Consider the following 62,337-nt stretch of genomic DNA (forward strand, 5'->3'; position numbering starts at 1 on the left):
GCACAGAAATTCCCAGTTGTTGGGAGGGGCTCTCCAGTCCTTGGCTGTGACAGGGGCTCCCCAGCTAATGTGAGGATCTGGGTGATGGTAACATATTAGGGTACCGATGATGTATCTTTGCTAATCCCTATAGGCATTCTTTTGTAGTATTGACCAGGTGCATTGCTGAGCTGCTTCTTTTGTAATTATTTGATGCTTTGAACTGTAGTAAATTACATTATTTCTTGAGTTGGTGTATGCCCTGCCCACTGGAAAAAAACACCCAGGCAGCCACACATTGTAAATGGAAACATTGTTTACAGCACCAATTTTTACCAAGAAAACTGCATGTAACCCCTCCACATCACTAGTCTGGGAACTGTGTCCTTTAATCACATGCCTGTGCAGGGTGAATCTTCTTCCCCAGAGGTGTCCCTGCATCTCCTGTGGAGGAAGCACCCCCTTATGATAAGTTAAGAGCTCTATAATGATGCCTGGTTTACCAATGGGAGAGCAACATATACTGACACTGGACAGAAAAAATGAAGAGCAGTTGCATATGCTCCGGTTCCAGGAATCATACACTGGCAAACAGGTGTACAGGCAACTAGCCAGTGGGCTGAATTGGTTGCAGCAACCCTTGCCATCATGAAAGTGCAGGCACATTACTTACACCCTGACAGTTCAGTTGTACACAAAAGCCTCACGATCTGGTTACGCCTCCCTCTCTGGGCCCAGCAAGCTTGTCATGTACAGCAGTACCCTGTGTGTGGGGCCAATATATCGCAACAAATTTGGAAACATGTACAAGAACATCTCTTAAAAGTAAGACATGTCTCAACCAATCAGAAGAATGACTCATTTGAGTCACAGGCTAATAGGGAAGTGGATGATATGAGCTCTGCTAAGGTACATGCACAAGCTTTGAATGTACATACAGCTTGTGGACATTACCCACAATCAAACCTCTTTGACATTACTTTTGTATAAGACATTTGTACATAACTGTACTATTTGTATACAGCTGCATTTAAGGGCATTTTATAGGCCCTGGGGGAAAATAAAGTGGGGTCAGTGGGCTTTGACTACCTGGTAGGCTAATTACATTGGCTCCTTGCCCCCATCAAGAGGATGGTGATGTGTCTTCACTGCTGCAGATACAGGGTCAGGATTGCTCTTTGCTCGACCCACCAAATATGCCAACCAATACAGCACAACTGAAGCATTAAAGCAACTCATATAAAGGTTCCCTCACCAAATGCTGACTGACCACGGAACACACTCGTAGGTACAAAAATGCTGTTAGCGAGGATTTTCTTGTTATTTTCTAAGTCCGTGAGAGACTTTTCTCTCTCACAGAAGAGGTAGCAGGGAATGTAAACAACCAGGCCACCTGCAACCTTGGAAAGTCTTGTTTATGGTATAGTAGAAAATATTTTGACAATGGATGTTTTAGGATTTTGGCCAATCACCCCCAAGGGGTGGCTGATCCTTTTTCCAATTAGACTATGAAGAAAAAAGTCTATAAAAGGTTTGTAAAATAATTAAATAAATCAATCTTGCTGCACAATTCCTGCCTGTTGGATCTTCTCTCCTCCTTCTCCCTATGGCTGCGGGACACGGTGATATACCGTAGGAACCAGGCCTGCAGTAATACACACTTTAGTGGAAATAATGTCCAGAACTGGGAATATACTGGCTCTTCCACATTTTCCACCATCCCCAAGCTAATTGACTGACTGAAAGAATAAATGGGATGTTGAAGGAATGATTGAGGAAGTTTACTATTACTAGAACTTTACAACAATGATGTTCACACCTTACTAAAACAGTTTTTTTGTTAAACAACCAGAATACTCATAACCAAATGCTCTAGGATTGGGCAGTACAGTACAAAATTTTGTGAAGATTGAGATTCTTCCTGACAATGTCTCCCCAAAAATATTGCCTTCGGGGTAATGGAATTTTCACCAATGGATTGTGTGGTGGGACCACAGCCTGTCAGTCTAGATATCAAAATTCATGTAATAACACCTGACAGTGAGTATGGTTCTGTACTCCAACTTCTCCCCTTAGGCAACATCCTCTGTTAATACCAGATTTTTGAGTTCTTATATTTCAAGTGTCTTCAACAAGTGCCTGGGTCTTATCTAGGGGGGACAGTGTTGGAGCTCTGTTATTGGTGCCATTAACCCACCATCAAATTGAATTTCAGTCTGAAAGGCCACAAACCAAACACCTTCAATCTATGTGGGTCATCACCCCATCTCAAGCTACCAGGCCTGGAGTAATTTCAGCTGAAGGAGTTGGAGTGACAGCATCCATATCACTGGAAGGAGATGACACTCCAATTTCCCTTCCTTATCACAGGCTGGCTCGTCATGCTTTGTAGACCTGCATGACATGCATATACTCTGGATACATTTCCACAGGATTGCTATGCATATACTTGTCTGTGGTAACTTTTTTCCTTCTTCTTCTCCACATAGCAAATATAGAGCACCCGGGGTGTGCCTTCACCTAAGGTTTAAACTGGACGTCAGAGGCAATTGTTGCCTGGAATGTAGAAGTAATTGCCCTGCACCTGGGAACCTCACCAGGGCAGTTGCTGGAGAGCCAGCTCCTGTCTCAACACCGCAGATGCTGTTCTGAGTGTGACAGCCTGTGCTGCCTCAGCGTGACCCTGACCCAGCAGCATTGAGAGGAACATTTGACATCGACGGGACTTCATCCATAGACTGAGACAACCTATGGGTGGTGCCTTGACAACTGAGTGGTTTAATTCCCTGACAGGAGGACTGGGACATTTACCCTAGACTATTATGTGTTTATTCCTTTTTTCCTATATGCTCCATTAAGTGCCTCTGCAAATTGCCCTGTCCTACACTTCAGGCTCCAGCATCAGTGGGCTCTTGAGCGAGGGGGTCAAATGTCAGGAGGAAAGGGTTAAAAGCAGAAGAATGGCAAGGACGATGGTAGATTGCTCAATTGACCTTGTAGCTGGGAATGCCAAGGCTGGAGAACCTTGGGAAAATGCCTTATATTTTACCTACTTCCGTTTATCCTCTGTTTTGAGAAGTAGGATTTCTGTGTAGAGATAACGTAAGTGTTATCAGCGACTTGGAGGCACTTTTCACAGACATGCTTGAGCTTCCTGTTATGGGAGAGATCATAAAAACCACAGAGAAGTTACCACATGGTGGTAAACTACTCATGCACGGGGCCCTTGATAAATTGGTGCACGCAGTGGCCTGGGTTTTGGACTAAAACCGTGCTGGTGTTCCTGTTCATATGTCTCTGCTGCCCAGGTGGTGTTTTGGGATCCTTCAGTTAATGAGCTAATGAAATAAATCTACTCTTCGCATTTCAGCTGTGGTTTGTGGTTGTCCTGGTCACCTGCCTGCATCGATTCATACAGGAGGGAACGTGCTGCAGGACCCAGTGTCCTTTGTGCACACACATCTCTGCTCCTTCCCCTTGTCAGTTTGAGTTTGCATGGTGCTGTTGCAGGGTGGCCTGAGTCTACAACACAGATATGGGATCCACTTGCACATCTGTACATGGGACTCTGAATCTCAGCGAGGTTGCTTGGCACAGCTCCAACACAGCAAGCCAGCCTAGAAGGAAATTCATGCAGATATTCAATGAGCTCTACTTTTAATGGCTTCTGAAGTATTTAATTCTTGTCAATAGTAAAAAGCAGAACTGATAATTCTATTTCACTTTACCATAGGAATATTACCTTGTCCAAGCCATTATAATGGGAATAGGGTTTATTTTCATTGCTTGGAAGCATTCTTTAATGTTGCCAGTGCAAAACTGTTTTGAAAACCTCCTTTTATTTTAGACAATTGAGCTACATTGCTGCCTTCGCTTGCATTTCGGTAATATATATACTGTGAAAAAACTGTGAAAAAAATAAAAATGCAAAAGTCTTCCAAATTTCCTGAAGAAATTCTTTATATTTAAACTACATTTCCTAGAGAATGTCCATCCTATGCAGTTCCCCCCAAAAAAAGACTTAAGTGACTTAGTGTCTCACTACAACGATCACCTCTATCCTGCACTTCTGGGGCACTTAGAGCAGGGCTATTCATTTTGGTTTTTGAACTCAACCAAAGTCATGGTGGTGGAAACAGGTAAAATAACAATTAATCCTGCCACTGTAATTATAAATGTTCCCCTTCCTTATTCACAGCATGGAAAGGAAGCTTCCCTTGCCCATGTCAGAGAAGAAACATCCCTGTGTGGCCCTGGGGGACCTTGTGCCCAGGGACTCCTGTGACACTTTGGGTGTTCATTCTGTGCATGGACCCTAATGACAGTGCAGGGTCATGGAACTGGGGGGCTCCTGTGACACTATGGGGCCTCATGGAACCAACAGGACCATAACACTGTGGGGCCTGGTTGCCCAGGGGCCACTGTGACCCTGCAGGACCTCATGGAACCAATGGGTCATTGTGAAACTGTGCAGCCTCATGAAACTGGTGGGACTGTGTTTGGTTTGTGTGGCCACGTTTTGGCAGCAGTGTGGGATACAGGGTTGGCATCTGTGGGAAGGTGCTGGAAGTTTCCCCTGTGTCCAGCAGAGCCAATCCCTGGTGGCTCCAGGACTGGACCATCAGACATAACATATTTAAGGGATAACATATTTAAGAATGGAAAAAATGTTATTGCACAGATGCAATTTGGTCCAGACAAGAGTGGGGGTAGAACCTGTGAGAGGAACAGCTCTGCAGACACCAAGGGCAGTGGGGAAGGAGGGGCAGGAGCCGCTCCAGGTGCCAGAACCAAGATTCCCTCAAGCCTGTGGTAAAGCCCATGGTGAGGCCGCTGTGCCCCTGCAGCCCATGGAAGACCATGGAGGAGAGATCCACCTGCAGCCCCTGGAGAAGCCCACTCTGGAGCAGAGGGATGCCCAGAAGAGGTTCGACCTGGCTGGAACTCTGTGCTGGAGCAGGGTCCTGGCAGAGACCTGAGGACCTGTGGAGGAGCCCACACTGGACCAGGGTCCTGGTAGAACTTGTGACCCTGTGGAAACAGACCCGTGTTGGAGCAGCTCACAATGAGCTGTATCTCATGGGAAGGATTCACGCTGGAGAAGAACTGTCTCCAATGCAGGGATCCCACACTAGACAGAGGTAAGGACTCCAGCTCCTCTCCCTGAGCAGCAGCACCCTGTGGTGAACTGCCCATAATCCCCTTCCTGTCTCCCTGCACCACTGAGGAGAAAGGAGGCAGCCTTGGGAACAGGGGAAAAGTGAGGGGAAGGTGTGGATACAATATTGCTGCTAGCAAGAATTTTTCTTGCTTCTTTCCAGTCCCATGAAATACTTTTCTCTCTCACTGAAGATATTTGTAGAGTTCTATAAGCTATGAACACCTGTGACCTTGCGAAGCTTTGTTTATGGTATAGTAGAAAAATATTTTGACAATGGATGTTTTAGGATTTTAGCCAATCACCCCAAGGGGTGGCTGATCCCTTGTCCAATTAGACTATGAAGAAAAACTCTATAAAAGAGTTTGTAAAATAATTAAATAAATCAGTCTTGCTACACAATTCTTGCCTGTTGGATCTCTCCTCTCCTCCCTATGGCTGCAGGATATTGTAATAGGAAGGTGTTTTGGACACCTGTTTTACTCTTCATTATCTTGTTCTGATTTTGATTGGTAATAAATTCAATTAATTTCCACAAGCCAAGTCTGTTTTTCCTGTGACTTAGTCGATGCAGGATCTCTCCTCATCCTTATCTCAGCTGATGGAGCTTTTATTATATTTTCTCTCCCCTGTTCAGTTGAGAAGTGCAGTCATAGAGTAGTTTTGGTGGGTACCTGGAACCAGCCAGGGCCAAATCACAACAGGGACCCTGTGACACTGCAGTGCTTTGTGGTGCCAAGGGGCCATTATGATGCTATGGGGACACCTGGAACCAAGGTGATGCTCTGGGGCCTTATGGAAACCAAGGGCAATTGTGACACTCTGAGGGCACATGGAACCCTGTCACACTGCAGGTTATGGAAACAAGTAATCCTTGTGACACTGAGTGGCCTCATGTGCACAAGGGCCGTTGTGACTCTGTGGGGGCATATGGAACCAAGGGGCAATTGTGACACTGCAGGATGTCATGGCACAAAGGGGATCTGTGGGCCCTCTTGGTGCCCAGGGGCCAGTGTGACACCACAGGGCCATGTTGAACCAAATGGCCATTGTAACCATGGGGACCCCATGGTGCTGAGGAGCCCCTGTGACACTGCAGGACCTCATGGAACCAAGTGGACATGGTGACACTGCAGGGCCTCATTGTTAGCAATCTTTTGTGATAGTTGTGTGCACCTACAGGGAGGCAAACCAGGGGAGCCTCAGCCTGTTGATCCCAAATATACCCATCTTCATATGTCTGCTGACAGAGGTGCTGTGTGTTCCCTCTGCTCTCTAGGGCACTTCCATCCTTTGAGAGATGCCGATCACTCTGGTAGCTGACACCAGTGGGCAGGGCCCCCATGGTCCCACTCGGACCCCAGAACCTGGGCCCAATTCTCACTCCCTCCAAAAGGTCTCAGCAGCAGCAGGAACTTGGTCCTTATAGCACACAAACACACATAGACACACAGAGTGAAACTGGGAATACACAGAGAGCAAACACAGAAGAAGAAGATTGAATAGGGCAGGGCAGACTCTGGTGACCAGGTACCAGGATCAGCCAGGAAATCCACTGAGCAGCCCCTTTCCACCAAACAGTCAAAGAATGGATTGGAAGAACTCTGCTCTCGTCTGACCATCCCCCCCCCCCCCACCATGAGCAGGCACATCTTTCACCAGATCAGGTTGCTCAGAGCCCTGTCCCACCTGACCTTCAATGTTTACAGGAATGGGACATCCACCACCTCCCTGGGAACTTGTTGCCACAGCAATTATCAATCACACTTGTTACCACAGCAATTACCACAGCAACTATGAATTTAAGACTCCTTCCCTAGTGTGGTGCCAAGGCAAGCAAGGCCTGAAACAGTCATGATGCTCCATTGCCATGGAAACCAGCATTAGGACCCATTGATATGGGCTTGTGCCATGGAATTCTGGAGCTGTGATGTTATCAAGGCAAGCATCAGCCAAGCGCACTGTGATGCCCAGCGCCATGGCAACCAGACATGGAAGTGCTTTGCCAGGGACTGTTTCCATGGTAACCAGCACTTGGGGTGGCTGTCGTGGCAACCATCATGGAAAGGTGTCCAGGGACTGTTGCCATGGACACTTCACTGACACTTCTTGTAGTTGGCTGCCACCACAACCATTTCAGGTCCTGTTGCCAAGGCTGGTTATGATGACAACCATTGGGGGGGAAGCTCCTATGGCAGTTGCCATGAAAACCTACACAGAGACCCCCATTGCTGCAATTTCCATGGCAACCATCAATAAACCAATTGCCAGAGACCTCGTAAGACACTTGCATGAACCATTTGCTGTGGAAACTATCCCACAATGCTATTGAAAGGTCAGTGCCGTGGCAACCATAATAAAACCCTGTTGCTACAGTTGGTTGCCATGGTATACATCATGGTATCCTGATGCCTCATTGCCAGGGCTGGCTGCATGGTGTCCGAAAACTGGGCAAGAAACCAGTACTCCATAGCATAAGGCCTATAGAGCAGGTATTTGTTTGTTTGATGCCGGGAGTGAGGGGGATAGCTCCACCACAAACTCACTCGTCCATTCTTTGCACAGTACCAGCTTTTATACATTTTTTACTCAATGTGCACATTATACTTTCCTAACCTTCATATCACAACATATTTGCTAACTCCATGATTATGTAAGCCCGTGTAGCACATGCATGGTTTTTACACGAGGTGGTCATCAGCCTCCTGGTGGCCCTTTTGGACGAAGGCTCGTAAGTCTTCCTTGGGAGTGAACTTTTCACCCTTGCCTTCTGTGCATGCTCTATGATTGTCTGCTCAAATAGCACTCAGCTTTTTGCTGTTAGCTCGTTCTGCTAAATTTGCTGATTTCTAAAAAGTGCCTCATTCCATACCCTGTTACAAAGTAACTACTTCTTTTAGCATAGCTACAGCTTTTTGCATAGCTGCAGCTTTTTGCATAGTTCAAGCATTATCTCGCTGCCTAGACATCAAGTTCCCCCTTTTTTTATTTTTTGCAAATTCTTTTGCAACTATAGTCTTGAACTGGTCTCAAAATATTTACCTGTTTAGATCTTGTATAATTAGCTACGGTTTCTATTAGTGTTACATAGGTGTTAACATCAAAGGCAGCGACAGTATAATCAGTTGAAAAGACAGTGAAATACAATATGGATTTCATGGTCTACGAGCGAATTTATTGAGTGAATAATTTTAGTCCATTATCTACAACAGGTTTGGTCATCCAGGGTTTAGTTGGTGATTTTTTCACTCGGGTGTATTGAATCCAGGTAGGTTTCTCTTTTACTCAAATGGATGTAAAGGTAATTAGGAAGGAGCAAGGTAGGTAGGTAGTTAGCAAGGAGCACTTGGAACAGTCTGTCCCACTTCTCTTGCAGAGAGAAATTTTTAACATACACCCAGTCACCAGGATCAGTTGTATGCAATTTATGATCTGGCTGCTTGGGATGATTCTCAAACACAGTATTAAACTTCTGATGCAATTGTTTGTTTATAGTCATTAAATATTCACAGATATTACTAACTTGAGCCAAATTTTCATCGTGAGTAACATTTAATCCATAAGGTCTGCCATAAAGAATTTCAAATGGGTTAACTTTTTTTTTTAGACCTAGTTTTTATTCTGAGTCTGATAAGGGCAATAGGTAAAGCTTGATACCAATATAAATTCAATTCTTGACAAATTTTAGCTATCTGTTGTTTGATCATATGGTTCTTCTTTTTTTGGTTTGTGGTGTGTAGGGTGTGGGAAGCTGCCATTGGATTCCTAATGCTTCGCTGACAGCTTGCACAATTTGTGCACAGAAATGTGATCCTCTATCAGAGGGTATTTCTCTAGGTATTTCTACCAAACCTAGGTATGATCTTATTCAACAATTCTTTTATCACTTCTCTAGCTTTATTTGTCCTACAAGGGAACGTTTCTGGCCATCCAGAGAAAGTAAGTGCTAGCAAATATCGAAAAACCCACTTTCTTGGAAGTTCAGAAAAGTTTATCTGCCATAAATCTCCAGGAAAAGCTCCTCTGCTAGTAACTCCTTGTTCTAGCCTAGCTGTTGTATTTGGATTATTCTTCAAACAAGTCACACATTGTGATGTTACTTCTTTAACAATGTCCTGCAAGCCTGGGCCTGCAATTCATTCCCTTAGGTATTGGTGTAAGGGTTCTGCTCCCCAGTGAGTCTTATCATATTCAGATTTCACATAATGTCTTATTAACTTTCTTGGTATTATTAGTTCACCTGTTTCTAATTGTCCCCAACCATTTTCTAAAAGTTTTCCTTTATTTTCAATAATCCATTTATAATCAGAATGTTGGTATTTTATAGGCTGGCTAGCCTAATATCTACTGCAGTACATATTAAAGCTGCCAGAGTTGGTTCATTTCTTCCAGCAGCAATTCTAGCTTCAAAATGTGCAAATTTGTTACCTGCTTACGAGAGAGTGTTACCTTTGGAGTGCCCTCGGCAATGTATAATTGCCACTTGCAATGGAAGTTTTACCCCCTCAAGGAGCTTGAGGATTTCAGTTGCATATTTGACAATCTTCTTTTGTGCAGTCAGGAGTCCTCTTTCTCTCCGTATGGCTCCGTGGGCATGAACAATTCCAGAAGCATATTTGAAATCAGTCCAAATATTAATTTTTTCCTTTTGCCAGTTCTAATGCTCAAGTGAGGGCTATCAGCTCAGCCTTTTTTGCTGAGGTTTCTGTTGGTAATGGGCTTGACTCAATTACCTCTGAGACTGTCGTCACAGCGTACCCCGCCATTCGCACTCCCTGTCTCACAAAACTGCTGCCATCAGTGAACCAGTTCATGGCATCTGGGAGCGGCTCCTCCTTTAGATCTGGGCGGCTGGAGTACACAGCTTCGATGGTCTCTAGGCCGTCGTTTACTACAGGTTCAGTTTCAGATTCTTCTTGCAGAAAAGAGGCAGGATTAACAGTATTGGTCACTTGAATTTCAATATCATCAGATTCGGCCAGGACTGCTTGGCAATTTAGGAATGTTGAAGGAGACAGCCAATGGTTGCCTTTCTGTTCTAAAACAGCTGACACCGTGTGCGACACTAAGACAGTTGTCTTTTGGCCTAGTGTGAACTTCCATGCCTCTTCAATGCTCGTGATCACTGCTGCTACTGCCCTAAGGCAGGTGAGCCAGCTCTTGCTCACAGTAAGGAGTTGTTTAGAAAAATAGGCTACTGCCCTTTTGTAAGGACCCAGCTGTTGTGCCAGAACTCCTAAAGCTGTTCCCTGTCTCTCATGTGAGATTAAGCAAAATGGCTTACTCACACCAGGAAGCCCCAAAGTAGGGGCTCTCATGAGTTCACGCTTCAATTCTTCAAAGGCCTTGTTCACTTTGGGGGTCCACATCACAGTATTTTTAGAGATTTTCACCAATTTATATAAAGGTTTCTTGATCAATTATAGTTGTACATCCACAGTCAGCACTAACCTGTCATTCCAAGGAAAGCACGGAGTTCTCTTACTGTTTGTGGTCTAGGTGTCTGGCAAATTGCTTCCTTCTGGGCAGCTTGCAAGGACTGTTGTCCTCTGGAGACCTCATATCTGAGGCAGGTCACTTGTTGCTGTACCAGCTGGGCTTTCTGTTGAGATACTTGATAACTGTTCAGTTAATAGAAAATTCAAAGAAAATCAGAAAATTCAAAAGTGTCATTGTCCATTCAAAACATTCTTTAGTAGTTTCAATAGCAATTAGCAAATCATCTACATATTGTAGGATGTAGACTATTCCTTCCCCAGGTGGAGACTGCCATTGCTCTAATTCTTTAGCCAATTGATTCTCAAAAATTGTGGGACGGTTTTTGAACCCCTGAGGTAATACTGCCCAGGTAAGCTGTTTTTTCTTGCCTCTACCAGGGTTCTCCCATTTGAAAGCAAATATATTTTGAGTTTCTTCTGCAAGTGGCAGACAGAAGAAAGCATCTTTAAGATCTATCACCGAAAACCAAATAAAATAATCTCAAAGTTTAGTTAGCAAGATATAGGGATTTGCAACTGCTGGGTGAATACTTTTAGCAATTCCATTAACTGCCCGTAAATCTTGCACTAGTCTGTAAGTTCCATTAGGTTTCTTTACTGGTAATATAGGAGTATTAAATTCTGACTCACATTCTTTCAACAATCCTAATGTCAGGAATTTATTGATTGTTTGCTCTATTCTTTTTCTATCTTCTAACTTTAAAGGGTATTGCTTTCTGACTACTAGCCTAACTCCTGTCTGTAGCTCGATTCTAATAGGGTCTGCCTGTTTTGATCTTCTTGGTGTATTAGTATCTCATACTCTTGGATAAACCTGATTCAATATTTGTTCTAAATAGTTACTATTGTTTGTTGGTTCTGTGTCAATTGTCAGTCCTATTGTTAATTTGTTTTCAGGTACCTTAAATTTAATTTTTCCTTTTCTGAACTCAATTGTTGCTTCTAAATTTTCAAGCAAATTCCTGCCTAGTAGAGATTTGAGTGAGTTAGGTAAAAAAAGAAACTGGTGTATTCCCATCTTCTTCCCAATTTTATATTTAAGTGTGTGAAAAACGAGGTTCACTCTCTTGTGAGAATTTAAAGGATTTAATATAAAGACAATAAGAGACACATAAAATAAAGCAAAGGGGTAACGGCCGGGTGCCTTGGCGCTCTGCCAAGAGCACACCTGATGTTCGAGGTGAGTCCTTTTTATACCATTTTTACTGTCTGTTCTCTATTAATATTCAAACTTTTCCTGGAGCTGTTCTGCATGGCCACTCCTTGGTTCCTCCTTTTTAGAGCATGCGTAGTCTTCTGCCTTGCGGTTTTATTTCTTTTGATTCTTGGGGTTGGGCCCGCTAGGTAAGAGTCGATGGTGGGGTGGATCTCTTAATTCTCCAGACAGTCAGGGCTGATTGCAGCTTTGGCCTCTTTGCCCCCCGGGCAGAGCGGTGATAGCGGCTCTCGGACCCTCCTGGCCGCCCGTTCTCCGGGCAGAGCAGCCTTTGGGCCCTTTTGTTCCCTGGACAAAGTGTTGATTAGCAGCTTCTCGGGCCTCATCCTCTGCTCGCTTGGAGGTTCTCTTACTTGCTCACACTTGCTAATATTCTTGCTAAAAAGAAAGAAAACTACATCCACACAGCAAAAGCATTTCTAACGTTATATAATATCTACCTTAATACTTGCAAGAAGCCAGTATTACAATATATGTTTATAACAACTGGTTTCAGGAAAAATGCATTTTATGGCTGGCAAGTGGCTCCTATTAGTTGAATATGTTCTTCACTTTTAGGTATCAATGCTTGATTCAAGACTGAAAATGTGGCTTCAGTATCTACTAAAAATTCAACTCTATTATTCTCTAGTTGTATTTTATCCAGTGGGTCCTCTAGGGTAAGATCTGCCTGTCCCCATCATTCATTATCATCTAGAGTGGCTACAATAGTTTCTTGTACTTTGTCTGCTAACTCCGGGCACTGGCATTTCCAATGTCCTTCGTTCTTAGAGTATGCACATTGATTTGTCCCCAACTTAGTCTGCGGCTGGTTGGAACCTCCTCTGCCTCTGGTATTTCTGCTCCTGCCTCTGCCTCATCCACACCCATGTCCTCTCCCTGGTGCTGATCCAGAGCTGCCACTATGGCTGTAGTGACTTCTCTCCTCTTTTGTTTATCCCCATTACTGTACACCCTCCATGCTTCTCCCATTAATGCCTCTAAGTCTCTATTTACAGGCTTTTCCACCTTCTGAAGTTTCTGCCTGATATCTGGGCTAGATTGCCCTAACATCAGGGAAACTAACTGTTGCTTTCCCATATCTGACAAGGGATCTAGGGTTGCATATTTACAGCAGCACAGCTGCTCGGAGCCTGTCCGCAAAGGCAATGGGTGACTCATGCTGTCCCTGTCTAACACTGTATGTTACCGACCAATTTACTGCTTTTGGAATGGCATTTTCTAATCCAAATTTGACTAGTTCCGGGTATCTAGTTAACATCGCATAGCTGCCTGCATCATTTGGGTCCCACAAAGGGTTTACAATAGGAACAACAGGTCCACTGTACCTTGTAAGGCTCCACTAGCAATTTGTCCCTGCACATGTGCTCTGGCTGTCTTTATCACTAACTCTCTTTCTGTTTCTGTTAGCTCTGCCAACATTAAATCAGTATCAGCACAATCTGGGTCTTGATTCTTGACTATTAACTCAAACCTTTTTGTTACTTTGCTAGGGTCTTCTCTAGAATTCCTAACTTCCTCCCACCAGGAGGTCAGGTCACTAGTAGAAAAGGGGACCTTCACCCACACAGCTTCTCCTGTGGGACCCACCACTTGCCTTAACGGGGCAACGAAAGGCAAAGCTTTCTTGGTTTTACTCCTTGTTCGTGTGGCCCCTGGGGTCCCTGAACTTGTCCTCTCACCAGGATCATCCATCTCATCCTCATTACCACTCAGGCTTAACTGAGGGGGAGGAGCAGCTGGTGGGAGTGTACAGCTGGCCTGGGGTAACTTGGCTGTAAGTCTTGGACATCTGTAACACTGTCTTCCTCGTACTTTTCTGCCAACTTCAGACATCTCTGCCCTATACTACACGCTGAACAACATGTCCTTATTTTCCGCCTGTTATCCCTTTCCAAGGATAGGATGAAAGGGTCTCTATCTTTGTGGGGCCAAATTATTGCCACATTCCTTCTGCCACTCAGGTTTATCCTTCAGGGTAAAAAACACGTCTGCATATATATCACTTGATCTCATTTTTCTTCCCTTCTTAAAAGCCACATCAACTGTAACAGTGTAATATAATTTAAAGGTCTATTAGGGGACCACTTTTCATCACTTTCCAATTTATACAAAGGCTACCATTGGTTACAGTATTTAATCAGATTACCTTTCTTCAAATTACCCCCTGGGATTCTTCCCAAATCTTTCCAATGTGCCAAAATACATCCTAGTGGACTCCTTTTAATAACATCTTTACTTCCTGTGTTACCCATTCTTAATGCAATCCAAATTTCCACGCTTATCAGTATGTATTAGTACTTCTCCTTTCTTTCTCTTTATTCCCCCTATACTACACTGAACACACACTGGGCATCTCTGAGTCACCTAGCACTAATATTCTCTTTTACAGTACCGACAAGCAGTGGAAACAAAAGGATTACACAGTCACACAATCCACAAGGAATTGGGGTACGATAGGACATAAAATGAGTTTCCTAAAACACACAAGGCAAACAACTACTACCCTTACAACACGAAATATACAAAATAACAAACACCACATATACCGCAATTAAACGCAAAATTCCAAGGCCAAGGCCAATACCAAAAGTCATTAGACTTCTTTCAGGGACTCTAACCCCTTGTATCAACTTCAGGAATTTCACCTGTGATACAGCGCCTTGCATGGAATGTCACCCACATCTTATGGGAGTTATTTAACCAAGACCAGAAACAAAATTCAAGAACAATCAACAAATACCTTAAATTTCCTGCAGTGGGTCCTTCTCTACCCCACAGAGAGCTGGTGAAGTACAGAGTCCCTCCGAGAAATTCTCAGGGCGCTCCAAGGGAGGCCCCATCTCCAACGGATCTTGCAGCCAGGCAGAGAGTCCCGTCTTGCCATGGTCGTCAGACTGATGCCCAAAAACTAGGTAAGAAAACAGTGCTCCGTAGTATAAGGCCTACAGAGCAGGTATTTGCTTATTTGATGCTGAGAGTGAGGGGGATAGTTCCACCATAAGCTCACTCGTCCATTCTTCACACAAGTACTAGCTTTTAACACTTTTTAATTTAATGTGCACATTATACTTTCCTAACCTTCTGTATTGGTTTTGCTTGGCCTGGTTTTTGGTAGCAGGGGGGCCACAGAGGTGGCTCCTGTGAGAAGCTCCTGGAAGTTTCCACCATGTCCAGCAGCGCCAATCCCTGATAGCTCTGAAAATGGACATGCTGCTGGCCAGAACTGGGCCAATGAGAGAGGCTGGTAACGCCTCTGTGATGACATATTTAAGAAGAAAATCAAAACAAAGTCACAAGAGATTTTGGATTCTAGAAGAGGAGGAGGTGAGAACATGTGAGGGAAAACAACATGGTGAGACCAAGGTCAGTGAAGAAGGAGGGGGAGGAGGTGCTCCAGGTGCCAAAGGCGAGGTTCCTCTGCAGGCCATGGTGAAGACCATGGGGAAGCAGCTGTGCCCCTGCAGCCCATGGGTCCACAGGGGATGCAGAGATCCACCCACAGCCCATGGGAGAGGTGCTCACACTGGGCTGGGTGGGTGCCTGGAGGAGGCTCTGATGCAGTGGAAGACCCGGTGCAGAGAGAGGGCCCTTGATTCCAGGCTGGAGCAGCCTGTCCTTGGAGGGCTGCACCCCGTGGAAAGAGACCCATGGCGCAGCAGTCTTGGGAGGACTGTGTGCCCGTGGGAGAGACTCACACTGCAGTGGGTGTGGTAGGACTGCTGCTCGTGAGAGTGGACCCACGTCGGAGAGGTTCATGGAGAACTGTCTCCCGTGGGAGGGAGCCCACGGTACCACAGGGAAAGGACTCCTCTCCTGGAGCAGTAGAAGAAAATTGCGGTGATGGACTGACCACAAATCCCCATGCCCAGTCTCCCTGCGCTGTCGGTGGGAAGGAGGGAGGGGCTGGGGGGGAAAAGGTGTTTTTAAGGGCGTATTTTATTTCTCATTATCCTCCTCTGATTCTGTTAGCAATAAATTCACTTTGTAACTTTCAAGTTAAGACTGTTTTGCCCTTGAAGTGTTTTCTCCTGGTGCTTATCTCAACTCATGAAGCCTTTGTTCTCTTTTTTTCCGTCTCTCCTCTGCCCAGCTGTGGCAGGGGAGGGTGAGCGAGTGGCTCTTGTGGGTGCCTGGCGTCGGGCCAGTGTCAAATCACGACACTTTCATATTGCAACATATTTTCTAATTACATGATTAAGGAAGCCCGTGTAGCACATGTGCGGTTTCTGCACGAGGTGGTCGTCAGCCTCCTGGTGGTCGCTTTTGAGGAAGGCTCATAGGTGTTCCTGGGGCGTGAACTCTTCACCCCTGTTCCCTGTGCATGCTCTATGACTGGCTGCTCAAATAGCACTCAGCTTTTTGCTGTTAGCTCGTTCTGCTAAATTTGCTGATTTCTAAAAAGTGCTTCATTCCGTACCCTGTTACAAAGTAACTACTTCTTTTTGCATAGCTGCAGCTTTTTATCGTAGCTACAGCTTTTCGCACAGCTCCAGCAGTAGCTCGATGCCTAGGCATCACGTACAGCACTGTTGGCCCCAGTGCTGAGGGATGGGCACTGGGGACTGGTTTGGGCTGGGGGGAGTTAACTTCCTTCCCAGGGGCTTCTCTGGGGCCAGGCTTGGATTTGGGCTGGAAATGGGGGGAAAATTCCAGGAGGCTTTTGTGCCTGTCCAGAGCCAAGGCCTTTCCTGTTCCTTGCCCTGCCTCACTGGTGAGGGGGCTGGGGGAGCACCAGGAAGGGGGAGAGACACAGCTGGGACAGGTGACCCTGACTTCACCCCAGATTCCCAGATCATATGGAGTAAGAATCATTCTGGAAAGAGAGGGGAGAAGGAGGAAGGGGGGGATGCCGAAAGTGGTGGCATTTGTGTCCCCAAGTCACCACTGCCTGGGATGGAGTCCTGCTCACCTGGGGATTGATGAACACCCACCTGCCTGTGGGAAGCAGCAAATGAATTCCTGGCTTTGCTTCCTTGCACCACTTTTCCTTCCCCCATGGACCTGTCTGTGTCTGAGCCCAAGAGTTTGGTCTCTTTCACTCTCTGGATTCTCCCGTGGCCCCATGGGTGCTCCAGCGACAGAACTGGGTCCACAACCAGCAATGGAACTGGACATGAGGGGCAGGTGCCAGAGAAAGAGACACGGGGAGATGGAGCTGTGCGCTGTTGCCATGGCAACAAGTACGGGGACCCTCAGTCCATTGATAGGCACAGAAACAGGCAGACATGATTTTATACCCTTCCCAGCTGTTTGCATTTCCTGCAAGCTTTTGAGAGTGTTGCTGGCAATATTTTTGTAATTTTTCAGGTGATTTACACAGCACCTCACAGGACACACTCATGGTATGAGGAGAATTATGTGATACACCATAGATTCATGTCCCTGAAAATACCAAGGTTCTAATTGATTATTTACTGTTTGAGTCTAGCTGTGGGCAGTACAGACTTCAAATTTTAATTTCAAGTGTGCATGGGGAAAGCACAGTATATTCTTCTTTGCACAATATTTGTTAGTTACATACAATAACAAATCTTATTAACATCACTGTTCAACAGCCCAGCATAAAGAACCCAAACCACTGGCCTATCCCTAAGACTACACAAAAAGAATGCAACACGTATGTTTTGCTTCCCACTTCAGATGAATCTGGGATTTTGATTTTTCATTGTATTTTAAGATGTACTTGTAGTTTTCTTGTTATCTCTAGACTCTGAAGTAGGGTTTGTCATTGTGGTGAAACTAAGACTAACCAAGGATTAATACAGAAATAGATATTCTAATCTATCCTTACACTTCTGTGGCAGAAGATGGTGGTCCTTAGGAAGGCTGACTGGTGATTTCTGTGTTCAAATATTTAAAGCAACAACATTTAGTCCCACACTTTATATTTCAGATAAACAATTTAATGACATCTTAACACTGTTTTCACAATCTTACAACATGCATATTTTACTCCTTATGAAGCTGAAATCTTTTTGAATACAAGTAAATCTATTGAAACTTCAATTTTAGAAGCTTCAAAACTGTTTTAACATACTGAGAACAAAACAGTCTAAAAAGAAAGGTCTAACAGCAGTTAAAATGCAGGAAAAAGGCAAGAGGACTTCAGGTAAAACTGCATACAGTTAACAGCGATATTTCTTTCACTAAGTATTATGTATTAAGAAAAACAGAGTAAATTTAAAGAACAGAAGTTCTTTAAAACCAGAATTTCTAATGCCAGAAACAGCTTTGAAACAACTTTCTATGTAGTTATATTTATTTTAAGATTTAAAATTGACTAATTTGTGTCCCAACATTTTGCAGCACAAGGGAGGAAAGGTGGGAAATGCTCTGCAAGGGGATGTAGTTACAGATCTATAAAGTTTATGTGTGTAAAGGAAATGAACATAGTATTACACACACTGAGTATGACAGAAAAATGCAACAAAGTACTAACTCAGAGAGAATAACAACCCCGTGGTGGCACTAGGAAGTAATGCCAGGGCACTGGGTACTTCTGCATTTTAAGCAAAGAACTTTACAACTTCTTTAATTTTTCTTTTCCTGTCCATTTTGGACATGGCAGTCCATCCTGCCTCGCGCGCTCTCCTCATGGTTTTGAGTTTCAGTGCAGAGCCTGGAGATTTCACATTGGATGGAGTTGGTGCCTAGAAGGAAAATAAAGCCACCCATTAGTTTCTGTAAACAATCTGGTTAACTGTTTGGTTTAATCTTATAAAAGGCTAACATACCTTTTTTGGTGCTGTGGAATGTAATTGCGAAGCCTGAGGATAATCTTTGTACAGTTTTTTAAACATTTCTTCTTCCGAGACTATGCTCTAATAAATTAAAAAGTTACTTAGTCACACTATATTAAAAAGTACTTTTTATTTCCCCCTAGGGATACTAAACTATGAAAAAAAAAAAGTTAAGATGTCATTATGAGGCATAACAGTTCAATAAAAAGAATGTAAATTATGTACATACAACTACAATTCCAGAAAGAACCAATTAAGTAAAAATATACACATAAATATTGCTTGACTGTGGAAGCCCAAACTCTTTATCTCCATTCTTAGACACAGCAGTGAGCACAAAGAACTGTTCAGTACACGATTTGTTCTCTGACTCTTACCAGGAGGTCGCTGTGCTCAGAGCTCTCGGACTCACTATCCAGTCGGATAAGCACTTTTTGCTTTTTCCTCATGCTCTGCTCTGAAGGCAGGTTTGTGCTTCTTCCACTTTGCAGTTTATCTGTTGGAGGAGTCTTCATAATATATGTCTGGGAAAGAAAATTTTAAAATTATTAAATTCTATTTTATGGGGTGTTGGAGAAGATGAAAGTTTGGTAAGAAAGTTTCACAGATATGTAGGCTTGGCAGAAAGATCTCTGAAAGTAGAAACTGGGGATGAGATAGAAATGGAAGCAAGTTTTGGTATAGAGTAAAAGATGTTTTGCTGAAACAGTGATTGCTGAGTAACTGAGAAGGCAAAGGTTGGAGATGAGTTGGAAGGAGATTTTTAGGAGTAGGACAAAGGGATGTGACTACAAGCAAGAACATGTTTTTCACCAAGTAAATAAGTCTCAAGAAGAGCATAAGTAAATAGAAAACATGTCTTTACCAAAAAGAGAGATATGGCAGGCAAACAAGAAATGTCGATGCAGGAAGAAAAAGAGAGGTCTGAGAATTTTCCACTATAAGCTTAAATTGTAACTTACTTGCTCTTGTGATTGGATACTAATGACTATAATATGGTGATGGTAGTAGCTATGATAGGCTATAGGCAAATGTAAAGGTATTGGGTATGGTGCTTCTTGGTTGTTATGTGTTAAGATACTCTGCCAAGAAAAGTCTAGAATGCTTTGTAACTTGAACAGAAAGCGGCTTCAGGTATGCCTACAGCTGGAGCTGGCAGCTGTAGGGCTGGCTCTGGATACCCACTCCCTGAAATGCTGTAACTTCGCCTATGCAATAAACAGCTTTCAAGAGAGACGCCTGAAGTCCAGACATCCTTCGTGAAACTTTCTCCTATAATGGGTTAAGTATAGAATCTAAACCCAAACTCATGACCCAGTTTACGGTCTGAGTGTCCACGAAGACACCTGAGAGATGCAGTGGAACTATTATCTTTCCATCCAAACGTGAAGCAAAGACCCAAACAAAGTGGGATGGGGTGGAAATATCCTTTTTCGGTGCCAAACAAGGAGAATGAACAGGAAGCTGTGGAAGAACTGAATTTCATGGCACATTGTATCTAAGTTTTTTATGCTTATCTGCAGAAACTCAGGTTATTCTGAACTTTAGCCACTACATGTGGACTGTAACAAACATCTAAGAAAATGGAAACAAACAAAATTGCAGGAAAACACTTTCAGAGAAAGATTGATAGAAACATCAAGATTGGTTTTACTTAAATAGTCTTTTCACCAGAAGTTAAACTTCTGAGAAACATTGCAATGGTCCTGTGCAGTCCTTTTTCAGAAAGATAACATCAAAATGGTAGTGGATTCTATTGTTCGAAAATGAAAACCACAAGAGAACTCCTGACAGGGAAGAGGGGTAAGTTCTGCAGTCAGGAATACTTTGATACTTTGACAATTTTTACAGCTATATAAGCTTTTTTCTCTTCCATAGAGAAAAAAGTGCCTTTACAAATGGACACTTTTAAGACTAAGTAAAACAATTCTAGAGACATTATTAAATTCACAATCCTTCTGGGACAGGAATTGCTACTGATCCATAATAATGGAGAAATTTAGTAACTGAGCAAGAAAAATGACACACTGGGAGCCCTTCCACAAACTGCTCTCTAATATCGCCATGGAATGATCTCACCCTTTAAGATCCCTTCTTATCCCAGGGAAAAAAATAAGTAAGCATCTACAGAGAAGTAAGAAATACAGTCAGAAAAATGCAACAAGAAAAATTCACTGTTAGGAGCTACAAACCTCCAATGTTGGACAGCCCAAAGGGCTTTCTGCAGGTACCAAAGGAGGCATTTTTTTTCTTTTTCACTGTGTTGACTTCCATAGGAATATAATTTGGAGACTTTTTATTTTTTACATTAATAGATTCACCATCTAGATCTAAACAAGGTTTAGGAGTCTCAGGAACATAAGTTTGTATTTTCTAAAATTAAAAAAGGTTTAAGTTAAAAGCATTCCAATGTCCCAATGTCTTTTGTTGAATGCAAATAAATTATCATGGCGCTTCAATTAGATTCTACACATATAAATACGACTGAATTCTAAAACGAATTAAAAAGTTAAAGTTACCTTGTGTTTCTTTTCACTTTCAGGATTCATATTTCGAGAGTGCTCTTTTACAAGATTCTCCTATAAAAGAGTTATGTGATAGGAAGTAAGCATTTTATTTCCATTCAGTTGTTAAAAATCTTCTTGGTGTAACTACAGAACACAGTCTACAATCATACTGTTACAAAGTTTACACAAATATATGACAGGTTTAGTACCACTGCAGCATTCAAAAGTCATTATTTTTCTATTCAGTTTCATTTCTTATACAATTTCTCCCAGAGCACAAGCCCAGACCACACCTCTCACCCACACCACTCAGTTAGTAAAAAACTCCACCTTTTCTTCAATTTCTGCTTTCAGTTGTTCCTTAAGGGATGACAGTTCACTTTTCAAACATGACAGTTCATTTTCCTAAAAACAATTAAATAAAGGATAGGGTTAACTATGCACAACCCAGAAAAAAGAAAACAGTCCAAAGTGAGACAGTAATTAACAGGTTGTCTTGGGGTGACTTTATGATGTGTATCCCATATCACTGCCCCATGCCCAGAAATTAATTTTGTGCCTTTCTATGCCTTTAAACTGAGCCTGAGAGGGGAGAGAGAAAAGTATACTTTTTCAAAGCAGTTTGCAGTTTGTTTTCATGTTCCAAGGACACAGAGGCAAAACCTGTCTGCTTCTGCAGCAGCGGGAGCGGGAGGAAGCAGCTTGCTTTCCAGCCAGCTTTCGGCTTTCTTTTTCTCCGGAGAGAGACAGGCAGTTGAACTTTTGTTCTCCTGGGACTTCATTTTTTCCCCTTTTCTCTGCTGGACTGTTTCAACATCAGAATACATTGGGAGGACCTTCCACTGAGGCCTTGGCCCTGGAGGTGGGCCCACCACCTCATCCCAGCTCCAAGGAGGGGGAGAGAGATCTACGGAAGGACTCTGAAACTTTCCCAGGTTTTCTCTCTACAGTGAGAGGTTTTATTATTTAGCATTAGTATCCTTTTCCTGTGTATTTCTTAAATAAATAGTTTTATCTCTTTCACTTTCCTTCGAGGAAAATTGATTTTTTCCCGAACCTGGTGGGAGGAGGGGTGGTTGTGCCTTCTCTCAAAGGATATATTTCCAAATTTGCCCAAACTGGCACACAGGTATACTCATTAGAAACAAAACATAATTCTATTTGTTTTTCAACCCTATACCTGAAGCTTTGTTTTAGCTTGTTTAAAAAAGACTGAAGTACTATCAGAAACAGGTACTTGACCAGAAGTGTTCAAGGTAAGACCTTAAAACACTTGGGAGAACAGGGGTGAGAGGGCAGAATCAAACTATTTATAACAAAAGTTTCCTATTCAAACTGTGAAGTCAGAACATGACACACTATCTGGAAGAGTAGACACAAACACACTGCTACTTCAATTTATTTTTAGAAACATTTTGGAGTTTTTAGTGCCCAGAATAACATCTGTAAGAAAATAAAAGCAAACAGTGGGCTGATTTTTACTGTTCAGTCCCACTAAAGCAGACAGTTAACCCATCCCCAAGTATCAAATAGGAAGAAGTAAAATATGGCATTTATAATTACATTACACTTCAAGGACATCAGCCCCTCCATTGAATCATTTAATATTGGAAAGTACTCCTTACCAGTGCTCTTTCTGATGATAACTGCTTTTGCTGTTTAATTTTATATATTTTTAACTCTGCATCTCTTTCTTCAACCATTTTATCGTATTCAAGCTGTGTTAAAAAAACCAAACCAACAACAAACTCAAAACATGTGACTAAATGTTACAATTATAGATCTACCCCTTAAAACATCAGTCATTTTTTCAACCAGGCTCTTGAGGAGATTCAGAAAGCACCACGGACAAACACTGATGCTTCTGCAGAAAGTGTAAAACAGAAAATGCTCGATGCAGTGTTATTTTGTGGACTGCTTTATCTCCATGCAGCAATACGTGTTCAGCACATGAGAGCCAGCCGTGCTATTGTTATTAATGGTATCTGCTAAAGATACTGCAAAAGAGAGTAACAGAAATGTAAACTAAAATGTGTCAAGCTAAACTGCTGACAGTCACTAAGTAATCTCCTCAGAGAAAGAGGCCAAAAACTGATACTGAAAACTACTGCATTCAGATGGTAACAAAGGAAGTCTGAATTTAAAAAAAAAAAAATTTCATCCTATAAATTTAGATAAATGGAATTTTTCTGCCCATATGCATGTTTTCAAAATCTGAAAATGAATTTGATTTTAGATGATGAAAAGTCAAGCATGTGTTCAGCTTCCTTTTCCCAGATTCAGGCCTTTTTCCATTTTTGAAAGATTCTTAACATGGTATCACACATTACAAATCACAGCAATCAGTAAAATCTCCTACCTTGTGTTTTTCCATAAGTGCCACCATTTCAGTTATCTTATGCTGACATCGGATATCAGTTTCTCTCTGTATCATTGTTGCTTCATCATAAAGCAACCGCATCTTTTCTACCTGTTAGTAATAAATTTCATTTCATTCAAAAACATAACAATATATTTTTTTTAAATCTTGATGCCTTAAGAGGCCTCCTAGAAACAGAGACTAGACAGGAGTAGGGGAATAAAGGTAGGTATTTATTTGAAAGGCCTTCACAGGTACCCCCTGGGGCCCAGAGGCCACTGCCAAGATGGACCCAAGATGGACGACAGGTCACGAGTTCTGCACACTTTTATAGGTTTGGTTCATTTGTGTAGCAGGGTTAATTCTCCAATTAAAGCTTCAGTTTTCCCCTCAGCTTATCCCCCCCCCTCCCCTTAGCAGCTCTTTGGTTTATACTTTTGGGCCTAGGACACCCTAAGTGTCCTTGGAGAGCAGGCCCAGAGAGGCTTTGGTATGTCCACCTAGTACAAGAGCAGAAATTAACAGGCTACCAGGAACTTTCAGAGTGACACACTAAGCAGTACAGAATTTGAAAAATATAAAAGTTAAAACCTAAGGCATCATAGTTTCATTTCTTCTTCCCCCTACGGGTGCAAAGTATGTAGTCTCACTTAGTCTTCACTTGCTTCTAAGATCCTTTTCAAATCCGACATCTTTCATGCAGATAATTAAAATGGGCAAATAAACAGAGAGTAAAGGTACATCCATAGCAGACAAGTGCACTTTGAGCCAAAAGGCCATTTCAAGCACTCTGTCCTAACATTTCTTAGCATTACCATCAAAAAACGTATGGGCAGAAAAATACTAATACAGGAGAAGTTATAATCTAATTTAGCTATGCTGACTTTATACCAGGAGTAGAATTTTCTTTGAATGATATCTCAAAAAAAAAAAAATTTAACTGGGTTCTTATTTTCAAAGACATATTCAAATACTTCAGCTTATGTACCTAATGTACTAAAGCTTTGCTCACAGGCATACACAAGAAGTTCCATTTCTGTTGATAAGATTGAAATGTTTGAAGATTGAAAGGACTCTGGCCAATAAAGCTCCATAAAAACATTTTAAATATTAAAAAGTTTAAAATTGCAGTAAAAATTAACACCTCTCACCTCTTCATGAAGTTTATTTTCATTCACTTTTTTTGTTTCTATTTCTTTTTGATAGATGTCAACTGCTTCCTTATGTTGCTTGTTCATATTTTCCATCTCTAACTGCAATTTATTCACCTTTTGAGAATGTAGAATTGCTGCTGTTATTTGTTTAGGAATTAATACGCTAATGATTTTTTTACCTCTTATTTTTGAGCGGAAACACCCGGTTACTTTTCAGGTGTATTATATTAAAGTGTTTCCTATTTAGAGTTCAGCTTTTTTGAATAAAGATTTGAACTTTGGCCCGAAGTGAGTTAGAAAATACTCAAAGAAACAATGGCAACAGGACAATGTGGAAGACAGCCCCAAGTAGCCACCCTAAATGCTGTGAATTCCTCGGAAAACACAAATACAGATGTAGATTTTATTCCCTCTCTTGTAAATCTATGTAAGATTTTCACAGGTTTTATGGTACATTTTCCTCTCAGCTGTGCATTTTGATTACAGTTTTTCCTTTTAAGTTTCTCACATGAATATCCTCAAAACAGTCCACTTCTTTCTCCAAGTGCAGTACCCAAAGCTGGACACAATATTCCTATCAGAGGGATTACCACTGCAAAACACATTTAAAGAACAGCCTAAAGTGAATAATATATGTATGTCTTTTAAATACTTTTCTGTTACAGTGGGGTTACTGAACCCTGTTCAGTCCACAATCAACGAAAGAAAAGAAAGAAAGGAACTGATTAGAAACATAATTCCTTGGGATGTGAAGTCCATCTCTTTTAAATATCCAATAGTCAGTGCCCAATGATTAAAAATGGAAGCATCTTCTAAAAATTATGGGCTCATTCCTGCAAACCCTGTATCCCAGATCCATAAACATGTTCAGAACGTATTTAACAAGTATTATCATTAGTTACACTGGGACTTAAAAACACTCACCTCATCTTCTACGTGGTGTTATTTAAACCTACCTTCCCTTCATAAATACTGTTCTTCTTGCTTTCTACAGTAATTTTCTTTTTCAGCACCTTATTCTGTTGAAATAAAACAAAACAAACACTGTACTTTAATAAGTTAATAGAATTATGTACAGGTTTAACTGCATCAAGAATGTCAGAATCTTCAAAATTTCAGCTTTCATCAAGCAAATAACTGTTTTGCAGTTCAGGTTCCAGAACAATTTTCCAAACAAAAGAATGCTCAACTAATTACTGTGATAGTACTGTTCCTTCATGAGCTTATGAAAGGCTCCTCCTGGGCATCAACAGAGAATAACAAATGAGGTGCAGAATGGGAATTAAAACTAAAGTGCTGCTGACAGAAGGTGTGAAGATGTCATGACAAAAAATACAAGTTACATATTTTTACAGTGAAGTTACTACAATTTGTGCTAGTGCAGAATTCTTTTCTACTAGAGGTAATTGAGACAGGTCCTTATTACAAGTACATAAATAATACTACGTACTAAATGAAAAAAGTAGAAGTTTATTAAAGCTATTGTTTTTGTAATTGCTTTTTTCAAATTAGGGATAATTTAACAAATCAAGTCATTCCAAAGATGACTTCTTAATTTATTCAGAGTTAGGATAAGAAAGGAAACTTTTAAAATTACAAAGGTGTGTCTAAAGATACCACAGCAGACAAAAAATGTTGAAAAGTAAACCCCAAAATACCATGTGTTTACGTATTTGTGACTTAAAATCTCTACACACCTCCTGCTGCAACTCTTCAATGCATTTGGTTTTATTTTCCACCTGTTTCTTTAAATTATTCATCTGAAAGAGATATTTCGAACATTAATTAGTAAGTCCTAAAAATTACTCCCTGTGTTAGCAATTCCTGTCAACATTCTCAAACATGCATTTGCACCAGTCTGGTTTATTCCAGTGGGACTAAACACAAGCTGACATGTTACAATGACTGGAGTTTTAGCCATAAAGTACTACAAGACGTTAATTAATAGCAGTGAACCAGTTCCTTAGTGGTTGTGGAGTTAAGAAAGAAGAAGAAAAAAACCCCAGTATCTTCGCAATTAAAAATTAACTTGTATGAAGTTCCCTACAATCCATGAAAAAACGAGTTTTCCCAATTATTTTCTAGAATCTTCAGCTACTTTTCCTTTCTTGAAATTTTGTTTTCAGTACTTTTAAACTGGAATGACAATTGTAAATCTTTGACCTTTACAATGAAATTTTGAAATCCATTCTAGTGCTAAAAAATCCAGGTTGCTTTGAAACTACAGAAAGAAAGTAAAAATATTTGAATCTATTTAAGCTAAAACTCACATTACATATAAAAAGCTAATCCAGAGCCCATCCATCAGTCAGTGGGTGTATGAAAGAAAAGCATGTTCTCTGCCTGAAATCTAACAAATCTTTAATATTAGACTTCCAAGCAAAGACTAAACATCCCAGTGATTGTCCTTGTCTTTTAAAATAATAGGGCTCACCATGTGGGCACACAATGACACAACTGGCAGCAGCTGTGAAAGAAGAAAGCCTCTGGCAGAAATCACATCCCCCAGGCAGAGCTTTGCAGAAAAAATCCCAACAAACATTTTACATTTAGATTCTGTCCTACAGGTTATGGTTATATATGTTCATGACAAATGACGTGACGTACATTTTCTTCTCTTTCATCCAGTTTACATTTAATCTCTTCACCTGTCTTTGCCATTTTCTCCTTCAAAGACTCCAGTTCATTTCTAAGAGGCAAATTAACAAGCATTAATAAATATTTACTTATTACCTTTAACTTCTTTTCAGTACTGCTAATAAACCCGTATTTTATTTTCTAAAAAGAGCTGCTAATGTTGATAGGAACTTCATGAGCTACTCAATGAAAATGTTCTTAAAATGAAGCAGCGTGCATACTAAGTCAATATGTGAACTGTCTATACTTTAAGTAGGAAAAGGTGTTCCACCTAACCTAAGGAAAATACATCCTAACCTGGAATATCATAATGCAGCTAGGAAACATGGGAGGCTGCCTGTCTATTGAACTGATGGTACAGAGACTTCTGCAGAGAGTAACACTTGCCAGTTTTGCCTTTTCACATTTAATCCATAATCTTGAATTGCTAGTTTCATTTCCTTCACACCTAAGATGTCTAATGCAAAACAGGACAGCTCTTTCTATGTAATATAAAATGATGGCAAAAATTGTTCCTGTAGCAATAGGTATTTCTAATCTGAGAAAATTTCTACTTGGCCAACAGCAATACTGAGTAGTTTCTGTTTAGCTATATAATCTAGAAAAACATTTATCAAAAAACTCACATGAAGCAGCATATGAACACAACTATGTGAGTCTACTTCCTTTAACAACATCGGATATTAATATTTGTTTTTACTTGCCTTAGCTGGCCATTTGCCTCTTCTAGGTGTTCAACTAACTGCTTTGTATTTTCTTCTTTTTTCTTACTATCCTAAATAAAGACCCATGTCAGCAAAGAAATAATATTAAAAGTGACTTCTTAAAAAAATTCAAAGCCATTCAAAGCACACTGGTCTGCCTTATTCACAAGTGTAAATACACTTCCTTTCCAAATCAAACACAAAACATAGTTCAAATACTCTACAGAACCATGTCATGTTGCAGTTTACCATCTGATTTGTAGTTCAAATTGAGTATTGTCCTTTAAAAAAAGCTGGAAGTTTACAACTTGCCTCTTGTCTTTCTTGCAGTTTCTTGAGTTCTGCAGCCACACCATTCTTCTCTTGTGTTATTTGTTCTTTCTCTAGTGAGAGCTTATTGAGATACACTGTTAGTTGTTCATTCTTTAACCTAATTTAAAATAAATGGCCAAAAGGAATAAGAACATGCATTTTGAAATCTCCTTTTAAGTTAAATCTACATATTATCAAGCGCTACTCCATGCTGAAAAAAGTCCAGGCCTTTATCTACAAATATAAGCTTTGCAACAAAATCACAGTCATACAAAAAGGTGACAGAAGAAGGAAAGATAACCAGAGTCAACTTTTATATAAATATAATGGTTACTGAAGATTATGTAGTTCAAAGCAGGATTAACAATGAATTCAGAAACTTTCTCTTCTTGTTAAGTAGGTCACAGAGATATGGAACAACTGCATGTTCCATAGAATACATACAAATAGAGAAAGTGCAATTGCAAATGTAAATATATAATTAATGTCATACTATGCGGTTCAAAATTTTCATTAGAAAACAATCGTAGTTCATTTCACTGTGTATTAAAGTAACTTCTATATAGCACCAAAAATATTAAATACTATATTTTCAAAATGGTCATACGCCTCTTGTTCAAGATTTGTTTTCAGAGTCAAAAGCTGCTTTAAATAATCTTGTTCCTTTTCAGCTGTACTAGTCAGTTGTACTTTCAAATCATGGATTTCTTTCTGCAAAAGGAAAAGGAAGAGTTTTGAGTATATGTGTGTAAACTACAACTCCTGAAAGTTATCAGACATTAACTGACAGCACAAGGCTTTCAGAAGAACCAAACACTAAACATCCATGTCATGGATTATCCAGACTGTATCTTTACAGATCTCTGGTGGGATATGGAAGTGGTGTGGGAGACAGTGAACTCTGGTACCAGTGCTGTACATGTCCCCTGTTGTGAGTCTAATTAACTTATCTGCAAAATTACTAAATTAGATTCCTTGGACATAATTTTAAATAAAGACATTTGCTTCAGACTTCATATGCTTTTGCATTCATCTAAATTAAAAAGATTAAATAAACATCCAGTACTATATGTCAGAATAGAAAGGCAATCAATCAACAGGGCTGTGTCCTCATCCTTAGTACAGCTACTGTAGGAATGCAAGGGGCAGCAGTTAGGCTCCTCTGTACAGGAGGATAGAGGATCTGCTGTCACTGTTACGAGCAGAGCAGTTCAGGTGAGACACTGCTCTGTGCTATTGCTTATGTACTTGTATACAAGTTATGATGTGTAACTTCACTATTTATAAAAACATGTTACTATTGCCCTTTTTCAGACCTCTCTGATTTGGAGTGCATTTTCATTTCTCTCTCCAAATTTTTCTGTCTACAAATTTTTTACAGTAGCCTCAAGATCCTTCTTCAGTAGAAGCCCAAATTTTCCCATTTTAGGAAATTAGTGAAACTCAGTTGCACACTCAATGCACAGATTATAATGAACAAGGAGACATGGAAAAATGCACACCTGGTTTCACACTATCTTAACTTTAGTTGATACAGTTTCTTGTTAGACTTGTAAATATAAAATCATAATGAAAATAAACGTCTATTAAGAGTGTACTTCATACAGCTTAGACTTCTATGACAGAAAATGGACCTGTGTCACAGTACAGTAGGGTTCACAGAGGCCAGAGCTAATTACCTTCCTATAAGTAAGAAAAAAATGGGAAAACTTTATATCCAGAGGGAGTGGCACTTGAATATGCATGAATGAAGAAGGAAATAACTAAAAATCTTGACAAGGAAAACCAAAACACAGGAGACAAGAAAAACCAAAAACATAGGAGACAAGAAAGACCAAAACACATCAGACAAGAAAAACAGTGGCAATAACCAAGTTCTTCAAAGAAAACACTGAAATTGTGTGTGAGGAAGTTTAGCAGAAATGTTAAGGTAGACTAGACTGTGTTTATTTATGGCATTTAAGATACTTACAAAGCAAGAGGAATTTCATACGAAGAGCAAATGCTATAAGACTAATAAAATGAACATTTACCAGAGTTTCTGACAGCTCTTCAAGTTGCACTTCTTTGTCACATTTTAGTTTAGTCATCTCTTCTACAGCACATGTAATGTAAAATTAATGGAACGGAAATAATTTTTCATATTTAGCAGGCAGTATAAAATATTTATCCTTTTGTAATACCCAGTTCTCAAAATTTCTTGGATCAAGTTCAGAAACTGTGAAGCTAATTTATGACTTAATTTAAATGTAGACTTGAAATAGGATTAAGAAAGACATTAGCAAATCTATATCTGAAGAGAAACTTATCTGAAATTTATCTTAAATAAAATTCAGAGCCTATTATATGCTCCACAATTACAGCTTCAAATAAACCATGGACTGTAAGACCAGAGTATTCTCCAAGTATTGATGCATCTGCATTGCTCCAGAAAAAAAAAAACCTGAACTGCTGAAGGTACTCACATGGATATGCTGCAAAAGGAAACCAGTTATTACTAACTTCCAAATGTTTTCTATGTGCACATTCACAATACTGGTTTTTGCAAGTACTCAACACCAAGGTCGTGTTTGGTGTTCAATTCTCACAGGTCTCATCTTGCCTTGTTCTAGACAAGCATTAGCAGTTCACTTCTGAACACTTCTCTATAGATGCCCTCAATGTATACAGAGACATCCAATTACATTTCTCATCTGTCAGATGAGATCTAGGGTCACGTGCTGCACAGCAGGAAAACAGTCCTGAAGGCAAATCTCTTACTCTGGGGACTAAGGAGCACATCCCTAGAAACCACAGGATATCAAAGCAGTATTTAAAGAAAATCCCTGCTAATGTCCTTCCACATCCAGCATGGGGAGGGTCTACAGAAACCTTAATGGGAGGGTTTGATCTCTGCTACAAGCTACAGAAATCACTCCTGGCACCTGCAGTGCTACTCGTTTTAGCTGGAAACCAAAATTACTTCCATGAGAATTCATGCATGGATGGATATACCATTGGAGCTCTGCATAGCACTGCCCTTTGGCTGTTGACAGTATCAATGACCACCAAAGAAAAGGGAGTCAGATGAGTAAAAATAAATTTAAGCATTCCAGACAGGTACAGGTACTGTAAGATCATTTCTCCAAGCAATAGAGACAGTCCATTTCCAGAAAACAGCAGAAAACATTTTTATTACTGCCTAGCTCATTTTCTGCCTTTCTACAAGCCTTACCCAGTTCAGCAGACTTATTTTGGAGCTCCAAGGTAAGCAGCTTTGACTCATCTTCATGTTTCTCTAATCTAAGAAAACGGTAATTTAAAAAACCCTGAATGTATAGTACAAAGCATTGCATTTGAAACTTAAAGGACAACAAGATAAATTCTTACCACTATTGAAAAACAATTACCTTTCAACAGGCAGATGATATAGCTGCCCTCAACACACATCAAATTTCACTTTTACAGCTTCAGAACAGCAGACATAAAAGTAAGCAAATATGTACTTACAGAAATTTGTATTTCTTAAAGACAGAATTATGAAAGTTGGAGGGGGCAAAAATTTACTTTTTTTATAGACAATTATCGACCAGCACAAATTAAAAAAAAATACATTAAATTCTCTGCATTTAGACCACTGTGTCAAAAAACCTCCAAATTTCAGCTACATTTCCAATTGTTCTTGATTTTGTCATAAACTGCAACCTGTAAGATGACTCTTTTAATTTAAACTCTTTAATTTACCTATTTTGCTCTTTTTGCAGCAAGCTTTTCAAATTGGCAATAGAAATCTCAAACTCCTCTGTCAGGGCTGCAAGCAAAGCCTTAGTTTTTTTACATTCTTCTTCCTGTGCTTCCTTTTCTCCAGTGACCTGAATTAATGTTTTCACTGTAGTCTGGAATTCGGTTTCTAAGCTCTTTTGAGTAACCTTCAAAAAATACAAATACAAAAAATTTCTAAACATGTTTTGCAACAAACAGCCACAGTTGTTTCACATCTAAAGTATCCATAATTATTTATGCAAATACTTATGTAGTCTACTTATACTGTAAAACTATAAGCAAGGTGTACCTCTGCCTTTTGCAATGAAATTTTAGCCTCTTCCAGCTCTGCCCTCAAATGTTCTTGACTGACCTGGGATTCCTTTAACATTTTTTCTTCACGTACTAAGCAAAAAAGATGTACGTTAATATTTTAAAAAAACAGGATATTTACTAAAAAATGCTGCTAAAAATGCAAAATGACATACATTCATTTAACATAGACCAAAGGTACTGATATCATATACTATAAATACTTTGAATATAGATGGCTTAAAAATATTGAAAATCAAGTTCTGAAAAGTAAGTTTCCTCAGTGGCACCTGCCTGACTGTAAATTTGCAAAACTCAAACAATGTATTTTCCCCTTGCAATCTTCAAAAGCTCTCACTGCTTCACTCACCCTAAAAACTACCCTGCCAGTCCTGATCCCACATAAGCAGCTTCTGTTCCAAACAAAAATAAGGCCTTCAAGGCCCCAAAATTCCGCTGCTGACCAGTAACAGAATAAAATTATCATGATCCTGTTTCCTATGCTTCTATAAACAATTACATTTAAACATAGCAGACAGAACTCTTACATTTTGCTTCTATTAAGTCAGCAATCTTATTTTGTGATTCCTGCAGCTGAGCCTTGATGTCTTTTATTACACCATCTTTTTCATCTCTCTGCATGGTAAGAGCTGAAATCTAGCAAAATTAAAGAAATATCATATTGAAGTCTGGAAAAGGGACAGATACTCATTTTCATTTGTATCCCAGGTATGATAAGCAGACATACTGCTGTCAGGAAGTTAGATAAAGCTGTTGATCTTAGCCAAATATTGATCAACTCATGTTACTCTAAATAATAAAGTTCTCCAGCTCAAAATCAAACCATGAATTCCAGTAGACTAAAGGTACTGAAACATCACTAAACTTAGCAGAATCTGACTTAAATGCAGCTTCAGCTGTTATTTTTGTCTTTTTTACTAATGCCCAGAAACACTCTTTGGTTCTTGCATTGCCCCTTAGTCAAATAAAGCTGTACATATTAGATGGTAAAACTGAGCAAACCTGCTTTTCCTTCTGACTGACTTCCAGTTTGCATTCCTTTTCAAACTTGTCCACTTTTTCTGCTTCTTCTTTTACTTTCAAAATACAGTAATATCCATAGTTAACATTCTAGCTGAAATATACTCTAAATTCAATACAACTTCCAGTTTACAATTGCTTGTAATTGTACAGCTGTACAATTTGTTTCCTAAGAGTAGCTGTTGAGGCAATGTTTGATTTTATAATCAAAATATCTTTGATTTCCACAGAATTAGTTCATTACTCCATGTTTGTTATAAGAAACTAACAGAAAAGAACACGTGAAAATGAAACAGGAACATAGTAGCCTATACATATAGAGTGAGAGCATTTAGTTAAAGTTTCCGTAGCTATACACTAGTGCGTTATCATTTAAATAAACTAACTACATCAAATAAGTATTGCTCTCTAGACTGTACTTCACAGTCAAAACTTGGACTTTGAGTGCCTATTTGAAAACTAAAGTTCCAAATTTGGCCCAGTGGAACAACAATAGAAGGGGCCAGGCAGTGAATACAGGCAGCATGAATAAAAGAGGGTCCCAGTGTTTCAGTGTGACCTGCCCACCATTTGAGCACTTCACATCTGTCTGTCCTGACACTGCATGTGTATTAAAAGCTATGAAGTACAGAATTGTTAAGCCAGCACCATAAACACAATAAACAGAATTCTCACATTTGAAATTCATTTCCAATCTGTCATTGTCTGCTTGCACACGAAGCTCTTCAAATGCCACTGTCAGTCTCTAAAAACAAAATATAATATTTGAAGTTCAATATTGGAAACCCTGGAAGTTCTCCAGAGGCTGCTGCCAACCTCAGCCACTCTGAGAAATCACCAGGTAGGTGAAACGGAGTCCAAAAAGAAGACAGAAGTTCTGGCAGTCACCCAGCACTAAGCACATATCACACAGATCACATGGATCTACATCCCACACACTGCTGCACTTTCTCCAGTGAATGTGCTTGATATAATACAAAAGTAATTCTTGAAAGGGACTGAAAACCTGACTTCCTGCATCACACATGACATGATACAGACATGAGGATACAAATAGTATCCCAACATAAACGTGTAACTCAGCTCAGCATACCCACATAAATCACATTCCTTTTATCAAGCTTACTTGATACTTACTTCCATGTTGCTATGAAGCTCGTCATACAATTGTCTTGTTTCTTCTTTTTCCTGCTCATCTATCAAAGCAAGAATGTACAAGAAAGTTTTTCTTTTGAAAAAGAATGCCAGCTGTCCAAGTCATTATCCTTAATCAGCATAATGAATTTAAAAAGGAATTACCAACTCTTTACTTATTAAAAGAAGTCATTATGAAACAGGGTGCCAAAAGTTATATAATCTAGGGAAAATGTATTGAAACATTAAGCAAGCTCAGCTTTTAAATTTCCTTCCCAATGTATTTTTTTCTGTGAAAAGTGTAATTTTCGATCAATTTATGTAACTATATTAATTCTTATAGTATTAATGTTGTTGAATAATAATGTATCAAAACTGTTAGTATTTTATAAACTGTAATGTAGGGTTTACCACTGAATTTCTTCCTATCAGCAGAGATACCTATGGCCACAGAACTGCCATTATAAAATTGCAACAACTCCATGCCTGTAGTTTTCCTTCTTTCCTTTCACTTTTGTAATTGATACTATTTTTCCATAAGAAAACAATTGTAGAAGAGAACATAAGAAACACAGCTATCAAAAAAGAACAGTACATCTATATACAGGTGTTTCTAGAATTAAGGCTAAAAAGAAATAGGCACTTCTTAAATATCCAGGATCAAGTTAATAAAATTTTAAAGATTATAATAACAATTCTAAATTGCATATAAAGTAAAACTCCCAATCATGAACACGTTTTAAAACCTCAGGAATTTAAACTTCATTAAGTTATCCAGCTGTCTTGGCTTGCTCAGTTTCATGAGAAGCATTCTAGTTACTCATTGTGCCTTGGGTTTGAGACCTTTTTTCCCCACAAATGTGTAACTGCTCCAAACAGGAGGAAATGCCAGCTCTGGAAATTTGTTAAAGAGTGCTGGGAATTTAGAGTACATTCTACAGCCTAAAAACAGGCATGAAGTGCCACTTCGTATGTCTTAATATATTCACAGTATCTGGATGGGACTGAGAACCTTCAATGGGCCAACCAGACCTGAGGAGACCTGCACTGCTATGGAGGGGCTGCCAGTGGCTAATCAGGGGTGTTGACACTGCCTCAAACCTGTATCAGTGTTCAGGCACCCAAACAGCTCCCAGGCTTGGAACCTTTGAGCCAACAATTATACTGGCTTCAAAAATCCTCTGGATTTAGCATTACAAAGCAAACCTCTGTTAGACCTGTGGCTTCACTTCTAATTTTGTGAGCTACTTAAAAGTCACTTCTCATTTTAAGAGCCATCCAGTTGATCTCAACTGGAAAACATATCTGGGACAGCATGAGAACTTTTTTCTGTTCATGAATTTAGAGCAAGCTAGAAGTACATTTACTCTCATAAATCAAAAATAAAAAAGCATTTACATTTGCTGGTCTTCTCTGTGAAATGAGTGCAGGTTTCCTTGAGCAGATTACACAGATGCCTCAAAGCAGTGGTTCTAAAAGAGGGAAAAATACCATATGTTTTCACAGGAGTGCACAGTACTTTAGGTACCTAAGGAGTAAATGACCTTCACAATTTAGCAGCTATATGAAACTGGCCACATGAAAACTGATTATTTTCACCACAAAAATATATATTTGGTTGTATTACTTACTCTTTCAAGAGATCTTTATTTTCACATATCTCATCTTCCAGTTTTAAACGGAGTTTTTCATTTTCAAACTAATTTCATAGGGAACAAATGCAAAAAAGACACTGTTATTGAAAAATATATTAGAAGTACACTTTGACTTCTGAAATCCCACAATGAAAAGTAATTTTGGGCATCAGTAGAGAGAAGTCTGTTTTACCTGGTATTACATGCTGAATCATCTTTTGCATGAAAGACGTAGTAATGAACAACAATTTACCAGCAACTGAGACACTTACAGGTATACACACATTCACATGGGACAGGAGCACACACCTTCTCAAAATAACCATTTTCTCAAGGCACAAACCAAACTGCCACATTCTTTAATATTTAACTGTATGAATAATATTGTCATAATAAATCAGGAAGCACTTAACTTCATCTGCTCAATGTACATTATACAATACTGGCCTGCAGTTCTTGAATGGCTTTATTCTGTGCTTCAATAATCTTTATATTTTCTTGGAGTTTTCTTTCTTTCTGGTTTAGCTCTGATTCCACAGTCAATTTCCACTGCTTGATCTTCTCAGCCTCTTTGTAGAGTTTTGAGAACAATTCATTCGTTGTTTCTGTGTTCTATTAAAATGGGTTCCACAATTTAACCTCAAATACTATTTAATTAATCCTGTTGTAGATAACATATTTATCTCTTAGGAACATTACAAGAGTAATATTTTTCCACAGATGGTGATACAAGCTTATGTACGATCAGAAGCCAAAGTTAAAATCTTTGTGCATCTACTATGTATGTATCAAAAGGCATTACAGAGCACATAGGAGACACAAACACAATGAAATATCCCAAAGTGCCCTCAGACATCACCAAATAGATGGTCTTAAAGACATGCAGTCCACCAAAATCAATAAAAGTTTTTCTAGAATTATCAGTGGAGCCAAAATTCCTTCTTGTAGGTTCTTCACACCATTTCTTTCCTCTCCTTCTGACAGACACTGCTGAGTTAAGTAAAAGCAGCTTCAGAGATTTTGCCCAAGAGTACCTGTGATACGGCCGTTAAGGCATACACGGAGCAGGAAGAAAAACCACCCACCCTTGTGCTCTCAGAACACCTTGAAAGCCTCGTACAAGCAGCACTGCACCAGTGTTCGAGGCAGGTAAGAGCAGCACACAAGCCCACTGGGCAGTTTGGTTTACTTACGATGCCCCCTATCACCATCCTTGTTTTGGCTGCATCACAATATTGTGGCAGTCCTGATGGGACTTTAATAGCTGCTAGGATTAAAAAAAGTCTAGTTGTCAGGGATATGAAAATCAACAGGAGGAGTGCAAGAAATGTGTTTTATTTTGTGGCAGCAAAAAGAGTTTCGTAGCTGCAAAGTACAGAAGCTATTGCAAAAAAGTAAGCTTTACTGAGTTGTGCTAAAGCAGAAATATGCTGGTAAAGATGCTGTGAAAAGAATCCAATGCTTGAGGAAATCACTAAATTCATTGTTTTATAGATAAAATAAAGCCAGACAAGGCAGTTGGGATAATCTACTTCAGTTTTCCAAAGAATACTCTGACATCAAACCTTCTGCCCCTCAAGATACTATTCAGAACCAGTTCTACAAGGATACTTAAGTGTTTAAATCTTACTCTGATTAAAACTCAACACTTCACAGACACTTCAAAAAAAGAAAAAACAACAAACAATCTTCAAATCAACTTTCAAAGATTTGTCTCCAGGCATGTTCACTAAATCACAAATATCTCCTCTAAGTGATTCAGCTTTAACCAGGAGACAGAAAACATTATTCTCTTTTGACTACTTCCTTTAGCACTATCTACTGAATAATGCTTTAGGCACTGTTTGGGAAGAAATTTAAAAGACCCCAAGAAATTACATATGCAGAGTTGATACTTAGCTGACCTCTTCATCCACTTCAGAGCAAAGTTTTACTTGCTGTGAAATCGTATCTGAAACATGAAGAGATTTTGATCAATGTATTTCTAAAAAAAGTAACAGTGAAACTGTATTTAACAGTGTTACAGATATGAAACCGTGAGACTACTCACAAAAATTAAAACTCAACAATATTAAAAAAATTTAAAGAACGTGGATGGCAAATGGTTATTTTAGTCTTACCTGAATCAGTGATTTCACCACGGTTCGACATATCGAACGGCAACTTAAAACCATCATCCGAGTATTTGTTAAAACCCTGCACAAATTTAAAAATTAGTTTCTTGTGGGTAGATTTGTACAGAAGGATTATTAAATACAGAAAATAAAAAACCTACAGATGATCCGGGAAAATAATTTTTCATTAATAAAGCAGCTGCCCACAATTTTCAAAGCCCAAGGTACTGGTAATGGGTTTGGAACTCGCTTGTTTCTTACTTCACAGTGGTTTATAGAACTGTGGGTCTTTTGCAGTTTGCTTTATAGACTGTGGCCAAAGGAGAAGCTTTCAATGCAGGGAACTCAGCAGCCCCTGCCTGTCTGTGCACTGGTGCATGGTAAAGGACTCAGGAAGCCAAACTACTTTTTTGAAGACCAGTAGTTGATATCTGTTTTTTGCTTTACTTCCAAGGGCAGTGCTAAACCATATCTGATTATGTTTCAGAATGAAAATATCATTTAACAAGGTTTTTAAGTCACAGAAGTTCGTCCTGTAAACAGCGTAGCTCATCTGCTGTCAGAATATCCCGTTTGAATCTCAACATATTTCATAAGGAGCTTCGACATGAAAAAATAACTTGTTGAATTCCAATAACTCAGTGTGGGGACAGAACATTTTCACTGCACACTTGATCTGGTGAGAGCAAGACATCAACGCCAGTGTGAGCATCTAAGTGGGGCACTGCTCACTCTCTGTGCTGAATTACCCGTATCAAACGCGGATTTATCATTGGTGATGTATAGTTACAGTACAGAGCAGATGATCGAGAAGATAATTCCCTTCAGTGTTGATATAAAATAAAAGCAAAAGTCTTTGAAATTCAGACTGAAGATGGTACCCCGGCACCAGTGTAGGCATATGCACAGAAATTAGTCCAGCGCAGGAGCCGTCCCGCCCGTGCTGTGTGTGTGTGCTCCGGTCGGGGCTCTGCCGGGGCACTCCCCGGGCACAGAACTGGCCCCGTGTCCCCGGGGAAGGGCCCCTGCACTTTACCCCCGCCCCCTCCTCAGCCACGGCCTCCAGAGCAGCACAGCCCGAGGGGGCGGCCGGGGGAGGGTGGGCCGCCCTCAGCGGCCCCGCGGCCGAGCGCTCACCTGGGATCTGCCCGCAGACACCTGCCCAGCGCTCAGGCGCGGCGGCACGAACAATTTAAACCGGTTTTCTTTCTCCATGGCCCCGACAAAAGGGCGGGCGAGCGAGGCCCAGCGCCGGCACCTCTCGGCGGCCGCTGAGGGCGGTCCCGGAGGGCGGGAAGCGGCGGCGGCCCCTCAGCGCAGCGCGCGCCTGGCGGGGACGCCGCCTAGCGGAGCTCCCGGGCGCAGGGCGCTGTCCCGCGGGAGCTGCGCCCGCCCAGGGAGGGCCCGGCCGGGCAGGGCGGCGGCCGCGGGGCGACCGGGCCGCGGGGCTTCCTCGTCGCCCGTGGCCACCAGAGAGGTCTCGGGGCTGCCCGAGGGGCAGGGCGGGCTGGAGACGCCGCTGTGGTCGCCGGCCGGGGGGGGCACAGCGGGGCCTTCGCCGTCGGGGAAAAAGCGGGAGAGGTCCGGGGGGAAGGGGGGGTCCGGCGGGGAAGGGGGAATCCCGCCTGTACAGGGAATAAATGGGGGAGCCCCGTTCTCCGGTGACCCCCCGGTGTTGTAAATCGCTCCCCCAGAAGTGCCGGTGGATGGAAGTGTCGGGCACTGGAGCGTTGAGAGCTCTGGAAGGAGCCAGAGCAGAGAAAGTCAAAGCCCAGAGAGCTCAAGGGAGGACAAACCTTTGCAGTGCGGAACACGGCGAGTCTGTGGGTGCAGGACAATACAGGGGCAGGTCGTGGAGGCATCTCCTAAAGCTGGCACAGCCCCGGCTGATGGGATCTGTGAGGAGGGGGCTGTTGGGGGGAAGTTTGGAATAGCTGTGCAGCCAGGGCGTTCAGGGTGTAGCCAGGGGTGCTCAGGGACTGTCCTGCGGAGTAGGATCCCTGTGCTTCAGGGCTCTGTGTGCCAGGGCAGGGACTCTGCTGCCTGCCAGAGGTAGCTCTCAGCCTGCCCGGGGAGCTGCTCACAGCTCTGGGGGCCAAGATCTGGGTGTGTAGTTGGTTGACACAGCACACCAGGCACCCACCGAAGCCACTCTATCACTGCCCTCTGCAACTGGACTGGGCAGAAAAACCACAGTGAAAGGTTCATGAGTTGAGATAAGGACCAGGAGAGATCCCTCATCAATTACTGGAAAAACAGACGCAAACTGGGTATACTAATTGAATTTATTACTAACAAAATCAGAACAGGATCATGAGAAGTAAATCTTAAAAACACCTTCTCCCCATCCCTCCCTTCTTCCCAAGAAGGGAGACGGAAAATGGGGGTTTATGATTGGTTCATCACACATTGTTCCTGCTGCTGGCCCCCCACTCCAGCATAGGGTCCATCCCACAGGAGACAGTTCCCCATGAACTTCTCCAGCAGGAGCCCATCGCTTGGGCAACAGTTCTCCGTAAACTGCTGCAAGGTAGGTCACTCTTCCACAAGGTCAGTCCTACAGGCACAGCCTGCTCCTATGTGGGTCCCCCACAGGGTCACAAGTCCTTCCAGGACCCTGCTCCAGCACGACTTCCCACACAGTCACAGCCTCCTCTCAGGCATCCCCCTGCTCTGGTGTGACCTCTTTTAGGGGCTGCAGGTGCATTCCTGCACCCCCATGCCCTCCATGGGCTGCAGGGGCACAGCTGCCTCACCATGGGCTTCACCACGGACTCCAGGGAATCTCAGTTCCAGCACCTGGAGCAGCTCCTGCCCCTCCTTCTCCACTGCCCCTTGGTGTCTGCAGAGCTGTTCCTCTCATATGTTCTCACCCTGCTCTTCTCTGGCTGTAATTACAGCTGTGCAACAACTATTTTTCCTTCTTACATCTGTTATCACAGAGGCATCACCACCATTTCTAACTGGCCCAGCCTTGACCAGCAGCACATCCATCTTTGGAGCTGCTAGGGATTGGCTCTGCCAGACATGGAGGAAGATTATGGCAGCTTCTCACTGAAACCGCCTCTGTAGACCCCCCCCAGCAAAGCATGCCCAAGTACTGGAGCCAGGTGTCTTCTCCTAGTTCCCCCCTTTCAGATTTGGGGGGTACCCCAAAGCCACCTCAGAAACAGGGATATCCCAAAATCCTTTCAGAAATGGGAAATACCCCAAAAGTTAGTTGTTGACTTTAGACCCCAGAAATCTCACCTGCTCTGTCCAATCATTTCTTCTGGTGACATCCAGCAACACTGGATGATCTTCGAGGTCTTTTCCAACTTAATAGTTCCATGATTTTAATTCTCTCTGGCCCACTGGTGTCTTCCACAGCCAAATGGTGATGGTTAGGGCAGAGACCAAGATTTTGGAGAGAATGGGGTGGAAACCCCTCTAAAAAAGGCTCTTCCACCCACCCAACCCAACCCCACGGATACTCAAAGTATGCCAACAAATCCTTATCTTTTGGCCGTGATTTTCTTTTGAACCATCTTCATCCCTTAAAAACACCCAAAATTATGGTAAAAATGAAGAGATTGAACAAAGACATGTAAAGCCTCACCATTTCACTTGGATTTGGGGGGGAATTGGGGGTTCAGCAGTATACTCAGGAGGATTTAGGTGTTCTGTTGGGATTTGGAGGAGTTTTCTCCATAACTTTGCACTCCAAAAGCCAAAGATGGATTGACCCGTCACTTCTAAACAACTCAATCCCACTCCAAAGTGGCTCAATCCCACCTCAAAATGACTCAATCTCACCCCAAAATTACTTGATCTCACAATCCCCAAAACCGCAAGGAGGGCTGGGATGGGAATTGGGAGGGGTAGGATGGGGTCTGAAATAAGAGCTGAAGGCTGGGTATGATGAAGTCAGGGGGTGATGCCTTAGGTTTTAACTTTTATATTTTTCAAATCCTGTACTGCCTAGTGTGTAACTCTGAAGTTTCTTGTAGCCTGTTAATTTCTGCTCTCTCCTGCTAGGTAGACGTAACAAAGCCTCTCCAGGCCTGCTCTTCAAGGACACCCAGACCGTCCTAGGCCCAAAAAGTATAAACCAAAAGCTTTTGAGAGGGGGGCAAGCTGAGGGGAATTACATCATTAAACTGAAGCTTTAATTGGAGAATTAACTCTGATATGCAAATGAACCAAACCCATAAAAGATTGAAGAACTTGTGACCCGCAGTCCATCTTGGGGTCCATCTCGGCAGTAGCCTCTGGACTCCCCAGGGTGTACCTTTGAAGGCCCTTCAATTAAATACCTACCTTTATTCCCCTACTCCTGTCTAGTCTCTGTTTTTAAGTGGTCTCTCAAGACATCAGGGGACCCAGTTTCTGAGGGGATTTTGGAGTATCCCCATTTCTGAGGTGGTTTTGGGGTACTGAAATCCTGGTGGGGGGGGGACTTGGAGTGCAGTGACGCACGCAAGGGTGTCTCAGTTCCCGGGAATGGGGGTTCAGGGTGGTCCCAGCGTCAAGGAAGGGGGGATCCAGGGGCTGGGAGAGGTAAGATGGCCAGGATAGGTGGGGCAGGAGGGTCCTGGAGTCAAAGAAAGGGGGATGCAGGAGCTGGAAAACCAGGGGTGGCCAGAAAGGGAGGTCCCAGTGCCTGGGAAAAGAGGGTGAAAAGGGGATCCCGATAATAATAGGGAGGAGAAGGAAGGGAAAATGGGATGAAGATCCAAATTCCCAATTTCCAGTGCCAGTAACACAGGGAGAGGGCAGGAAAGTGCCCACAGGGAAACTGATCCCAGAGCGGATCTGGTGGTGAGGGATGGTGGAAACTGGGAACAAGGATTTTGGGAATGCAGAACAGTAGGATGGAGGTTGCCCTCCCAGATCCAATCCAAGCCCCAGGCTGTCAATGCCTTAAATCTAAGGAATTATAGGGGTGTGATTGGACCTGTGTACAACTCTGTCCTGCAGGATTAAGGATGGCAAACCAGATATATTTATATAAAAATTAATTATTTATTATGATAAATGATTAGACAAAAAGATCTTTATGAGAATTATTTACTACACATAAGTAGTAAAAAAGATAAAAATACTAGGATAGGATAGGATAGGACAGGATAGTTCACTATATCAAAGCAGTCAAATTAATTATATTAAAGCTAGCTATTAAAGCAGAGATTGATGTAGCTCACCCAGACCAATGACTGTGGACAAAATCACATTCGCTCAGACATTGAGGGATGTCCCCACCCAAAGGAGGGATCTCCACATGCTCCAGAAGAACCTACCCTATGAAAGAGGACTGGACTTTTAAGGTGTAAAGGATTGGCTGACAGTCATGTGTGTCTGGGTCAGTTTAGCAGCTTACCTGCCAAATCTTTGCCTCACTATCAGGATGTTAATTTTGGGGTTGATGTGCCAGACTGGATTTAGCATAATTCAACACCAAAACCAGCATGACACCCCCTCTCAGTCCAGCACTGAAAGCCTTGTAAATAGGGCATTGTCTGAGTTACTTGGCCATGTTCCAGGGCAGAACATCCTGCTACAGCTGGCAAACTGAGAGGTATCTGAAGGAACAAGTCAGGGAATTATAGAATATCTCAAATTGGTAAACAGCAGTTTCCCTTTGTGAACCCATGCTGACTATGCCTGTTGTTTACCTTGCCCTTCTTTGTCCTTTCAATGGCACCCAGTATCACAGGATCATAGGACTCTCTCAACTTGGAAGGGACTCATAAAGATCCTTAAGTCTCTGCTGCTTCCAGGACAACCTGAAATGAAATCATATGACTAAGAGCCTTGTCTGTGCACTGCTTGAGCCTTGGCAGGCTTGATGCCCGGCCCCTTTCTCTGGGAAGCCTGTTCCAGTGCCTGACCAGCCTCTGGATGAAGAACCTTTTCCTAATGTCCATTCTGAACTTCCCCTGACCCCATCTCACTCCATTTCCTTGTGTCCTGTCACTGATGACCAGAGGAGACCAGCATGCCACATGGACTGCCCTCTTTGACTGCAGTGGGGTCACCCCTTGTCCTTCCCTTCTCCAAGCAGAACAAAACCAGGTGACCTCAGCTGCACCTCCTAAGTTTTGCACTTGAGGCATTTCACCATCTTGATCACTTTCCTCTGGACGCATGCTAGTACTTTGATGTCCTTTTCTTGCGTCACCCAGAACTGCCCCCAGGATTGGAGGTGGGTCTGCCCCAGTGCAGAGCAGAGTGGGACAATCCCCTCCCTGGCCTGGCTGGTGACGCTGGGCCTGATCCCCAAGGACAGAGTGGCCCTTTGGGCTGCCAGGACACACTGGTGACATATATTGCCATCAGCCCAAAGCCCCACTTCTCTCTGCGGGGCAGCTCTCCAGAACCTCACCTGGAAGGGACCTCAGCAGGTCGGTAGGCCAAGGAAAACCACTGTCAGTGGACTAAGGAGAAGTGAGGGTTGGACTGCTTTTGCTGGTGAAAAATAGAGGCCTATATAGGCACACAGGGAGTGTGGATCTCTCCAGGAGCTGATCTTGGGCTCTCTATCTATCCAGAAGCTGTCCCTGGCATCTCCTCTCCCCTCCAGTTCCCTTTGCACAGACAAACACACACACACAAATTAGTCTCTCCAGCACCATTGAGGCTGGCAGGCTGTTTCCACTGTTTCTGTGCTTCCTCCTCATGTTTGGTTTTTGTCAGCAGCTCCTTTCCCATCCATACCAGCTTCCTACAGTGTTTTTTACCTTCCTGAGTGACAAGGCGAGGTATTCTGGAGCTCAAAGACAAGATTTTTGAACATGAAAGAGTTCTTCCCTCTTCTCTGCAGGACAATATCTCATGGAATTCTTCTTAGCAGGTCACCAAGCAGGCTGAAGCCTATTCTCCTGAAGTCCTGCACTCTGCCTTTTTCCATTCTCTCAGAGCCCTCACCTTTGCTTCCTCACCCCTGACTGTTACAGTCCTGACCTTGTTTCTAAGTGTGATGTCCTGCAGGACACCCTCCGTCACTGGCTCTTCAGTCACCCTTGTCAGAAAAACTCTTAATAAGCTCCAAAAGCCTCCTGGCTGGCTTGGTGTATTACCCCTTCATCAGATACTGGGATAGTTTAGGCCTCCCATGAGGACTAGCACCTGGAAACATGAGGTTTCTCCCAGTTGTTGGAGAAGGCCCAGCGACTTCTTCCTGCTCAAGAAGTCTGCAGCACATGTCTCCCACCAACCCTCTTGTTGTGCTGCTATTTCCTGTGGACTGCCCCACTGCCCATCCCAGCAGTGCCCAGACATTCCTGCTGCTCTCTCACACAAAGGGAACTTCACCCCCGGGTCCAGACCTAAGGCATTCCCATTACCTGCCTCACAGGACTCCTCAGTTTCTCCAAGAGTGTTTAGGTCACAGTGTCCATCCAGTAACCAGCTCACAGGCTCTTGGGGCTCTCCAACATCTGATCCAGGCCTATGGTCTCTAAACTAACTAGATCTCAGACCTCTTTTTATACTCTCTGGCTGCTTGGTTTGATGTTTGCTGGTGGTTGCACTCACTGACAGACACACCAGCCACTCTTTGCCGCCCAACCACAGTAGGAAGATGAAAGCACAGACCCCCAGGAAGTACCTTTCCGAAAGTACATTTCCTTAGGGGTAGCCCTGACCTTGATACGCTACTTGAAAAGCCCCTCTGGAAATGTGCTGAGGTGATCTGGACCTCTCAGCCTCTCCCCAGCAGTGCTGTGGGGATCTCCCTGGGGAAGCTGAGAGCTGCCCCTGGCATGCAGCAGAGTTTCTGCCCTGGCACACAGAGCTTTGGAGCACAGGGACCCTGCTTTGCAGGACAGCCCTGGGCACCCCTGGCTGCACTTCCACCTTCACACTCCACAGCTGTCCCTGGGAGAAGGAGCCACCCTGTCCTGCCCTGTCCCTCTGACAGTGTGACAGAGAAGCCCTGCTCTGGAGCATGTCCTTCTCCACAGTCAGGAGACCCTGTGAGCCTTCCTGCCACATCCTGGCCTTTGCAGCAGGGTGTGCCAGGACACCTGAAGGGGAAATTCTGGTTATAACTGCTCAGCTGTGGTAGTTTAGGACCAAGGAATAACCTGGAATGGAGAAGGCCCAGCTGAGGAAAGGCTTAAACAGGCTATAACTATAAATGCCAGAGACTTGTGCGGAGAAGCCACACTGTGAAAAGCCAGTGTCCACAAAGGAGACAGAGGAGTCCTGCAACTTTGCTCGAATAAAGGGAGAGAGTCCACTGGGGCACACGCCCGTGGGGTCTCTCTCGAGGTTTTGGAGGACGCAGCCTCCTTTTATCCTAAACTCCCGGCCGCATGTTGCTCTCTTCCTTTCCCCATCGGCTGAGGTACCAGGAAGGCACAGCCTTCCTGAACCACTGACCCCATATCCCCCCTTGAACATGTGTTGCCGTTTTCCCCAATGTTTGGAAGTCCAGGCTGTCTGGGCTCTGCACAAGATTTTGTGCAGACCCGTTTGTCCTATTACCCTAAAGGTCAGGAGCTCAAACTGTCTGGCTCAAACTGTTTGGGTTCTTTAACAAACTTGTGCAGCTTGATGTTCCTAGAGAAATTAAGACCCGTTTTGAAGACATTAACACCCATTCTGAACCAGAGGGAGGAGGGGGAAGCAGAGGTTAAATGATTTGTTAAGAAGCTGTTTGTTAAAAACAATGCCTACAGCTTGCTCAACACTTATTGTGCCTACCAAAGCAGAATGAGAAGATATGAGACTATTGATAAAGGGAAGGAATCTTGATCTTCTTGACCAAAGATCCTGTTTTCGAACCTAAAACTAACTTAAACCAGCCTTGAAGTTTGGACTTGGGCCAGGGACATAAAGAGCATGTGCAGGGAGGAAAGGTGAAAAGTCCAGCGTGAGGAGACCCTTCACTTCATCCCAGAGCCCCCTGCCCACGACCACCAGACAACACTGCGCAAGCGACACTGCGCAAGCGCAAGCGGATGTAAATGACTTTTGGGCTCATTGTAATACGAAGTGAGGCTAGGCAGGGCTAGGCGATGAATATGTATAGGTGTATTGGGAAACTTAATGACTATGGAGCTTGTAACCCGATAAATACCAAGCTGAATGCAGCTGTCGGCACGCATGGCTTTGGAGGAATTATCCCCCACGCGTCCCAGCGCTGTAACAAACATACCTACTTTACTGCTTATTCCAGTAGTGGAGTCTTTTCCATATATCCATTCCTCCTAAAGACCCTCACCACAGAGTAATTTGTAAGGGTGCCCATCTTTCCTATCAGACTGGAGGACTGTAAGGGAGTGAAGATCCCCTTGGTGATAAGGAACAGCCACAGCACTGTCTGTCCCCTGGATGGGGAGTGCCATCTCAGGTGGCAGAGCTGGGCTGGGGGCTGGGCCCAAGGCTGGGCTCAGCTGCCTTGAGCTGGTGCAGCTGTCTGTGAGAGGTCAGCTCTGGTCACATCTGTGCAGAGTCCTTGGAGAACGGCTTACGGTGGTAGGATACTGCCCAAAGCTCTGTGGGAGACCTTTTTTGGGTTTATATTTAAGCAAAAACATGTGTTCAATTCACCTGAAGCGGTACACTAAAAATTCCCCACAGTTCTGGTCTTTGCTCTATGTTCATACTTCATTAAGAAATGCTTTAATCAGAAGCTCTGGATAATACATATTCTGTAGGCAGAAAAACTAGAAAAATGCTTTCTTGTAATTTCACAGTTTTTCACTCTGACAGCACTTGTGAAACTGCTCCAATTAACTGCATAAGAACTGGGGAACTGAGGAAATCACACCTGGAGCTGAGGCTTGTTCAGGCACTTGGCATGTTCCTGCACCCTGTGGTGCCAAATCCCTGAACTGCACGTTTGGGAAGCTGAAACTCCTGAGAAGTCAAAGTCAGCAACAACCCCCAAGACTCTGAGGGTTTGACTGGCCCCACTCAGGGTCATCGCTGAAGAGCCCAATGAGGCCATGACCAGGAAAGGAGACCATCCCTGGGTTCTGGTAAAGCAGGAGTCAGAGGTACTTGTTACAGCTGGAAAATGTGGGGGTGCCCAGCCCCACCAAGGCCCTTGGTTGTCCCTGCCAAAGACTGTCCTACACTGCCCTATGCTTGTGCTGTTTCTCTGCACACTTTAACCATCTGCTGCTTCCCAAATCTCTCTGACCACAAGTTGTGTCAAGATTTACTGACGTCTCCCTGCCCTGACTGGTTGCTGCTTCAAACACCAGTCTGTGGTTACCTTACAGTTTGCTGATGCCTCGAAGTTTCCCACAGCCTGGCCTGTTCTCTCAAAGCCCAATTCCTGCTCCTCTATCACCCCACATATCCCAACCCCAAACTCAAACCCCCCCTCCCCATCCCAGCACTGGAATGCACATTCTATTTTCTCTCCCTTGTCCAAGTGAGGAGGAGAGTGACAGAGCGATTTTGGGAGCACCTGGCATCTGGCTGGGGTCACCCCCACAAGCCCCCAACCCCCTCACACCCCTCAGCATGACCCCCAGTCATTCCCAGCTCAACCGCCAGCGTGACCCCCAACTCAATCCCAACACCCGATACAACCCCTGGCATAACCCAACCCAACCCCCCCTACAGCAACAGCCCTTGCTGACCCCCCCAGTGGTGACAGGTAAGTCCTGGCAGCCTGGGGACCCCCAGTTCTGGGTCTCAGATGCCTGCCCCCCCCATTTCTGTCTCCCCCCCGTTTCTGTCTCCCATCCTGTCCCCCCCCGAGCTCTGTCTGCCTGGGGCCCTGGGTTCTGTGTGGGATGTTTTTCACCCATTTGTCACAGGAAATCCGGGGCGTGCAGTGACACCAGAGTGGTGACAGCATGGCGGCTCTGGGGCACATCATTGGCATCATCATCGGGGCTCTGGTGGCCGGTATGGGGGGACTTGGGGCCCTGACCCATGGAGGGGGGGAAAGGGGGTTCCTGTCCCACAGCAGGTGGGAGACGAAGGTCCCTGACCAACTGCGGCTGGGGGAGGAGCACTTGCATGCCCAGATCCTTCCCACGCTCGGGGAAGGAAGTAGGGCCCCATATTGGCGCCATGAGAAGCGGATGCTGGGTTCCCCTCACCTTGTGGGGCTCAGAGACCTGGGACCCTTAATTTATGGGTCCCAGACTTGGGTCCCCCCACTCGTGGGTCCTGGACACCTAGGTCCCCTCGCTGTGTCAGTCTGGGGGAACTGTGTGGGGCAAGGGGCTGTCTCTCACCCATCCCCCTCTCTGCCCTATAGAGCTGCCCCACATCGGAGCCTTCAGCATCCACCCGGCCCCACATCGGGTCCTGACCACTGGTGGGAGCCGGAGCTTTGGGCACCAAGTGCTGCCGCTGGACGGGGCCCGGTAGGAGATGGGGACCCTGGACATCTGAGTCACCCCAATTGTGGGGCCCCTCCCAGGGCCCCGGGATATTTCAGCACCTGGGGATCCCGGGGGGCTGAAATAACCCTCTCTCCCCAGAGTGCTGGTGGGGGCCCCATCAGAGGTCGGAGATGGGGGGCGGCTGTTCCAGTGTGTGGTGCAGAGTGGAGAGTGCCGGGAGGTGGAGCTGGAAGGTGGGAATGGCGGGATTAGGAGGGACTGGGGTGGAAGTAGGGGTGGGCATAGGGTGGAATTAGAAGTAGGGATGCAGTAGGATTAGAAGTAGGATCGAAGTGGAATTAGGGTGGATTTGATTGAGATTAGGGTAGGGGTGGGTGGGGGTGCAGGTGTATTTTAGGGGTGGGATTAGGGCAGGATTGGGATGGGATTGGGGTGAAGTGGGAGTGGGGTGGGATTAGGGTGGGATTGGGATGGAATTAGGGTTGGGGTGGAAAGGATTTGGGGATGGGATTAGAATGGAGGTGGGATTAGGGGGAGATGGTGGTAGGGGTGGGTGTGGGTGGAGGGTAGGGTGGTTTTAGGGGTGGGATTAGAGTGAGAGCAGGATTAGAGTGGGAGCAAGATCAGTGTGAGATTAGGGCAGGGTTAGAATGGGTGCTGGAGCTGGGATTGCACGGGGTGTGATTTAAAATGGAGAGGGGTGGGATTAGGGCAGGATCAAGGCAGGGTTAGGGTGCGGTTGGGGTGGGATTAGGATTAAGAGCTGTCCCCAGGGAATAGCACCCGGACACACATCGGAATGGCCTTGGCCCGGGATGGCGACGGCACCATCGTGAGTCCAACAGTCCCCCCCGCCTTCCCCTCTCAGCCCCACCCTCTGCCCCACCCCGCCCCTTCCCCTCTCAGCCCCACCCTCAGCCCCACCCCGCCCCTTCCCCTCTCAGCCCCACCCTCTGCTCCTTTCTCGCCGCTCCCCAGGCCTGTGGCCCGGGCTTCACCCACGTCTGCGACCGCAACATGTACGTGAGCGGGGTCTGCCTCCTGCTCGACCCTCAGCTGAGACTGCGGCAGGAGCTGATGCCCGGACGTCAAGGTGAGGGGCCACCCCAGAGATGGCCCCCAACCCATGGAGAGTGTGGTGAACCCATGGCTGACCCATGGTGGCCATGATGATTGACCTTGGGGCTTGACCCATGGCTGACCCAGGATTGACACATAGAGACCATGGTTGACCCATGGAGGCCATCATGGACACAGGATGGCCCTGGCTGACTGCTGGGGCCACTGAGCCATTCCCCGTGGCCCTCCCCCCCCCCCAGTGGTGACGCCCCCAGTGACCCCCCCATGACCCCAGGCTGCCAGCGGGCCCCGGTGGACCTGGTGTTCCTGTTCGACGGCTCCAGCAGCATGAGCCCCTCCCAGTTTGGGGCCATCCGGGACTTCATGGTGGACGTGATGGAGAAGCTAGAGAACACCTCCATCCATGTACGCCCGGGAGGGCTGTGGGGGGTGCAGGGGGGTGGGAGTTCTGGGGGTGTTACAGAGGGGGAAGTGGGGGGAGTACAGGGGCTGTAGGGGCACTATGGGAGATGAGGGCTATAGGGAACACTGTGGGGGATGGGGGCCATGAGGGCACTATAGGGGGCTAGGGGCTATAGGGAACATTATGGGGGAATGGGGACCGTGGGGGGCTATAGGGAACACTATAGGGGTTCAGGGGCAGTAGGAGGCTATCGGGGGCTCTGGGCCCACGGCCCCGGCAGGGTGGGCGCTGACAGTGCTCCACGTGGGCAGTTCGGGGCAGTGCAGTTCTCGGATGGGGTGCAGACTGTGTTCACGCTGGAGGAATTTGTGGCCAAGCCGCGGCCTCGGGAGCTGCTGCGGGGGCTGAGACAGCGTGGGGGCCTCACTGACACCTTTGCTGCCATCGGCTTCGTTGTGTGAGACACGGCCTGCCCCACTGCACCCCATAGCTGCCCCTCAGCTGCCCCACAGCCACCCCTTATGCCCCACTGCTGCCCCACACCATCCTCTGCTCCTGCTCACCACCCTCCAGCACCCCAGCTGCCCCACTGAATCCCCTGCCACCCTACTGCCACCCTAGTGCCCTCCTAATGCCGCCCCTGTGCCCCACTGCCACCCCACAGCAGGGCACCACACTCATAGCACCCCACTCTGCCCCCCGGAACCACCCTTGTGCCCCCTGCACCCCACTGCCACCCTCCAGCACCCACATGTGCCCCACTGTTGACCCTGAGCTGCTCCCCACCAGCACCCAGCACCCCACTGTTCCTCTGCTGCACCCTCTTCACCCCCGCTACCCCCCGGGCTCCCAGAATGACCCCCTGCGCCCGCCGGTGGCCCCCCAGCCCCACGTGCAGCACCCACGGCGCTCTGTGCAGGCAGACGCTGTTCTCAGAGCGGCGGGGGGCGCGGCCGGCGGCGCGGCGGGTGCTGGTGCTGATCACGGACGGCGACGCCACCGACAGCGACACGGAGAGCAGCGTGCGCGCGGCCGAGGAGCGCGGCATCCACCGCTACGTCATCGGGGTGGGCGTGGCCGGGGTGGGCGTGGCCATGAGGGTGTGGTCGTGGCGGACCAGGCAGGGCAGAGCGGGCATGGCGGGCGCGGTCATGGTGGGGCTGGTGGGGGTGCGGGCGTGGCCGTCGTGCGGATGTGGTCACGGGTGGGCATTACCGTGAGTAGGTGTGGGGGGGGCGGGCTTGGTCACGGGGTGGTCACGGGGAGCACGACCAGTGGTGGTGGGAGTGGCAATGGGTTGTAATGGTGGGTGTAGGCGGGTGTGGGTTATGGGCGCGGCCATTTGAGGGTTTGGGTGTGGCAGAATGGCTCTTGGGTGGGTGTCATCATGGTGGGCACGGCCCTGGGTGGGCGCGGCCATGGCTGCTCATCCTGAGGGCGTGGCAGATGGAGGGAATGTGCAATGGCCCCCCTGTCCCAGTAACACCCGGTGTCTCCCCCGGCCAGGTGGGGAATAACTTCAACAGCCCCAACACGCAGCTGTACCTGCAGCAATTTGCCTCCGGGCCTGGCTTCGTGCAGGTGCTCAAGAGCTTCGAGCAGCTCCAGAGCCTCTTCCAGGAGCTGCAGGCGCGGCTCTATGACATCGAGGGTACCCCAACACCACCCCTCCCCCACCCCAACCAGCCAACATTCAGGGTACCTGACACCCCACCCTGCTTCCGCCCCAAATTAATGCCTCCCCCCCCCAGTAACACAGCTGTGACATGGAGGGGACCCAAAACCAGTTGGGGCATGCACCCCACCCCAATTAACCCCTCCCTCACCCTAATTAATACCTCCCCCACATCCATCTCCAACACTCCCAGTCCTCTCTCGCCTCTCCCCCCCAGGTACCACCCAGCTGCACAGCTTTCACCTGGAGATGTGCTCCAGCGGGATCAGTGTTGATGTCATCCAGGTGGGAAGGGGGCGAGGAGGTTGAGTGTCAGGGTGGGGGTGGGGGTGGGGGTTCCTCGTGCTCATGTGGTCCTCCCTCCCCCCAGGGCCGGCGGGTGACGGGGGCGGTGGGGGCCGATAACGGAGCAGGGGGGCTGCTGGAGCTGCAAGAGAATGAGACCTTCGTGCCCAACCCCCACCTGAACAAGAGCGGTTCTGAGGGATACCTAGGTGAGAAGTGTTAATTAGGGGGGAGGGGTTACATGAATGGAGGAGGGATAATAGATGAGGGGCAGAGGAGTTAGTGGGGGGGTAGATCCTGGGGGAGGGGCAATGTGGGTGGAATCATGGTGGTGGGTCAGGACCCAACCACGGACCAGGTTGACTATGGTGGCATCTCAGGGCTGTGGGGAGACTCAGGTGACCCCAGCTTGAGAACCAGGTCATCATGGTGACCCCAACCCAGGGTGACCATGGTGACTCCATCCCAAAGCACAGAGTGACCAGGTCAGCACACCTTGGTGACCACCTTGACCCTGGTGACCCCAATCCAGGGACATGGGGTGGCCAAGGTGTCCCCCACCTTGGGAACCAGGTTGACCCTGGTGACCCTGGTAACCCCCCCTCCCCCAGGCTACTCGGTGGTTGGGCTGCACATCCCTGCCCGGGTACTGGTGGCTGCAGGGGCACCCCGTCACCTCCACGTGGGGGGGATGGTCCTCTTCGAGGTGTCCAGAGCTACTGGGGACTGGCAAGTGCTGCAGACCCTCGTTGGGGAGCAGGTATGGTGGGGACAGGGTTCCTTGAGTGTCCCCACTTCCCCCAGGTGACACAGATGTCCTCGCACAGGTGAGGTCCTAATTCAGGGCAACCCTCTGTGCCGTGGGGGAGGGGTCCCATGGGTGTCCCCACCCTCTCCCAGGCAACACATGTCACCCTGCAGGTGGGGTCCTACTTTGGGGAGGTCCCCATGGATGTGCCTACCCAGTGACACAGATGTCTCCCCACAGGTGGGGTCCTATTTTGGGGCCACCCTCTGCACGCTGGACCAGGGTGGGGTGACAGTGGCATTGCTAGTGGGGGCCCCCAGCCACTATGATGGGCAGCGGGGAGGACGGGTGCACGTGTACACGTGGAAGGAGGTAAGGGGGGCACTGCCCCTGGGGCCACCACCAACCCTGGGAACACTTGGGGGGGGGCACGTTGCTATAGGGGGACGCCAACCCAGGGATATTGGGTGACCATGGTGGCCTCAAGCCAAGGACCATGGGATGGGGCTGACCAGGGTGACACCCTGGTCACCCCAGTCTTAGGGACATGGGACTGGAGTGACCAGTGGTGACACCAACCCAGAGTTACCAGGGTCATGAGGTGGCCAGGGTGACCCCAAACCAAAAGCATGGGGTCAACATGGTGCCACCAGCTTGGGGACAATGGGGTGACCAGAATGACCGAAACTCAAGGTCATAGGGTGACTATGGTGACCCTGACCCAAGGTCCGTGGAACAGGGGTGATGCAGGGTAACCTAAAGGTGGGGGCCAGGTCCAATCTGAGGTCCATGGGACTGGGGTTGACTCCCACAATGTCCTTGTTCCCCCAGGATGCCCTGCATCCCTCTGGGGAGCTTTGGGGTGCCTCAGGTCACCCCTTGGGCCGTTTTGGGGCATCCTTGGCCACTCTGGGAGACCTGGATGGTGACAACCTGCCCGAGGTGGCTGTGGGAGCCCCCCTGGAGGACGAGGAATGTGGGGCTGTCTACATCTTTTCGGGGTGCCCTGGGGGAGTGAAGCCCTTCCCCCGACAGGTAGGACCTGGGGAATGAGGGGGAGCAGACCTGCCCCCTGCGGGGGAGGGGACATCAGGTGGCTAAGAGTGTCCCCTCCCCCCCAGAGGTTGCAGGGGAAAGTGGTGGCCCTGGGGCGTTTTTTCGGGCAGGCGGTTGCTGGTGGCCTGGACCTCACAGGGGATGGACTGGTAGATATGGCAGTGGGGATGGAGGGACACGTCGTGGTAATGAGGTGACATGGGGGGTCATGGGGGACACAGGGGTGAGGGTGAGGAAATGGGGATATGTGGGTAGGGACAGGGATGGTGATGGGGACATGAGGTTGAAGTTGTGGGAAGAGTGATGGGGGCCCAGGCTTGGGGACAAGAACATGGGGATGGAAAGGGGGACATGGGTGGGGACACAAAGACAGTGATGAGGATGTGAGTATGGAGAAGGAGTCGGGAAGGGACATTGTGGGTGGGGACACAGGTGGTGATGGTTTTATGGAGATGGGAATATGGGGGTGGAGACAAGGGATGGAGTCATGGGGACATGGATGGTGATGATGGGATGGGGACACAGTCAAGGATGAGAACATTGGGGTGGAAACAGGGAAGGTGATGGGAACAGGAACATGGGGATGGGTACATTAGGGGTGGAGATGGGGACATGGAGATGGGGTGGGAACAGTGACATGGGTAGATGGGGCAGAGATGGGGACATGGGAGTGGGGATGAGAACTTGGGGGTGGGTCCAGAGGGAGGGACACCGGGGGACATGGGGGGAGAGGGAGGTGGTGACACAACCAGTGCCACCCCTGATGTATCCCCTCCCTCACGTCTTTTCCCTTGCAGGTCCCGCCCAGTGCTGAGGGTCACCCCCCACCTGACCTTTGAACCCCCTGTGATCCCGACCCGCTGGGTCGACTGTTCCAATGTCACCGCCAGCACTGTGACCTTCCGCCTCTGCCTGCGCCCCCCAGGTCCGGGGAGGGGTGCACGCGAGGGCCTCCAGGAAGTGCTGCGGCAACCGCTGACCTTTTGCCTCGCTCTTGATCTCTAGGTGACCTGGTGACCCCGGTGACGTTCCAGGCGGACGTTGACCCCCAGCGGGCACAAGGTCGGGGGCATTTTGGGGAGGGGCAGCAGAGCTGGGCCGGGGAGATGCAGCCAGGGCAGAGTTGCCAGCAGGAGGCGCTGAGGGTGCTGGTAGGGACCCACATGGGGCAGGACCCACACTTGGGGGGTGGGATCCAATTTTGTGGTGGGGGTAGGACCGACACTTAGGGGGTGGGATCCACCTTTGGGAAGGGGCCAGAACCCACACTTGGGGGGCAGAGGGGAACCAGCACTTGGGGGGTGGGACATACCCTTGGGGGTGGGGGACTGACACTTCTGGGGTGTGGCTGGGGGTGCTGTCCCCCACTTCTGGGGTGCCCTCCAACCTTCTGTCGCTTGTGCTCCAGCCCTGCCTTGAGGACTTCGTCACCCCAATCCGTGTCACTGTCACCATCACCTTGCCCCATAGGGACCCACCAGGGCACATCCTGCACCCCAGCAGTGCCCCCCCCACCTGGGCTGAGGTAACACCACAGTGGGGCTGGGATGTGGGATGCAATGGGAGGGTGGTGGGGTCCCCCAAAATTAACATGTCCCCTTTCTTCCCTGCCCCATAGATCCCCTTTGAGCAGAACTGTGGGGCTGATGAGGTGTGCGAAGCCGACTTGGGGGTCAAGGTGGTGCCAAGGGGTGCAGCTGTTTTGGGCGTCCCTAGTGCCGAACTGGGGGTTCTGTTGATTGTGAAGAACAGGGGGGAAGATGCCTATGGGGTGGCCCTACAAGTGAACCACCTCCTGGGGGTCTCTTTCCGGCGGGCCCGAGCCAGCCAGGTATGTGGGACCCCAAAATACGGGATGGGGAAGGACACAGGTGTTCAGGCCCCTCAGATCCCAGCCCCATATCTCCCCCAGGCCTCGACTCTGGTGCCGATGCCCATCCACTGCTGGGACTCCCAGGGCTTCGAGGGGCAGCCGTGGGGCCTCACTTGCAACCTCAGCTGCCCCGTCCTCCGCTCTGGCTGGCAGGTAAGAGCTGGGGAGCAGCGCTGGGGGGCAGGGGTCGCTATGGGACAGCCCCCCGAGACACCCCAACTCTGCTCCGTGTCAGGTGCTGGTGGAGGTGACCTTTGACCTTCAGCAAAATGCCTCATGGGGACAATCCCTGGGGCTGACCGCAACTGTGAGCAGGTGGGGTCCATGGGGTGGGGAGGGGTCTGTGGGGCACTGTCGGGCAGGGAGGTGATGTCTGTGGATCTCACCTGCCCCACAGCAATAACGAGCCCAATATCACCCTCGGGGACAACACGGACTCCTGGGACATCCCTGTCCACTTTGCCCTTGACCTTGTGGCCTCCTGGTAAGCCCCACACATTCCTGCTCCATGGATTCAGGGGGGACCCAGGCAGCCGGGCCCCACTGATCCCCCCCGCCCCACACACAGGCAAGAAGATTCCACCCACCACTTAAACTTCACCCCTCCCCAGCCCCACAACAAGACGGTGCAGCACCACTATCAGGTGAACCCCCTAAGTGACTCCCCCCCATCCTGCTGCCCCCACAGCCCTGACCCCCAGTTCTGCCCCACAGGTGGAGCTTCTCTGGCCACCCCCCCAGGGCAGCCCCAAACCACAGGTGACACCCTTTGTCCTCCTGCCCCATGTGCTGCCCCACAGCGTGGCCATGGCTGCCTCCCAAGTGCGAGTGGTGAGTGGGGACCTCTGCCCAATAGCACTCCCCGGAGTCCTTCCCCCAAATACAGGGGGCAAAACTCCCCTCTGATCCCCACTCTCCCCCCTGCCCCCTGTGACCCCCCCCACCCCCTAAATGACCTCCTGCCCCAAAAATACCTCCTGCCCTCAAATGACCCCCTATCCCCCCACTCCCCCCTGTCCCTAGTCATCCCCTATCCCCAAACTCACCCACTGCCCCATAGGAACCAGGGAGCCCCTGTGTGGCTGTGGAGCTGGAGCTGGGAGACTCTGTGGGTCAGGAGCTGAACAGGAGCATCGCCCAGGTGAGGGGGGAGGCTGGGGACTCTGATCGCAGGGTGCGGGGGGATGCTCAGGGGCAGGGGGATCTAGTGGAGGTGCTCTGGCGGCCCGGCACTTGTGGGGCACTGGCTAGGCTCTGACTCAGGGCCCCACCCCTCCCTCCCCCAGGCCTGCTCCACGCCCCACCTGCAGCTGTTCCGCTGCCCCCCGACCCTCTTGACCCCGGCGAACCCCGCAAGGATCACGGTCAGCGCTGTCCTGCAGCCCCTCCCCCACAGCCAGGTACCCCTCCCCACCCGTCCGTCCTCCTGTAGCCCTTCCCCCACTCCCAGAGCCCCACCCCTCTGACCCCTCCCCCACCGCAGGGACCCGCCCACTCCCAGTTTTGCTCCGCCCTCTGGCTCACGCTGCCCCTGCCCCTTCTGGCGGCCGCGCCCCAACTCCTCCGAGCGCAGGTAATGGGGCGGGGGGCGGGCTCTGGGATGGGCAGGGGGAAGGGGGCCGTGTGGGGAGGCCACGCCCCACCTCTGGCGTGTGCCGGTAATGGGTGGGGAGCGGCTGCCCTGGAAGTTGGGACAGCCCCTCCCCCAAGCCCGCTCGTTTTAGGGAGTGACCAAGGTGGAGCTGCTGTGGGAAGTCGATCCCCTCCCCGTCTACATGGGAGGAGGGGTGGGGGGGCTCCTCCTCCTCCTCCTCATCTCCCTCGGCCTCGCCAAGGTGGGGGGGAGTTTTGCGATGGGGGGAGGGGTGAACCCCACTCTTGGGGTCCCTCCCCCATTCTTACCCACCCCTCTTCCACAGTGCGGCTTCTTCAGGAGGAACTACCGGGAGCGGATGGAGCAGGAGGGGGAGCGGGAGGGAGAAGAGGAGGAGGAAGGGGGAGGGCAGCGGGAGGGAGAGGGGAGCCCCCCAAGTGGGGAAACCCCCGAAGGGGGAGACCCACCCTCCTGACCTGCCCCTTCCCTCTCCCAGCCTGGAAAGCGTTCTGGTTCTGGGCCCCTTCCCTCCCCTCCGAAGGGGTTTCAAACCCATCCCCCACCCCAATAAAACGTTCTAAAGCCCCTCCCCCACCATAACGACTCTGCCTGTTTTTCTTCGCTGCTTTTACTGGAAAGCCCTGAGAAAAGCGTGGGGGAGGGGGCAGATCGACCACCCTGACCCTCCGCCTCTCCAAAAGGGACCTGGACGTGGGAGAGGAGCCTCCTGCCCTCTCTTGTGGGCCTCTGGGGGGGAAGGGGTCAGCAGTGGGGAAGGGGCCCAGGGTGTACAGGTAGCAGTGCAGGCCCCACCCCCTCCCAGCAGGGACACAATTAACTCCCCTGGGACAAATTATACCCTACTGGGCTAATTAACGTCCCCAGCTCATTAACCCCCCCAGGGCTAATTAACCCCAACAAGGTGGGGTTACCCCCCTCGGAAGCTGGTTAACCCCTCCAGGGTTAATGAATTGGGGAGGCCCTGCACCGAGGGCTCTTTAAGCACCCGTCCTTCACTTCTGTCTAATTAACCTCTCTACCGAAAAAGACATGGAGGGGCTGGAGTGAGGGATAAGCACTGCCCCACAGCCAGCCCTGGACCCCAATCGACCCCCCAGAGTGACCAGATGACCAGAAGCCCCACCTGGGGGGAGAGGTGGCCACAGGAGGCCAGAGCAGATAAAACCCCTTGCCCCAGAAGCCTGTGGGTATGTCCCTGTTGTCCTTGAATTTTACAGCAGCTGAGCCCATGCTGGATCCAAGGCAGTAGCTGTATCTTGGTTTTCTCTTTTCCTTTTTCTCTCTTCTTCTCCTTTTCTACTCCCTATTTCCTCTTCTTGAAGCATGGATAATTGAGGTTGGATGGGTAGAGTTTGCCCAGTCAGTGCTCTGTGAAATGCATTATTTGGATTGAATGTTGGTTTTAAATGTTGCCAAATTCCTGATCTTCTAAAGTTTGCTAGTAAAGTTGGTTTTTTAAACTCCTGGGAATTTTTGTTGAGTTCTTTGTGCCACCTCAGCAAAAAATAGTACCTTAAATACAAAGTACCTTTAAAATAAACTTACTGAGCAGGGATCAAGGCTTTCCATGTGCCCAGAACTGGGAATGGAGCTGGGAAGGGTCTGGAGCCCCAGGAGCGGCTGAGGGAGCTGGAAAGGGGCTCAGGCTGGAGCAAAGGAGGCTCAGGGGGGACCTTGTGGCTCTGCACAAGTCCCTGACAGGAGGGGGCAGCCGGGGGGGGGGGGGGGTCGGGGTGTGCTCGCAGGGAACAGGGACAGGAGGAGAGGAAACAGCCCCAAGCTGTGCCAGGGGAAGTTCAGGCTGGACATCAGGAGGAATTTTTCCATGAAAAGTGTTGTCAGACATTGGAAGGGGCTGCCCAGGAAGGTGTCCCCATCCCTTGGAGGTGTTCAAGGAACAACTTGATGTGGCACTTGGTGGCAAGGGAGGGGTGGGTATCTGGTTGAACTTGGTGGTCCTGGAGGGATTTTCCAGTCTCAGCGATTCCATGATTCTGTGAAATGGGGAGCAAGTGGTAGCTCAGTGGGAGGGCTGGGGAGTAACTGGAAGATGTGGGAGGACAACTGAGATGTTTAGTGTTGAGAATTTTCCTATCATGCCCCCAATCCCCACACCCTTCCCAACTCAGTTTGGGAGGTCCCACTCCCCCTCCTGCTCTGTTAGGGGTCTCAGCTTCCTCTTTTCCCCCTTCTCCCAGCCCTTTCCCATCGTTCCCCCAACCCACAGCCCACTTCCCCCTCTCAATTTGGGGTCCCATCTCACTCGAGAGCTCCTCACCCGCAGTCGGGGAGGCTCCCAGGTCCCCGCAGCACCCCCATCTCCAGCGCTAGGCAGGTGCTGGCACCCCAGGAGCAGCCGGGGGGGGTCCCCGCGGCCCCGCCCAGCAGCGCTCAGCCAATCAGAGCGCGCCACGGGAGGAGTCATCAGTTACCGGGTGGGCTCGCGGGCCCGAGTACCCCAGGGCCCTCAGAGACCCCCCGGCAGCCCTCAGCCAATCAGAGCGCGTCTCGGCTATGACTCATCAGTTGCCGGGCAGATCCGCATCTCCCAGTGCGGCTCGCCTGAGCCGCCCCGCCCCGCCCCCAGCGCCCCCCGGAGCGGAATTTGGGGAGGGGGAGGTGGGGGCGGCCAGGCCGGGCCCCCCCGCGCTGTCCCGGCGGGGGCCGAGTGCGGGCGGGAGCCCCGCGGGGCCCGGCCCTGCCCGGGCACGGCTGATGCCGCCCGCCCGCGCTCCGCACTGGTCCGGACTGGTGCTCCCAGTGCCGTGCGGGGCGGGGCCGCTTTGGGGACCTTTCCGCGTCACAGCGCCGCTGCTTTTGGGGTGTCAACACCTGCTCTGGCGTTGGGGCCGTATTGGTGGTGCTGGGAGCCCTTCCGGCTGCGGGTGAGGAGCTCTCGGGTGAGCGGGGAGGGTGGGGGGAGAACTGTTGGAAACTCCTCTCCCGGTGCGGGGTCACCTTCCCCTGCCAGGTGGAGCACGTCAGCCTGGAGCACCCTCTGAGCCGGCACGGTGCCGGGGAGAGAGAGAGGGAGGATCCCTGACCTTCCCGTACTGACTTTCCCCCCGGGATGGAGGGTGCTTGGGGTGGTCCTGGGAAAGCTGTGACACTCAGTGGGGGATTTGAGGGGTGCTGATAGAGGCTGTGAGAGGGTGTGGGGGAACCTGGGAGGGAGTTTGGCAGGTCCTGGATTGGGCTGTTAGTCTATGAGGAGGGTCCTGAGATGATCTTGGAGGAGCTGGGATGAGGTTTAGGGCTATTCTGGGTGACATATGTGGGGCTTTGGAGAGTCCTTTGGGAGGACTGTGGAATGGTTTGGGGGGTTTTAGGGGGAGGCTGAGAGAATGTTTGGAGGGTCTTGGGGGTAACTGGGAGAGAGTTTAGGGGTCTTACAGGCTTTTATGGGGCTGTGAGGTGGTTTTAAGGGTCCTGGGGTGGGCTGAGAGGTGGTTTGGGGGATCCTGGAGAGTTTGTGAGGGGGATTGTGGAGGTGCTGAACCCCCATCCTGACCCCCTTGCATCCCAGAGATACCTCTGGACATTGCAAGATGCTGGCAGGGGTTGGGGATTTCTTCCTGGCGCTGGGGCTTAGCTTCTACCTGCGGGAGAAGGTGAGGGGGGATTTGGAGTGGGGGTCCTCACGGGGCTCTCTGTTTGAGGGCACCATGTTCACCAGGCTGCAGGTGATGGCCGTGGCCCCTCTGCCCTGCGCGAGGTGAGGTCCCCCCACTGCTGCCAGAGGGGCCACGGCCGTGTTGGATGTGCGCCCTCCCCGGGGATGGGACCCCCGCATCCCACTGTCACCCCCTTTTTTCTCCCCATAGGGCTCCTGTGCTCCTGCTGCAACCTCAGCCCCTCACTCTCTGCTCTGGGCCAGACCAGAGCGCCCCATCCCCACTCCCGCTGTGTCCCAGTGACCCCCACCCCAGCCCCGCTGCACCCCATCAGTGCCCTCTGAACCTCCTGCACACCCCCAGCCCAGGGATCTGGCTCCCCGAATTTTGGGGGCGCTTTGGAGCAGCAGTAAAGGAGTTGTAGAGGTCCTGGCACCCCCAACTCTGT

At 46.9% G+C, this 62,337-nt stretch overlaps 2 protein-coding genes across 4 annotated transcripts; one reads left to right on the forward strand and one right to left on the reverse strand.

The window, feature by feature from the left end:
- Positions 1 to 17,735: 17,735 nt before the first annotated feature.
- On the reverse strand, positions 17,736 to 39,555 carry LOC116439114 (synaptonemal complex protein 1-like). Its single transcript, XM_032098225.1, is given in 30 exon segments — positions 17,736 to 18,504; positions 18,589 to 18,675; positions 18,972 to 19,118; positions 20,787 to 20,831; positions 20,833 to 20,967; positions 21,114 to 21,173; positions 21,432 to 21,506; positions 22,727 to 22,819; positions 23,461 to 23,571; positions 24,612 to 24,728; positions 25,571 to 25,633; positions 26,312 to 26,374; positions 27,222 to 27,303; positions 27,956 to 28,026; positions 28,268 to 28,385; positions 28,875 to 28,978; positions 30,301 to 30,362; positions 31,482 to 31,549; positions 31,991 to 32,175; positions 32,319 to 32,413; positions 32,869 to 32,977; positions 33,344 to 33,417; positions 34,037 to 34,106; positions 34,499 to 34,557; positions 35,894 to 35,967; positions 36,127 to 36,194; positions 36,577 to 36,741; positions 38,034 to 38,080; positions 38,250 to 38,325; positions 39,381 to 39,555. Coding segments are annotated over 30 exon segments (2,745 nt in total). The 5' UTR covers positions 39,459 to 39,555; the 3' UTR covers positions 17,736 to 18,360.
- Positions 39,556 to 48,991: 9,436 nt separating this feature from the next.
- On the forward strand, positions 48,992 to 58,854 carry LOC116439120 (integrin alpha-L-like). Of its 3 annotated transcripts, XM_032098234.1 has the most exons (29): positions 48,993 to 49,094; positions 49,453 to 49,561; positions 49,679 to 49,773; positions 50,314 to 50,372; positions 50,519 to 50,633; positions 50,895 to 51,025; positions 51,335 to 51,480; positions 51,943 to 52,090; positions 52,530 to 52,674; positions 52,916 to 52,983; positions 53,069 to 53,192; positions 53,595 to 53,743; positions 53,972 to 54,103; positions 54,563 to 54,766; positions 54,853 to 54,980; positions 55,585 to 55,712; positions 55,793 to 55,938; positions 56,196 to 56,312; positions 56,406 to 56,618; positions 56,700 to 56,813; positions 56,896 to 56,975; positions 57,058 to 57,144; positions 57,229 to 57,304; positions 57,375 to 57,491; positions 57,721 to 57,801; positions 57,947 to 58,060; positions 58,144 to 58,233; positions 58,385 to 58,495; positions 58,580 to 58,854. In XM_032098234.1, the coding sequence occupies exons 1-29, from the start codon at positions 49,043 to 49,045 to the stop codon at positions 58,727 to 58,729; spliced, it is 3,429 nt and encodes a 1,142-aa protein (XP_031954125.1). In that variant the 5' UTR covers positions 48,993 to 49,042; the 3' UTR covers positions 58,730 to 58,854. The 3 variants fall into 3 exon arrangements, 2 of the variants coding, with proteins under 2 accessions (XP_031954125.1, XP_031954126.1); XM_032098235.1 differs by lacking the exon at positions 58,385 to 58,495; XR_004238055.1 differs by lacking the exons at positions 57,229 to 57,304; positions 57,947 to 58,060; positions 58,144 to 58,233; positions 58,385 to 58,495; positions 58,580 to 58,854 and having other exon boundaries at positions 48,992 to 49,094.
- The last annotated feature ends 3,483 nt before the right edge of the window (positions 58,855 to 62,337 follow it).

The sequence above is a fragment of the Corvus moneduloides genome, unplaced genomic scaffold (genome assembly GCF_009650955.1).
Source record: "Corvus moneduloides isolate bCorMon1 unplaced genomic scaffold, bCorMon1.pri scaffold_9_arrow_ctg1, whole genome shotgun sequence".
Taxonomy (NCBI): domain Eukaryota; kingdom Metazoa; phylum Chordata; class Aves; order Passeriformes; family Corvidae; genus Corvus; species Corvus moneduloides.

Coding starts and splice junctions, on each gene's coding strand:
- LOC116439120 (XM_032098234.1), top strand. CDS start 49,043: ATGGCGGCTCTGGGGCACATCATTGGCATCATCATCGGGGCTCTGGTG. Junction 56,976..57,057: donor CTGACCGCAACTGTGAGCAG/GTGGGGTCCATG, acceptor CCTGCCCCACAG/CAATAACGAGCCCAATATCA. Junction 57,802..57,946: donor TGAACAGGAGCATCGCCCAG/GTGAGGGGGGAG, acceptor TCCCTCCCCCAG/GCCTGCTCCACGCCCCACCT.